General features: G+C 51.8%; 3 protein-coding genes and 1 non-coding gene across 4 annotated transcripts; 2 read left to right on the top strand and 2 right to left on the bottom strand.

Moving 5' to 3' along the window:
- The first annotated feature begins 5,055 nt into the window (after window positions 1-5,055).
- LOC136993769 (olfactory receptor 6N1-like) lies at window positions 5,056-6,018 on the top strand. The gene has a single exon (XM_067308715.1). The coding sequence runs from the start codon at window positions 5,056-5,058 to the stop codon at window positions 6,016-6,018; it is 963 nt and encodes a 320-aa protein (XP_067164816.1).
- A 15,403-nt stretch (window positions 6,019-21,421) lies between these two features.
- Window positions 21,422-22,399, bottom strand: LOC136993770 (olfactory receptor 6B1-like). Its single transcript, XM_067308717.1, is given in 1 exon segment — window positions 21,422-22,399. A coding segment is annotated over 1 exon segment (978 nt).
- Window positions 22,400-39,556: 17,157 nt separating this feature from the next.
- On the top strand, window positions 39,557-42,123 carry LOC136993827 (antigen WC1.1-like; the record flags this gene model as incomplete). Its single annotated transcript, XM_067308773.1, has 5 exons — window positions 39,557-39,827; window positions 39,908-40,222; window positions 40,659-40,973; window positions 41,667-41,729; window positions 41,813-42,123. Coding segments are annotated over 5 exons (1,275 nt in total), but the record flags the coding sequence as incomplete, so codon positions are not given.
- Window positions 42,124-49,655: 7,532 nt separating this feature from the next.
- On the bottom strand, window positions 49,656-49,726 carry TRNAA-UGC (transfer RNA alanine (anticodon UGC)). Its single transcript has one exon. It is a non-coding gene; the product is annotated as a tRNA-Ala (tRNA).
- Window positions 49,727-70,702: the final 20,976 nt, after the last annotated feature.

Genomic DNA, 70,702 nt, shown 5'->3' on the forward strand with positions numbered 1-70,702 from the left:
CTAGGGACGGACAATGAGGCATTCGAGAGTGTATGGGTGAGGATTAGCAGGCAGACCAACAGGGGTGGCCTTGTAGTGGATGTCTGCTATGGAGCGCCTGAAGAAGGGCAGCCTCTGCAAGGCCCAGGGAGCACATAGCTGGGGAGAGGAAAATTCAGCCTGCTCCCCAGATACCTATTCCTAGCCAGGCTCAGAAGCTCAGACCAGAGGCTTTCAGGCAACGATGTGGCGGTCACCGTGGGGGCCCCCATATTACAATGTGTTGGTGGTGACCATGGGGACACCTATCACAATGCCTTGGTGGTCTCCATGTCATTGCCTCCACAGTCTCTACCTACTTGGAGGCTTTCATTGCATTTCTTCTGGATAAATTCAAGCACTTCACTGAATTGTGTCCTTTCCTCAGTGCAGCCCTGGCTGTACCCCATGTGGAAGGGGAAAGTCCATTCAGGCAAAGATGTGCTCAGCAAAGTGGGCTGTGTAGCTCAGCAGGGCTCTTAATCCAGCCCTGGGGATGTCCTCCTGACTTTGCCTTCAGCTTGATATCAGTGATCCAAAGAGCCTTTTAGCCCCTGTGGGAGATACCTAAACAGGCTGGAAAATGAGGATGGGCAGAGCCAGCCCTGACCCGCAGGCAGCACTCTGGACTCACAAGCTCCAAGGGAGGAGAAATCTGCCCAGCCCAGGTACTGTGGGAGATGCGTGAAGGCCACCTCTGCCAGTAGCAGGGCCCAGCGAGCTCTGGGGGTCTTCAAAGGATGGAAATGCCAGTTTTCTTTTAGCTTGGCAGACTGCAGGGTATAAAGTGTCATTTCAGGGTATTTTGCATTTCCTCAGAGAGGTTTAGGGTGAGTGAACAACCACCTTGCAAAGTGGCTGAGCTTTCTCAGTTTTACTTGGGATGGATTTTCCTCTAAACTGCTGTGGTTTGAGATTTATTAGGGCTTTTTCTCTCCAGGATTTCCATGGGGGATTTAGGGGTTGCACAGTGTGTACAAGGGCACTGTGATGTGGGTGGCATAGTGCCCACAAGGGAATAAAGATTGGTGGGGTCCCATGGAGACTGTATCTCTGCCCTGGTCAGTCCCCCGGGGTCCCCACACTGAGGAGAGCTGCTCAGCCTGGAGGGAGCAGCTCCCCTCCATGCCAGGGCAGCAGGGAGCTCTGGCAGCACTTTGCTGCTGCTCAGACCACAGCCCCAGCAATTCCTACTGCAGCGATGCCAGGCAGCTGTGCACAGCACTGCCAGAAAACATGTGGATTTGGGGAAAAGCTTTCTGCAGCTTCCCAAAGCTCAGATCAGCACCAGCACACAGCATGCTACTGCAAGCAAATGCAGCCCCCTCCGAAACCTCCCACACAGGGGCCTGTAGTTCCTAGAGACATTAGAAGCTTTTTTTTCCCTAATTTGTAAAAACAGAGTTTCCTAATTTTAACTTAAAACTGCCGCTATTAATCAGGACTACCCGTATCCCCCTCTGCCAAAGCACTGCCAAAGAGATCTGAGCAACTCAGCCAGGCAGCTTCCCCTGCAGCCCCACTGTGTGAATAGGAGCAAGGCCAGTAGATCAAAGGAAGTGATTGCTCCATGTGACTCAGTATTTGTTAGATCACATCTAGAGTACTGTGTTCAGCTTTGGGACTTCAATATAGAAAAGACGTCAACAAACTGGAACAAGTTCAGTAGAGGGTCATGAAGATGCTCAGGGGGTTGCACTGATTACCTAGTGAGGACAGGTGAAGGAACAGGGTTTGTTCAGGCAGGAGAAGAGATGATTTTGGGGAGCAATAACAGATTTCTAATACCTACGATGAGGTCATAATGATGATAGAGCTTCACTGTGGGGCAATGTGGGTGGATGAGAGACAACAAGCAGAAGTTGAAAGAAGAGTGGTTTAGACTAGACAGTGGGAAAAAAATTGTTCACCATGAGGACAGTCAAGTATTGGAAGAAGCTGCCTGGAGAGGACGAGCAGTCTCTGTCCTTGGAGATTTTCAAGAACTGATGGGATAAAACCCTGAACAACGTGGTTTGATGTCAACCCGACCCTGCCTCAAGCAGGAGGTGGGACCAGAAATATCTGGACATCCCTTCCAACCTGAAATATCCTTTGATCCTATGATGTATGTGTCTAGGACCATTACTGATGATCCTAGGTATCTGAGAAAACTGAGGGAATGGGGAGATGTGGCATGGAGCTTCAAGGTTATTCCCAAAAGGCAGCTGAAGGCCAGAAACACACTGTGAGAGCTGGGCTGCATTGTCTTCTCGTGTACAGGAAAAGGACTGCCACACACCAGCACACCTGAGGGGATGTGGAGTGCCCATCTCAAGCTCCAACGGGCAGACCTCTGTGATGGCATTAATAATGAAATGACTGTGCCCCTCATAAATAAACAGTCTGCCCATTGAGATAAATGTCTCTTGTCCTTAGAAGCTACAGCACAAATGTCTGCGTCCATGGAGCCATGCTCTTCTCCCCTTCCAGCAAGGACAGAGGACAAGGAGATGGCATCTCATGATGCAAGTCCAACAGGACCAAGAGGAATCATGCCTGGTGGCACCCACTGGTGCCACAACAGGTGCAAAGGAGACCCCTGGGCACCTCCCAGGGACAAGAGATGGACCTGAATTGGGAGGACATATTGGTATCTCTGTTCCCTTCAGCCCCCAACATGCCAGGTCCTTGTGCCTCAGGGAGAGGTTTGGGAGCACAGAGCCTGGCACCCTAGGGGGACTCACCCCATGCCCAAGGGCAAGTCTCCATGGCTGGGAGGAAATCTGTGGCTCAGCCTCTTCCTCCCCACTGACCACCATGGGAGGCTGGAGGGACCAGCTCAGGCAATCAGGGCTCTCTAAACTTGAGAGAGTCAGTGAACAGCCATCTGCAGGGAAGTGAGGGGAATCCCATTCATGGGATTTCTCCTGGCTTTGTGTCATGAGTTTGGAGGAGTCCTGGCAATTGCCCTGCCTCAGTTTCCTTTCCAAAGGGGCATGAATGAGGATTGAAATGACTGGGAGTTATGCATAAAGGCAGGCCTTGCCGGAGTTCTTTACAAAGTTTCCAGAGTTCAGAAGTTTCAGTCTCCTTTGAGAGCCAGTCATGCACGGCACACTGTCTGCAGTCCTTGGGGAGAACCAAGATGCAGGTCCATCTTCAGAGACTCATTAGTGCTATTAATTCCAAGACACTCTGGAGAGCCGGAGGCATTTGGGTGCTGCTGGAGACTCACTGCAGGAGATGCTGGGTGAAGATGGAAAAGGCAGGGCAAAGCCTGAGCCCTGGGCTGTGGTCTACAGAGAGTCCAGGGAAGGAAAGGATGTGGTGGGGAAGATGCAGAGGCTGAGATCCCAACCTTGGTCTTCATTCCCAGGTACCATCAGCACAGAGGTCATCCCTTCATGTTGAGAACTGCAGGTTGGTGCTCGATGTCCTGAGGTATGTCAGGGCACTGTTTATTTTGCTGCTGGGTGTTTGTGTAGTGGGAGTTTGTGAGTGAGACCAGAGTCTCAGTCCTGTCCTTTTCTGCATGTCTTCCCACCTCAGCTCCCTCTTTCCCCCAGACTCTCCCGAGTCCCTGGCACCACAGAGAAGAGATCCTGGGGAGGGGCTGGGGGTACTGACTTACAGCTGGGCTGCCAATTTATTGGAAACAACCCTGAGGCACTCACCCACCTCGACTGGAAGAAGTGTTTGGGCATGGTGTTTGGGGCTAAAAATGCATTGCTCGTCTCTTCACCAACCATTAAGGGCTTTTCCTCTCTCCCCCTTCCCATATTCTTATAGGATTTGGTCTCAGGCCCTCAGCTTTCTCACAGTCGACTCTCACTTATTTGGTGGGGAGGGTTGGGGACTTAAGTCATTCTGTGCTGATTCTGGAAGCCTCTTACTGGTACCTATCATTATGACCTCCGGGGAAAGCCTAGGAGATGGGTGAGAGTATGGGAAGCTCATCCGTCCCGAGAGCTCTCTTGACAGTACAGGCATCTCCTTGCACATCAACTCACTGAAAAGTCTAAAGGGAGAGGAAGGGAATAGCAAGGATGCGATTTTCTCTATCCCTATTTTTGTGAGAACTCCAGGAAGGGTACCAGGCAGAAGGCTGTGTGTCTCAGGCATGGACTTTCCCCGACCATGCAGTCAGGCATGTCCTGGCATTACCCATGCCCCTGAACCTGCTCCTGTCCCCCCTCACCCCAGCACCCTGGCGACCCCCCCCTGTAGTGCCCAGCAGTGCTGAGCAGGGAGCCCCATGAGCACAGCTGGCCATGCTGAGCTCCATCTGCTGGGCTGGGGTGTGCAGGGAGGCAGCCCCTGAGCCCTCAGGAGCTGCTGCTCAGGAGGGAAAGAGGTCAGGCAAATTATCCTCCCTGCTCTTTCCTTTCCTTACTGCACAAAGCCCCTCTCATGTGGTCTGGCTCACTCACAGCTACTGTTTTCTCTTTCCCATTTACTTTTTCCCTTCCTCCTCAACGTTTTTTCTCTGCAGTTTCATACATAATGTGAGTTCATGAGTTCTCTGTGCCAGTCCCACTGCAAAGTCCCTTATTCATCTGAGCTAATAGATCTTGACCTACCCTTTGCCAATGGAAGAAATTGGCCTGTCTCCTTAAAGTAAGTTCCCCTCCCCTCCCCTCCCCTCCCCTCCCCTCCCCTCCCCTCCCCTCTCCTCTCCTCTCCTCTCCCTTCCCCTTCCCCCTCCCCTTCCTCTTTCCCTTCCCCTTCCCCGCTCTGCCTTGCCCTTTTTCTTCTAGAGTTTGACACACAGTGCTTTCCAGCACTGTGATGGTGATCCAGAAGGATCTCTTTCCACACCCCATATACTGGGTCCTACTGGAAAAAAAAAATAGGAATAGGAAAGGAGGCTGTGAAAATGTCAGCTAATGCACATTCTCTCTTTATCCCTTTCACAGTGAGCAAAAGAATATAGGTTTCATTTTTTGGTGCCAGCAATGTTCTTCCTGACTCTTCCTGAAAGTAAATGCCAAAATACGTATCATTTTTCACAGGTCCATGTTGTGGAAAGTGCAGAAAAAAGACAAACAACATCATATGGATAAAGGACAAGGGAACAACTGGACATCATCAAACAAGTTCCTCCTGCTGGGAATGGGGAATGGTGTCCCAACACTCCAAACACCACTCTTCCTCCTCTCGCTCTTGATCTACTTTGTGACTGTGGTTGGGAACAGCCTCATTGTTGTTCTTGTGGTGGCAGACCAGCATCTGCACACTCCCATGTACTTCTTCCTGGGCAATCTGTCCTCCTTGGAGACCTGCTACAGCTCCACCATCCTGCCTAGGCTGCTGACCAGCCTCTTTACAGGGGAAAGGACCATCTCTGCTTCTGGCTGTATGGCTCAGCTCTATTTCTTTGGGTCTTTTGCAGCTACTGAGTGTTTCCTGCTGGCAGCCATGGCCTATGATCGGTACTTGGCCATATGCCAGCCCCTGCTCTATGCAAGCCTCATGAGCTGGAAGGTCTGTTTCCAGCTGGCAGCAGTATCTTGGCTAGGTGGTTTAGTGTTTTCTATAATAGTCATGGTCTTCTTGTCAAGGTTAAAGTTCTGTGGCCCCAAGGCTATTGACCACTTCTTTTGTGATTTTACCCCATTGCTGGAACTCTCCTGCAGTGACACCAGGGTGGTCACAATAGTAACTTTCATCCTGTCTTTCTTGGATTTAATATTCCCCTTCCTGTTCACACTAGCCTCCTATATGTGCATCATAGCTGCCATCCTGAGGATCCCATCCAGTGTGGGCAGGCAGAAGGCCTTCTCCACCTGCTCCTCTCACCTCACTGTTGTCACTATTTTCTATGGCACCCTCATCATTGTCTACCTGATGCCCAGAACAGCCTCTCTGAGGCAGCTCAGCCAAGTGTTCTCCTTTTTCTACACTGTCCTCACGCCCCTGGTCAATCCCCTCATCTACAGCCTGCGGAACAGGGAGGTCAGAGAAGCCTTGAGGAGGGTGCTCAGGAGAGATTTGGGTGGCATCCAGAGCTCACACTAGTCGACTGACATTGGGCGCAAATTCCTTCCAGCTCTTTTGCAAAGTCAAGCACTAGGTGCAGGGGACCTCTTTAGAAGTGCCTGGCATTGAGCCTGCTTGTTGAGTGACAAGGGGATGAAAGGGAAAGGTCATTGGAGAGAAATGTTGTTATTTAGAAGAGAAGGTTAAAAATGTCATCCGTTAGCTTTTTCTTTGAGCATGGTGGTCTTACATGTGGTGAAGTGTCTAAGTCTTCTTTTTCTGGGAATTTAGAAGAAAGAAATTTGGGATGACATATGAGTACCTTCTATGGAGAAGTGTGTGGGGGGGATCTTTCTCGTTGTGGGTCACTGGGATGGGAGCCCTCTCCCTCAGCCTTGCACATTTCCAGGGTAAAAGCTGGCATGTCAGCCTGCAGTGCATGTCCCCTTTCTCTGGAGTCCTGAGAAAAAATGTGCCCTTCCTTCTATACGGGGGTTCAGTTGGGTTAATCCCATCACACCTCTCTTCCCTCCTCTGGCCTGGCATGGCCTCAGGGACCAGCTAGGGATGCAGCAGCTGGGTGGTCTGGGTGAGGAGCTGTGCTTTCTCCTGCTGCAAGAGGAGGTGGAGAAGCTGGGGTGTGGCGGGGGAGGCAGTTTGTGTTGCTGAGGGATAAAAAAGAGGTGCGAGCGACACCTGGGTCTCCCTCCCCCACATCCTTCCCTTCCCCATACACTGAGGGATCAGGAAGCCCCCACTCTAGCTGTGCACCGCTGGCTCCAGCTGCAGCTCTGCTCTTTGCCCATTAGCTTCTCATAGGGAGATGGGGACAACCATCTCCCATCCTAGTTCCTTCACCCTTGGAAGATCAGGCTTCCCTCCCCTGCCCTCCTTCCCGATGGAAAGCTTTTACCAAGGTCCTCCAGAATTTAGGGCAAGGGTGGGCTTAGGGGCCAGGTTCCCCACACATCTCAACTCCTTTATCTGTCTGCAGTATGGGACCTTGGGAGTCACATCTTGGTTGATTGTGTTTGCCACCAGGGCACACTGCTGAATCTTCTTCAGCTTCCTCACCAAGAGCCCCAGGTCCTCTTCTGCAAAGCTGCTGTCTCACCAGTTAGTCCCCAGCCCACCTTTGATATGGGGCTATTGGGGTTATTCCACCCCAGCTCCAGGACTCTGTCCTTTCCTTGGCTGAATTTCAGGAGGCTCCTGCCATCCCAAATTGGCAGCATTTGAGGTCTCCATGAATACCAACCCAGCCCTCCAAAGTACCGAGCAGTAAATAACAGAGACCAGAGCTCCTGGATCACTGATGGATGGGCATTGAGGGAACATTGCCACTGTAGCCCTGCAGAGGGTCCAGCACTACTCTGTAATTGATCACAAGGAGACAAAATTATCCAGGGTCTCTTGGGAAAGAGCAAACTCCTTGTGTGATATTGGAGGAGATTTGTGGGACTGTGTAGATCTTGTTCTGGGATGTTTTATGGGGCTTGTGAGAGTGCACAAAGCTTATGCTGGGATGTTCCAGTGAAGGGCCAAAGGCAGGAAAAGGATGAGATCAAGGTGAATAAGGAAGAACAAGCATAGGAAAACAGAGAGGAGAATGGAAAAAGGGAGCAGTCCTCTGTCAGCAGACTGATGATTGATACGCTTGTCTGGCTGATGGAAGGGTATGTGGTATGTGAGAGCATCTGCTTCATTAAGGTTATCTGATCATGGACCTTTACAGTGCAAAGCAGATAATAAGTAAAGGCGAAGTACTTAACAAAACCCGCAGACACAAACCTGACAGACAAGCATAACAGCGACAATGACAAGTCTCCAGCCACTAACTGACAGGCCATGAAGAAACTACAGGCATAGCTTTGGAGAAGGCCAACTTGGGCTTTGTAACTGATAAGAAGGAGGAAACAAGACATGAAGATTTTGGATATTTGAGGGGTGCTTGTGGGACTATACAAAACTAACTAAGGAATGTTTAGGAAAGGAGATCGGGGAGGAACAAGGATCTAAAACAACATCTTTCCTGAACTGACTTACTGACCACTGGTAGAAAAGGGAGCCAGACTGATTCATTGGGATCATTTCAGCATCTCCCTCAGAAGGAGGTGGATCATCTTCCAGTCTCTCTGATGATGGCAAAGTGAGCTCAGAGCATGATCTGAGACGTTCAATGTCTGGCGTGATGTGACACTAATTCTACCCTCTGGAGGATCACTTTACTGTGATTACAGCACACTGGAGGGGATCTGAAAAATCCTCCAGATAACTGGATGCATCGAAAGATGCCCTAGATGATGGACAAGAAAATCCTGCAGGATGTCTTTAATCTCAGTGTACAATTGTTGCTTGATATGTTCGTTGAGGTTTAAACTTTAAAATACTGTTATTGTCTGCCTGGCTTTCACTTCTGTCTCTTTAATTCCTTTTAGATCTTGGATCTTGAATGTGTGACACATCTTTTGGGGAGTGACGGGACACAGACAGGCCTGGAAAGGGCTTACTGGGTCATCAAGATAGATGTACACATGCTATGGCCCGTATCAGGTATGATCAGTGCCAGGAAATGCTCTGTGGACTTGATGTCCTCAGGACTCAGTCATGGTCAGGTGGGATGCCCTTGGCCTGCTTGGTTTCACATATACCCAATAAGCATTTTAATTTGACCTAAACCCCCACACTTCCATAAGAAAGAAAGATGAAAAATTGGCATTTCTAGGACATAAATCACCCTGTTTTCAGAGAAATGATGAAAAACTCCAGGGGAGAAACATCCATTAGGAGACAGGTCCAACATATCTGTGTCCGAGACCCACCCATATAGGTCAACAAGAGAGCCTCTCAGGATGGCCTACCAGACTGAGGATGGGGGTTACTGCTTACGGGTGTATAAGATTCATTCTGGGATGGCGGGAAGAGCATTTTGGGATTGCGCAAGACTTACAATGGGGTGTTTAGGGAAGGACCAAAGGCAGGAAAGGGTGGGATTAAGGTGTTCTGAGGGGCTAAAAGCACCTGATCACCCCAGCCTCTTCTGTCTTCTTATTAAATTCCATTTTCTGGGGTGAGGGGGCTCTCTATTCCGTGTGCATGTGTATGTAAGGAGGTCTCAGTGCCAGCTGCTGGATTGGGGATCACGAGTCATAGAGACCCATCTGCCTGGGATGCCAGCAGCTGGAGGGACTGGAGTGTGTGCACATTGTGTGGGTGTGTATGTCAGTGTGTGTAATCACTAGGGAACGTCAAGGCAGACTAGCCAGCAAATAGGATAAGAGGCTTGGGATCCAGTTATCAGAGAGGCCATAAGTCTGGGCTGGATATTGGAGAGCCCAGAGGGTCTGTGAGTTGGCTGCTGGAGGGACCAGGTGGTCCAAACCAGCTACGGGAGAAACTGTGGGGTCTGGATTTCTGGTATGGGAAGAGCCATAATTCTGGACCAGGAGGGGAAGTTGCCCTTTATGTGAGAGAGCAGTGGGAATGCATGGAGCTCTGCCTCAGGAGGGATGATGAGCAGGTAAGAGCTGACGGGTCAGGATTAGAGGGAGACCCACATGGGCGATGTTGTGGTGGGTGTCTGCTACAGACCACCTGATCAGGAAGAAGTAGGTGAGGCCTTCTTCAGACAGTTGGAAGAAGCCTCATGTTCAGAGGCCCTGGTCCTCACAGGGGGACTTGAACCACCGTGATATCTGCTGGAGGGACAACACAGCAGGGCACAAGCAATGCAGGAGGTTTCTGGAGCACATTGATGATACCTTCCTGACACAGGTGATTGAGGAGCTGGTGAGGTACCTCATGCTTACAAACAAGAGTTGGTTGGGAATGTAAAAGTCAGGGGCAGCTTTGGCTGTAGCAAGCATGAGGGGGTGGATTTCAGGATCCTGAGGGGGGGGGGGGGAAGGCAAATAGCAGGATCACAACCCTGGACTTCAGGAGACCAGACTCTGGCAGGTTGATGGACCTGCTTAGAAGAACCCCGTGGGATACAGCCCTGGAGAGAAGAAGGGTCAAGGAGAGCTTCTTGATTTTCAAGGATGCCCTCTTCAAGTTCAAGAATGTTCCACCCTGACATGCAGGAAGTCAAGCAAAGGTGGCAGGAGGCCTGCAAGGATGAACAAGGAGCTCCTGACTAAACTCAGACATGACAAGGAAGCATACAAGAGGTGGTAGCAGGGTGCTTTTCAACCTCAGTGATTCTGTGATTCTGTTGCAGAGAAACTCATCTGTTTGTGTGTGTATCTGTGTGTGAGGCAACTGGGGAGGCAGGGGGACCCAGTGGCCAGCTCCTGGATAGACTGCAGATCTAAGACCAGCTACAGGAGGGATCCTTATGACATATTTGTATGTATAGGTATATATTTTCCATTTACCAGCTTTCATCCTGATCAGCCAGAGATGGGAACAGGATGAGGCTGCTGGTGCTGTTTGTGTTTGTGTGAGTGTTGAGTGTTTCTGTCTCTGTTCTCCTGTGGCCAGCCGTGTAGGTCCGTAAATGTGTTTTGTGTCTATGTGTGCATATGTGCCTACTGGGGATGGAAGCTCAGCCTTGCTACTGCCTGGACCTGGGCACAAGGAACTGTGGCAGCCTCACCTCTGTCAGGTTTCCAGATCTAGCAACTTTTAACATCCTGGAACTCTTACCATTGGATTGCTGGACCTCTCTTGCAAGACCAAGCATCCAGAAATGTTTCCTAGGGCACCCAAAATCTATTAGGATTCATGTCTTCAAAACCACCTTGGTGGAGCTTAGGAGATGGTAACACATGCATCCATGGAGAAGGTTTGCGTTTCAGGCTGGGAGTCATTTTACCAGTCTTGGAGAGACTAACACCTAGGGGTTGGATGACACTGCTTAAATACAGGCATTCAAACCACCCTGTGGTGTTTGAGACACCAAATGGGGCTGGCAGAACTGACAGTCAAACATCACCTTCTGGAGGGACTGCTGAAGGATCTGACAGATACCCACCTCCAGCACCAAAAATGATGCTAGGCACTGCCTTTTAGCAAATGAATCCTGTCTTAGGTGTCTCCATGTTCACTGGCAAGCTCCCTTTACCATTAGTAAAGGGTCGATTCAGTTGCCCATGACAATGCCAATGACAATAGTCATCCATGAATTGGCCACTCCATTGAGACCTGGAGGGCAGCAGGGCCTGTGTCATGTCTGACAGCCCCATGTAGAACCCTTGGTTGCTACAGGGGGTCCGGAAGGCACCAGGCACTTGCGTGTAGATAACTGATTCCTGCCAGGAGCAGGGCCTTGACCCCACCACTGCTTCATACTAACCCCTGAGAGAGCAGCAAGGCCAAAATGGGATTTTTCTGCATTCCTCCACTCAAAACAAAGACACTCTGCAACCATGAGACAGAGATGTACTTTGGGGAAATGAATAAACGTGAAGGATTCTAACCCTGTGACCCTTCTTCCCAGCAGCGGTGTTTAGGATTGCTGCTGCTTCTTTCTTCTAGTGCTCTCCCTGTATTTTAGCAGACAACCCTTTCAGGAAAAATGCACTTCTCTCTGGAACAGGAAGAAAACCCCAGAATACCTTGTCTTCCTTTGGCTCTATTGCTTACGATGAAAGCATCTGGGTGAAGTTTAATTCTGTTAAGGAAATTTCCACTCTACTCTAGTTTGGCAGAAAGAACATGCAAGGTTGTGCACCCTGCAATCAGAACATCTTATCTGACCTTGCCTTAGCCCTGTTTTTCATACAAAGTTGAAGAACTGCAAAGAAACCAGTTTAATCCAGCCAGCAGTACAAAAGCTGTTCAAAGGTTACACCAGAGGAGCACCTGAATCCACTTCTGCTCAAACTACTAACCTACACCCATTGCTTCCCTTGGGAAACTAATCTGTCATTTTGCAAGCTTCTATGATTGGAGCTGTGATGCCTAACCCAGCTGTGGGGATACCAGCAGGACAGGGCCAGCAGCTCCCCCCACCGATACTGCATGCCTATGTTTATCAGCCATGGTCTCTGGGAAATCTAATTCAATAGGCACAGCAAATGCCCTGGGTGCGGGAAGACCTGGAAAAGGCAGCTCGACTGTTTTCTACAAGAGCAGATGGACATCACCCTTGTTGGGGGGATGTTTTAGTATTGTTACAACAGATAGTTCAGCCAGGGGATAGAGAACAGATATTGGCAGACTGAGATGATAATCAACAACCTTGACCACAAGTAGATCAAAATTGGGATTACAATAATACAAATGATCAGGCAGCATCCGAAACGGCATACCAAAATCTAGTTTTAGCAATAAGAACTTCAGAGCAAATGGGTGTTATCTCAGAAAAGGTACTATCGTTAGAAAAAGTCTGAGGAACACCCGAGAAATTTTTTGGAATCGCTCATGGCAAGCCCTATTATGCTATTGAGGGATGTCTGTGGAAAATGTTAATGAAAGGCTGGTAGTGAGTGTATTGGTCCAGCAAGCAGCACCAGATATCCATGAGTATTTCAGAAAACATGTTCCAGGGTGGCAGGGAGAGGATTTACAGAAGATACTATCATTAGCAACTTTCATATACGATGAAAGATCAGAAAAAGAAAGGAAGGAGAAGGAAAGGCGAAAGCGGGAGGAAGTGAGTATGTTGGCAGCAGCAGCATTGGGACGAATTCCAAAGGTGAAAGGAAGGGGAATAAATGGGAGAGGATGAGGTCAAAGAGGAAGAGGGACCAGAAGAGCAGGAATGGGTATAAAACAGTACCCCCTTTCCTGGGAGGCTGAACAGGGAATTGAGACTGTGATTGCTGATTTGGTTAAGAACGGAATTATAGTACAATGTACTTCCCCTCCCCTGTATTGCCTGTGAAGAAACCAGAATTGGACCCAAATGGGAAACTGGTATACCGCTTTGTACAAGATTTGCAAGCAATTAATAGAATAGTGGATCTACCACACTCTGTGGTCCCTGATGTGATCCAAGTCCTTATGGAAATTCCCTCAGATGCAAGCTGTGTTACTGTTTTGGATTGAATGGCAGCTTTCTTTACTATACCAGTACATGAAGATTCACAGTTCCTCTTTGCCTTTACTTGGAAAGCACAGCAGTATGCATGGACCAGACTGCCACAAGGATCCATGGGTTCTCCCACACTGTTTTCGAGAATATTGAAAAGAGATTTACAAACGATTATGCTGTCAAAAAACTGATACAATATGTAGATGACTTGTTGATTGTGAGTACTGATTGTGATGTTTGTTAGCCAGATATTAAAACATTGTTGTGTGCCCTAGAGGAAAAGGGACATAAAGTCTCACTTGCCAAAAGGCAGTTGTGCCAGCAACAAGTTAATTATTTGGGAATGATAATTTGCTCAGGAGAGAGACTGATCTCATCTGAGTGAATACAAGCAACCCAGGAAATACTAGTCCTTCAGATGAAAAGGCAGGTTAGGGCCTTTTTAGGTGCAATAGGATTTAATAGGTATTGGATACCTGGATTTAGTGAAAAAGCAAAGGTATTAACACAGTTAACAAAGGATAATGAACCAGATTTAATGGTGTGGACTCCAGAGGTGGAAAAACGTTTAAGAGTTAAAGCAGGCAGTTATGGAGGCTCCCTCTCTAGCTTTACTGGACTATGGAAGGCCCTTTGTGTTATATCTGAATGAACGAAAGAGAATCACAAGCAGTGTGCTAGTTCAGAAAACTACCCAGCACTGGCGTGCGATAGCTTATCAGTATGAGCTAGTTTTGCTCACTGAACCAAATGTGGTGTTAGAACAGTGTGATAGGCTAAACCCAGCTACTCTGTTACCAGAAATACTGCAACCCAAAGAAAAATTATTTCACAGTTGCTTGGAAACAATAGATTTGAGGCCAACTGTTCTGCCTACTGTGAAAGAAGAGTCTCTGCACAATCCAGATTTAATATTGTTCTGTGATGGATCATCATACTATGAAAAGGGTCGAAGGGTTGCTGGGTATGCAGTAACTCTGTAATAAATAGTGCTGGAAGCAGGATCCCTTCCAGGACATTTTGGGACTCAGGCGGCGGAACTGATAGCCTTAACCCGAGCATGTATTATAGCCACGAATAAGACTGCTAATATCTATAGGGACTCCAAATATGCTTTGGGAGTGGTATTTGCAGTGGGAATAATTTGGAGAGGAAAAAGGGGTTTTGACATCGGCAGGGCATCAAGTAGCCCACTGAGATCAGATTTTAGAGTTATTAAGGGCTTTGGAAAAATCTCTGCAGTTAGCAGTCCTGTATCAGAGGGCTCACCAACCAGACACTTTGGATATAACTATGGGAAATAACCTTGCTGATGTCACAGCAAAACTGCCCTACAACCACTGCCTACCAACTGGAGCCATGAAAAGAAATGGTAATGATTGAAACTACAGAAGAACTGGAGAAAGAACACCAAGGAACACCCAAGGAAGAGGTAGAAGGATGCAAGCATTTTGGAGCAGAACAAAAAAACGGGATATGTTTTTTGCAGGGAAAATGGTTGCTCCGTAAGATTATGCTGATACCAGTAGTAAGAGAACTCCATGGATGGACACATGGGGGGATGTCTTATTCAGAGAATCAAATTTCCCAGTCATGGGCAGCACCAGCTTTGACTCAAGCAATCTTACAAATAACGAAAGGGTGTTTAATATGTGCAAACTACAATGCTAAATCAAAGATAGAAGCTAAAATAAAAGGAGGGCACCCTTGGGCTTGGATGCAGTTTCAGAAATTACAAATAGATTTTGCAAACATGCCCCCAAGAAAAGTACAGAAACATTTACTAGTCATAGTTGATCGATTGTCTGGTTGGGCGGAAGCATTCCCAGCCAGGAAGGCTACAGCCCAGTGGTAGTGAAAGCTTTACTGAAAGATATCAAACCACGCTTTGGGGTACTGGAGGAAATAAATTCTGATAAAGGAGCTCATTTTACTGCTGAAATACTAAAAGCAATATATGAAACATTAGGAATTCAAAGAAGACTACATACATCTTATCATCCTCAATCTTCAGGGCAGGTAGAAAGAATGAATCACACACTGAAAATGAAGTTAAACAAAATTTGTAGGGAGACTCAATTAAAGTGGACAGAAGCATTGCCATTAGCCTTGTGGGAATTAAGATGATGCCCGGGCCCAAGCCATGGGTTGACCCCCTTTGAAATTTTGTTTGGCAGACCAGGTAGGATCCCAGGAACTTTTGTCCCAGCACATAAAAGCCTTTTGGCAGGAAATGAAGCTGTCACCCACTATGTTATGTATCTGCAGAATAGTTTCAGGAATAAGAGATATGCAGCTGTAATTACCCAATCTCTGCCTTTAGGAGATTACCTTCATCTGTATCGACTGGGTGATTATATTATGGCAAAAAATGATAAAGCCAAACACATGCTACAACCAAAATGGGAGGGTCCTGTACAGGTGTTATTGTGCCCTTATTCTGCTCTTAAGGTTGCAGGTAAAAAAAACTGGATTCATCACTCCCAAGTAAAGGCGGCCCTCAGCACTGCGACCTCCTCAGAGGACATTCCAGCTCCTTGAGCATCTACTGCAGAAGTGAGAGTACCCATGCAACACCAGGAAAACTTATTCAAGGGGAACTGTGTTTATTGGTTACACTCTGTAATTATTTTGTGCTATGTGTTTAAATGTGATTTTGGGATCATTTCAATCTTTTATAGCTATTACAAGTTTAACCCTACGCTGGGAAAATAATCGCATTGTACAATTTATGACTAGGGTCTCACAAGTGGGGAACGTGTCAGAATGTTGATGCTGCCTACGCCACCCTCAATCCCTGGGCACCGATTTTGGTTGTCTAGAAGAGCCTGTTTCTGGTTTGGGCTGCTATCAGTCCAATTTCACATATTTACACCCTAGGGTGCCAGATTTTTGGCAGCAACCCTTTAAGGCACATTCATATGATAAAGCTCCATGGTGTGTCATCGTGCCTCGCGGAAACCTCACAATTTGGGTAGGAGAAACAACTAACTGTGACTACACACTACAGTATAATTATACGCAAGCAAGGTTTCAATTGGACTGTTCAAGGGCCAGCAATAATTCTGACGTAGAAACTGCATGGACTGGTAAGAATAACCTGGTAATTTTAAATAACACTGAGCAAGAGAAATTGCCCACTTGGAACCTTACTTGGAGCATAAATGGTACGCACTGTCAAAGATACTATAATATTTCTTCTTCAAATGGCACATATATCTTGGGGAGTAATGGTCAACTTAGCCCTGGTAATAGCAATTGGAGGAGTGTATGTGCTGGTAAACATCACCTATTGTTTTTATGCAATCAAATCAAAACAAATCAAATATGATGTAACTGTCATTCAATGACACATTGATACCTTCCATCAAATAGCCAAAGAGCAGTCTCTGTGTAATAGCCTAGCAACAGATTGGTCGTGGTTGTGGTCATGGCTACCAGATCTGTGAGGGTGAACCAGGCGTGTTTTAATAATTTTGATGTTAATTCTGGCAGTTGGAATTTTTCTTTTTCTTGTTGTGTCTCATGCATGGTTCAACTAAGTTTTTCAAAGATAACACCAGAAGAGGTGCAAAATTAGCTAATGAATAATTTTAAAATGGACCATTTAAGGCTGGCACGGGACTATCTCGTAACGTAACTTGGCAAGGGGATTGGTAGAACTAAGAATTGTGGATAGATCTGGTTGCTGGTGTAAAGTAAAGTATTGAATATGTAACAGCTTACTATTGCTTAAAAGTTGTGACAAAAAGCTGCTCGAGGTCCTCCTTGTGCTCCTTGCCAAGAGACACCTTATTGCTAGCAAAACTTAGAAATCTGACTCCTGCTGCTCATTATCAGTGCCCGCAAACAAACAAAAGAGAATAGATAATTTTAACACAGTGTAAGGTTTAGGTTATGGTCATGTAAGGCTGAGTTTTAGGTTTAAGGTTAAAGTGAGTTTCGGTTTAGGGTTAGGGACAATAGGGTGTGGGCAAAGGTTAGGTAGAAGGTATAGATTTGGCATTAGGGGTAGTGGCTATTTTTAGGAGTTTGGGTTATAGGGCAAGGGTGTCAGGACCCTGAGGGCACTGATAGACCTTAATGGCCCTAATCAGCCTTGCCTGGGGACTCCACCCCAACCGCGAGCTTGTGCCATCGCCACTGCTGCTCTGAGCACCTTGAAGCCTTGCCCATGGCAGTGCAGGGCCTTGCCCCTGCGACTCCTCCTGACAGTCTGGCCTGGCCCAGAGCTCTTCTCCCCACAGTGCCCTTTCCTAACTCTATCTTCTGAGTGATATCCTCAGCGCTGCAGGGATGGCCTGAGCCCCCATGTCCCTTGCGCCCACCTGAACCTGGGTTCTCGCTGGTGGTGGTCTGAGCCCCCATGTCCCTCATGCCCATTTGGCCTCAGGGTCTTGACAGCAGTGGCCTGAGCTCCTGTGTCTCTCAGAGCCAGCTGGCCTCAGGGTCTTGCTGGCAGTGGTCTGAGCCCCTGTTTCACTTGTGCCTGCCTGGCCTTGGGGTCTCGATGGCAGCGAGTCCCCCTCCCTGAGGGAGCAGCTGGCCCTCACTCCCACTTGGCAGCTAGGAGAGATCCATGAGTGGGGTTCACCTCACCTCCCTGCAGACAGCTGTGTTTCTGACACGGTCCTGGCTTTAGCAAGCCCATACCGCCTGAGCTCGTCCCTCCAGCCTCACCCAATGGTCTGGGAGAGGAAGAGGCATTTCCTCCCCAGCAAGGGACTCAGGGACTTGTAGGGGTCACATTCTCATAAGTAACCCCTGACTCGACCCTCATCCGTTGCTCGTTGTTCTTCACCTCCTTGAAAGTTTTCCCTGATCAGGGAGGCCTGGGGGAATTTATTGATGCAGATGGAGGGAAAGAAGGCACTGAGTACCTTGCCCTCCTCTATGTTCACTGGAACTGGGCCACCTGATCCATTCAGCAATGAGTCAGCTGCTTCCTTGTTCAATCTTTTACTGCCAATGTTTTAACACCTCCTGAAGGCCAAATCCCTCTGGAAAGGGGAAGCCACTGGTGCAGTATTAAACCTCCATGGCAAAGGCTTTGGGGTCATCTGGCCTTGAACCCACCCCTGAAGGAGGAAGGTCTCACCCTATAGCCAGAGCCCTTTCATCTTGAAAATAAAACAGTTTCTATTGCAAAGGAAATACACAAACAGCACAACCATCTGCCAAAATGGCTAGTCCCTCACCCAAGATCCTGGCTCCATGTCCTGCCCCTGTCTTGCAAGCTATGGAGATGTGATGTGCAAGTGCCCCCTTCAATGGGCTGGTGCCCCCACTCGTCTCTTGTCATGCCATTGAATCACCAGCTGGAATTTGATGGTCAGAAACCTCCTGGCTCATGGGCAAGAGCAGAAGTTCTCCCAGGAATTGGATCAGGCAAGAAGACCAAGAGTAGGGAATCCTCCCCCAACAGACAGTACTGGCCTCATATTGTGAGGTCACTGACAAGGTCAGGAGGCTCAGTGATCAAACTTATGCTCCTTCCAGGATTCTGCTGGGGACACAGCTTTCCTCCCCATCGACAAAAGGTGCCAACATCAAAGAATGGATACAGGGGTAACAGCTCTAGCCAGTTCTGCAGTCCTTGCCCATAGCCCTGAGGTCTCAGCGGGTGCACTTGTGGAGCAGTGAGCATGGGCCCATCTCAGACTTGGTGCAGAGCATCCTTCAACTCCCCTGCATAGGTCACTCCCAGCAGCTCCTGCTCCAGATCTTCCCCACGGAGATCAGAGCAGGGCCAGGAGCGGGGAACTGCCCAGGGAACCAGAATGGGCCCCTGGGTTTGCTGGGTGCTGCACAGACCCTTCCCCCTCTCACAACAGCATCCCCCCATTTTGCCAGGTGTTGAACAGACCCCTCTTCCCAGCTGATATTGGGTGCCTCTTTGTGTACTACGCTGCACAGGCCCTCTGACCCAGACCAGGAACCACCCCAAACATGCTGAGCATGGCACAAACTCCCCTTCAGTGAGACATTGGCCCCCACCCTGGGACCTTCACAACCATCCCCCCTTTCCTCTCCCAAACCTGAACCCAAAAGGCCACCACATTGCCCCTTCCCTCAACATGCCCACCACCCCAGTCCTTAAATCCTGGTTCCCTCCCAGGGAGTCCTGCACAAAAAAAGGTCTCACTGAAGAAATCAATATATCAGGAAGGAAGATCATTCATTTCCTCCCAGTACCCAGCCTGTGCAGGAAAAAAGAGAGTTTTATTGGGGAGAAATAAGAATGACAGTAAAACAAGAAGGAAATGAGAATTCCTGTATAAAATAACATGTAAATGAGATGAAGCAAATTAAGGAGAGATTCCTGTTCTCCAGTCTGGACATGTCCATAGGAGGGCCTTGATTCATTGCCCACTCATTGATCTCTTTATGAAGGAATGTGGTGGTAGCCAAGACACACCTGTGAATCCATGCCTTCAATTTAGGGAAGCTGGCCAAAGAACCAGAGTTTTAGAGCAAGTTTTCTCCCCTCATGGGATGGATGCATACAGATGGAGGGGGAATCACCTCCAGGGGTACTGAGCCTTGCAGGCAGGAGGAGCTGACAATCACCATAGACTCAAGTGTCTCACTTGGGCTCCTCTGCCCTTGGGTGAAATGAATCCTGCAACATCTCCCCAGGCATCTGTTGATGCCTCCCATGTTGATGCCTCCCTCTGAGGGCATCCCCTGCACTTCTGTCATGGCCAGTGGATGCAAAGAGGAGCTTTGCGATCGTAGTTCATTTTGGTCCACAGAGTCCTCCTAGCAAGGGGGAAAGCAATTGCTCTCTGGAAGTGTCAGTGTCCTTGCACCTTCTGTAAGGACAGAGTAGCTACCCACCAGCTATCACAGACTGGGTGTCAGATGTGCTACCCCCTGATCTGAGAATGGCAATCTGTTTCCATCTGTCACCATTTCCAGCTAAGCTGCTTTCTCAGTCCAAGTCTTTTGCTGCCTGCCATTGACCAGGTAGAAGAAGCAAAACTGCTCCCTGATACTAGTCACCTTTCTCTTTGCTCTTTTGTTGCAATTGGGGTCCAAAATCTCCACACCCTGAAAAAAATCCCAGCACATGGGCATGGTTAATCATAACTGAGATTAAGACTGAACATCAGGGCACAAAGTATCTGCAGTCATCTGCCTGTAGTTTTAGCAGTGCCTCTGGCCGTTCCACTAAAGTTCAAGTTATGATTTCAGTGGAAGGTAGATGAGAAGTACAGCAGGAACAGTACACATGGGTCCTGAGATGGGATGTCCCATTTTGACTTTTTTAGGATAGAGAATGGGCACTGAGAGGGAGGAGCGGGCAGGACAACATAGAGAGGTGTGCAAGGTGCCTACAAAGGCCTTTGACAACTTCCTAGGGCCAAAGCCTGGCTTTGCTGACTCTGCTGACCTGATTGCCATGGGATAGAAAGGGATCCTCTGCTGATGACCTCCCAAGGAAAGATAGTCTCACCACAGACACTGACAATTCCTCTGAGGGCCACCTCAGGTAGTGAAATGGGTGGTGAGCATAGTGATTTAGACATTAGCAGGAGTTGGGCTTTTGGGCCCCATTTCATCTCACCAAAGGCTGTTTGTTGACCCAGGAGCCTTCTCCACCTGAGCTGACCTGCAGGCTCCCTTGAGAGACCACAGACAAAAAGAGGCGCTCTGAAGGGACACTGCATGTGCCCATCGGACTCAACATGGGCAGAATCACAGACAGGCTGGCACTGAAGTCCCTGCCTGCAGGTGTGAGTGCTCTTGCCCATGATATTGAGGGACTTTTCAGATGCCCTGGGGTTTGCCTACAGTGTCCACTTGCAGCACGAGTGGCATCAGGTCCCTTCACTATTTCCCCTAACTGCCAGGAGCCCACAGATGCCTGGGAAACTTGAGGCCATCACAAATTACAGGAGACACCTACATGTGTTTGAGTAACTCTACTAATGTGTGCATGTCCTTTAAACTGAAGAGTGATGAGGGCTGCAGGCTGAGGCACTGACCTCTACCCTGGAAATGTTCACAGCAGAGGGAGATGGTTCCCATCTGAGGAACCTGCAGTCAGGAAAGCACTGCCACTCCTGATCTCCCTGCCTGTTCTCCCGACCTCAATTGTTCTGTGATTCTGTGTGATTTTGCTCACATTTCACCCCAGATGAATTTCCTCTTACCACAGGAAAAGAAAATGATAACACCGCAGCACTTTCCACGTACAGCAATACCACTTTTCCCACGTACAGCAATACTACTTTTCTGTAAAGGAAGCATGAAGAATTCTCATGAAGCATGAAGAAGGGAAGCATTTCCATTCTCTTCTAAACTATCCATTTAATTGCTGATAGAAATCTATACTCTCTTCCTATCTGCTTTCCACCAATATTCTCAGTGCTGTGGTCTTCTCAAGGGATACATACGATGCAGCACATCACTACTCCCCACATTGACTTTATCACTTTTCAGAACCAGCAGTGTTTCTCATGCAGGAGTGCAGAACTGCTGTGAGCGCTGGGTGAAAGCCAGAGCTTTCCTGAGTGCTTTCCTCAGGGCCTCCCTGACCTCCCTGTTCCGCAGGCTGTAGATGAGGGGATTGACCAGGGGCGTGAGGATGGTGTAGAAAAAGGAGAACACTTTGTTGAGCTGCCTCAGCTGGGGAGTTCTGGGCACCATGTAGACAGTGATGAGGGTGCCATAGAAAACAGTGACAACAGTGAGGTGAGAGGAGCAGGTGGAGAAGGCCTTCTGCCTGCCCATGTTGGTTGGGATCCTCAGGATGGCAGCTATGATGCACACATAGGAGGCCAGTGTGAACAGGAAAGGGAACACTAGATTAAGGAAACATAGGATGAAACTTACTGTTGTAACCACCCTGGTGTCACTGCAGGAGAGTTCCAGCAACGGGGTAAGATCACAGAAGAAGTGGTCGATTTTCTTAGGGCCACAGAACTTAAACTACGATAAGAAAGAAGGGACTATTGTACAACTAAGGAATCCCACTAGCCAAGATGCTGCTGTCAGCCATAGAGAGACTTTCCAGGTCATGAGGCTTGCATAGAGCAGGGGCTGGCATATGGCCAAGTACCGATCATAGGACATGACCGCCAGGAGGTAACACTCGCTAGATGCAAAAGCGCAAAAGAAATGTAGTTGTGTAATACAGCCATGAGCAGAGATGCTGCTGTGCCCAGTCAGGAAGCTGGCCAGCAGCCGGGGCAAGATGGTGGAGCTGTAGCAGGTCTCCAAGGAGGACAGATTGCCCAGGAAGAAGTACATGGGAGTGTGCAGATGCTGGTCTGCCACCACAAGCACAACGATGAGGATATTCCCAACCATGGTCACTGAGTAGATCATGAGCAAGAGAAGGAAGAACAGTGTCTTTACTGAAGAGACATTCCCCATTCCCAGCAGGATAAAATTCACTGGCGATGTACGATTGTCCCATTCCCCTTTCTCCATGTAGCGCCACAGGTCCCTCATTCCTCTTTTGCCAGCGAGGCAGCCTACGAGAAAGAACATTTGTTTGTTTGTTTGTTTGTTTGTTTGTTTGTTTCTTTCTTTCTTTCTTTCTTGTGTAGAAGAATCATGAGGGAAGTTGCCAACAGAGAAAATACGGACCATGGCACTTCTCTGACTGCATTTGTCTCCCTTTATGGCCTCCATGACTGGTGAAAGGAGAGTATATGTTTTTTCCAGAGAGTTAAACCATGCTTTTAAAGAGAAGGGCCTCCTAAGAGCGCGATGGTGGTGGGCTGCCCCATGGAGGTGCTAATTTCATGGCTGGAGTGGAGTTAAAGGAGAGAAGGCATTCACTCAGACTTTGACAGTGTCTCTCCCACACCTGAAGTTATTCCAAATAGCAATCACAATCCCTACCAGGCAAGAAAATCCCTTTATGTGAGCACATCATGCCAGATGTCCTTTCTCCTCAAAGGAGCAGGACAGGCACTGCACCAAACAGCTGACCTCAGCTCTCTGAAAGGGAGAAGGGACAGACCGTGTGCTTCCTTTGACAGTGTGTGGGTCAGGAGCTGGCATCCAGAACTGTGGAGTTGGACTGTCTAAGAGGATTCTCAGAGAGATAAATAAAAGTGAGATAGCCGTGAGAGAAGATGGACACCTGAGCTAACTGGGCAACATGAGGAAGAGAGATTTTGAGCAGAGTGGGAGGGAAGAGGGCAGATAAGATCATTCAGCCTGTGTAGTTTCCCCCTCAGCAATGGTTTCTGAGGGCTTTGGGCTGCCTCACGGCACAGCCCAGCAGCTAGACCTCAGCACTGCCAGCTGTGCTCATGGGGCCCCCTGAGCAGCATTGCTAGGAGTGGGTATCTCCATGGTAAGTGGTAGGTGAGATTGGGAAGAGCATTGTTCCACTCCTGTTTGTGGTGAATGCCCAGGACATGCCTGTGTGCATGGCCAGGGAAAATTCCTGCCTGAGAAACACACCCCTCTGCCTGGATCCTACCTCCCAACGGAGGTGTGGGTGCCCCTCGACTGGGCTCTGGGTAGGCTCAGGAACAGCAAAGGCATAAGTCTAACTCTGCACCCACCGGCAAGCTCACCAGCACTCTGCTCATCAAACAAGGGAATCAGAAGAAATGTGGAGAGGGAAGAGGGAGATGGTGGGGGAAAGACATGCAAAAAAGGACATGCCCGTCACCATTCTTGCCCAGAGGTGCCACCATGCAAAGCCTCACCAGCTCAAGAGGAACAGACCTGACTCAGAAGACACAACACAAAGCTGCAATCCTCAGGATGATGTGACGATCTCTGCACTGATTGTTCCTGGGAAGGAGGATCAAGCTGGGGTCTCACCTCCTGTCTCTTCCCCACCATGTCCTTCTCTTCCATGAGCTCTCTGCAAACCCTGACCCAGAGTTCAGGCATTGCTCTGCACTTGCTGTCTTCTTCTAGCAGCTCCCTCAGTGAGTCTCCAGCAGCACCCGAATGCCCCCTGCTCTCTGGAGTGTCCTGGGATTTAGAGCTCAAATGAGTCTCTGAAGATTAATTTCAGCTCAGCTCTCCTCAGAGATTGCAGAGAGTGAGTAGTGCATAACAGGCTCTCAAAGGAGATTGAAACCTCTGAGCTGATGGAAACTTTGAAAACTCCTCCGGCAAGGCCTGACTTTTTCCATAACTCTTGGTCACAAACTCTGGATCACGCTCCTTTTAAAAGGAAACTGGGGCAGAGAAATCATCAGGATTCCTCCAAACTGATGATGCAAAGCCAGGAGAAATCCCATGAATGGGATTCCCCTCGCCTCCCTGCAGATGACTGTTCACTGATTCTCTAAGGTTTAGAGAGCCCTGATGGCCTGAGCTGGTCCCTCCAGCCTCCCGCAACGGTCAGTGGGGAGAGAGAGGCCAAGCCACAGTCATTTCCTCGCAGGCATGGAGACTTGCCCTTGGGCATGGGGTAAGTCCCCCTTGGGCACCAAGCTCTGTCCCCTGAGGGGAGGGGGCCACAAAAACTCTCCCTGAAGCACAGGGGCCTGGCATGTCTGGGGCTGAAGGGAGCAGAGCTACTGGTATTTCTTCTTGGTTTCTGTCCATCTCTCCTTCCTGGGAGGTGCTTTGCTCCTGTTGTGGCACCAATGGGTGCCACCACTCATAACCCCTCTTAGCCCTGTGGGACTTGTGTGTCATGAGATGCGGTCTCTTTTGCCTCTGTTCTGGCTGGAAAGGCAGGAGGGCTGGCCCTGTGAACACAAAAGTTTGTGCGGCAGCTGCCTGAGCATCCCGATGGCCTTCTGCTGAATTGGCTCCACTGGGTCATTGTTTTTCCTTTTGACGAGCGAGTGAAGAGTTAACAGGACTGAAGAAGTCTGCCTGCTGATATGTGCAAGGACTGATATGCTCAAGGCTGCGGAATAGAAGAGTTAACAGGACTAAAGAACTCTGCCACCTGACAAGGCCGAGGAATCTGCATGGACCTGCAGGGAGGGAAGAAGCGATACGGAGGTATTGTGGTCTTGCCTCGCTAGCAGGGTCTTTCCAAGCAGACAAACAGTCCTGTTATTATGAAACTCGCAGAGGTCATCAAAAGCATTGCTTGCCCAGAGCCCCAGCTGTATAAAGAGAGACCTGGAAGCTAAGAGAGTTTGAGCAGGGATGGGAACATGACCTGACCATCCTCTCTGGCTGGACTGTGAGTATTCCCCCCCTCCCCTTTTCCTGGGATGCTGGGTTAAGGTAACTCCTCGAGGTTGAGAGTCCTCTCACTAAGAGTGAGCAAGAAAGCTTTCAAGTAGGGGTAAGCAGTGCTTCCAATTAATAGCGCAGTAATCGATGGTTTGGGGTTATCCTTTCTAAACCAGTAATCACATTATTTTAATGGATGTTACTAATCCAAAAGCTTGTGTGAGGAAATAAACATATTTTTTTATTATGTTACTGTCTCAGTTGTTACTGTCAAGTCTTCATAGCATGACACTGTATTACAGCATCTGGACCTTTAGTAGAAACATCTGAGAGCTGTGACAGTATGGGCAGACAAGTTACATGGTTGAGGGCTCATCTGTGACATAAAAGGAAGATCTCCATTTGGGTTATGTGATGGTTGCCCCTGTGGTCATCTACCAATAATGTCTAGTCAGTGCTCATATGTACCAATAGCATGTGCTAATGTGCTTGAGGCACCACGTACAGGCAATGGCTTGTGATGTTCCTGAGCAAGAAACCTGGTCTGAAGGAGCCTCTGGAAATGAGGCAGCAGCCTGTGAGCTGGGGAGCTCTTCAGACAGCTTGAAGGCTGGTCACCTCTTACAAAATGACCTTTGAAATTACGATTCATGACCAGGTGAATAGGACAGTGCCTGCCCTCACCTCTCCTGCCTTGTGCTCCAGACTGACTTGGGCACAAGCCCACCCTGACCTGAAAATTTGGCAGTCCCGGGGGTGCAGCAGTGCACCCAGGCTCATCCACCTTGCTGAAGGGCTCGGCTTCTTTTCTCAAGCACAGCCCCACATGAATCGAGCTGTGAGGCTCCTTAGGAGTGACCTTACATCTCAGTAGCTCTGAAGTCACACAGAGGTTAAGGTCCATTTCTGTCTGTGTGGGTCTGTAATTTAATCAGAGCAGAAATTATACCCTATTATTAAGTAATTGGTTTGTCCTGGTAGGTGTGTTCTGACACTTTGTCTCTATGTACTATCTGGTTGATACAGTTTTCATCAGTTTACATTTTACATCCTGTTTACATGTGTTTACATGTGGTAGTTTGCATAGATACAGAGTTATTAGTTACACAGCAGCCTGTTCTACATGGCTCAATATTCCCACACAAACTTCCTTTTCACCAGCATGTGGGAAGCCCAGAGGACAGCACCAACTATCATTTATGTTCCACATGTTCACGTAAGGTGGGAGGATGTTGGAGTCTCATGGGAAGCTACATTACCACATTATTACAGAATAGTCCAGCACAGGCACCAGTTTTGTTGCTTGCAACTTCAGATGGATGGATACGTATATTTTTGAGTTTGCTTTCATTTTCCTTTTCCAGTTTCACTTATGTGCCCTTGAAGCACCTGACCACTGCACTTTCCCAAGCAACTGGATACTGTTATCACAAGGGCACCTACCTGAAGATCTTACAAGTTGCTTACAAAAATCTTGACTGGATGCGTTTACCATCAAATGCTTTGAAAGTGCATAACTTGGCTACTGTTGGCAAATTCCTTCTAAAATTGAATACTGAAATTCCAGCATGTCAACAGTTTCTGGCATCAAAGCAGGTCCCTCTTCTCACAGAAGACTCCAGTAGTTCAGGGCTAAGTCCCCAGGTCAGGGGTCAGTGCTGGCCCTGGAAACAGTTCTCCATTTCCTCAGGATCAGCTCTCTGATGTCCAGTAGCCAGGGGGCAAAGGTTCCACCTCATTTTTCCAAAGAGGATGAGAAAAATGGATTTAGGACATAACAGTTAACAAAGGCCTCCTCAAAGAGTTCAAAGCCCTTCAGCCCAAGTAGCACTACCTCAAATATTGACACCTTTGAGGCTCTACCTGAAGCCTTTCTTGCAGTTCCTTCAAATGATATCACAAAATATCATGACTCATGCTGTCCTGCTAGCTAAAGCCTTGCAGCTTCTCCCCAAACTATTGCTGCTTCCCCACAGTCCATCTGCCTCCTCCCATTTCCACTTCATATCTTTAGCAGTTCACTAAACTCAGTCCTCTAAACTCAGTCCTCTAGTCGATCCCCATCCATGGATCTGATCTATCTCCAGAGAGACAGGCAGGACTTGATAGGAAAGGCTTTCATTCCTTCTTAAAAAGGTGTAACTTATTGGATTTTGTCTCCCAGAATTGGTCTGCAATAGCTGAGGAGAAAGTCTAAAGCTGAGAGGAAGAAAAAGGTACCTGCGTTTCCAGATAATACTTAAATATCAACTAGAAAAGCTAACCTGCTGTTGTTTACAAGAGAATGTCAATGAAGAAAGCAGCAAAACATTTGAAGGTTTTTGCTTCCTTATTTGCAGTACTTCTAACCTTATTGAAAGAGAAGATTTTAAAGTTATATTTCATCATACTGTGAGCTGAGTTTTGCTGATAGAGAATACATACAGCTAACTATTAAATCTACAGATATTGTGCCCATAAAGGGAAACACCTGGTCTTTCAAGCAAAAGATTACAATTGACTTCTAACAGATAAACCTCTCCTGCTTATGTACCAGTCAAGGTCACATGTACATGAAACACTGAAAGACAACAAAAACCCAAACCACCTTTTTAAACCAGGACACCTTTTGAGTATACTTTTCTTTTATCACACCAGACACTAAGCCTTTAACTATGGCAAGGAATTCCCTCTACTTTGAACCTACAGATATACTGCATTTTAACAATTCTTAAGAAATGACTTTTTACTGCTACTATAAAAGCTCAGTATTGGCAGAAGTTTTTCAAGCACACAAATGTATTGCTGCCTCAGTTTACCTAAAGATAAATTCAACAGAACCCACGTTCTAGGTTAAAGGCAAAGAAACCCCATCCTTGCCTCTACATATACATTTTCTGTTATGGGGGGTTTCTTTCTGAATAGCCTACTGTAAAGCAGAGGGGCAGTAGAATTTTACATTAAAATAGTTAGAGTTTACGCCTAACCTCTCCAAAGAAATCCAATTACTCTTAAAGAATCAACTGTAAAAGTCCAATGGTAGAGAGCCCACTTAAGAGCCACCAGTGCCAACAAATTACATATTATGCCAATGGATTAAAAATTGCCACCCTTTAGACTCTGTACAGGAGCAGGGAGGAGAACACTTCACAGTCAGGCAGCTGTTCCTCCTCTTCAGTAGATTCCTGGGCAAAATGTTGCTCATCATCATCAGCGGAGGATGGGGAATCACTGCTGTAGACTGCATGTTTCCATCTGCAAGCATTTCAAAGGCAATAACAAAAACAACATTAGGTCACACTAAGTCACATCAAAAATCAAGTGCAGTCTACCCCAGAAGGTACTGTGAGATCTGTGAAGTTTCCAGCCCATTATATGTATTCCTCATGCATCTGATTTCAAACTGCATTATGTGTTCTTCCTTGGGAGAGCAAAATTCTGTCTTTGTTGGGAAGTTAAAAAAAAAAAAAAAATACATGGTACTTATATGCAGCTTGACTTTGGCATATGATAGGCCAGAGCCTTGCAAAGTAACTGTAAAGCCTTGCAAAGTAACTGTATTTGTGAATCTAGTTCCCCTGATTTCCCCTGAACTTCGTGTTCACAGCTGTTACCAAGACAGCAGGACAAGTCAAGAAGGGCGTTCCTGAGAGAGCTTCAATTAATTACGATGCATACAGGAGGATAATTATGATGCATACAAGTTTGGCCTTGAGCCTTTTTATAGGTTTTTATTCCCCTTGTTCATGTCTTGCACAGGCTGTGGAACATGGGCAAAGTACTGCCTTCACGAGGTATTGCAATAATTACATCTCTTCCTCAAGGCATGATCAGCTCAACTACTGCAACATCCTCTTCTGTCCTGAAATACAGCCTTGACCCACTCACATCCATTCAGAAAGTTGCTCTAAAGATCATCTTCTGAACTTATTCCCTTCATCACAAAGAGCATGCTCCTAAAACCCTTCAAATTTCTTCTCTTACAGCAAACAGAGTTGCTAAGGCCTTTCATGAACTACCCTCATTCCTACATTATTTCCCACTGGCTGCCCAGAAAACAGCTCTGAATTCCGAGCTGGCCCTGACAGCACCTCTCACTGACTAACCCCTCAATACAAAAATGCAGAAGCATGTTCTCTTCTCACCTGCCACCTTCACGCTTGGCAAAAGGTTTTCATATGCACCTGGCAGTCTTCCTTACCTCCAGAAAATTCTTGCTGGGCTGCTCAAAACCCATGAAAACTGTCAGGCTACTGCTGCAGTGAGAGCAGTGCTCATCATTCAGAGTAGCACTGCGCATTTCCTTGTATTCCCACCTTTCAACAGCCATCTCTTGCCTTTTCTCTTGTGCTCGGTTATAAGCATTTGGGAAAAGGACTGGTTTTGTTTGCTGACTCTTTGTCTGGAGCTTATTAGCAGGGCCTTGGAGTCCCTGACTATGGCTTGTAAGCGCTAAGGTGTACAGAAATGTGAATAGATAAAAAATGGCCAGTGGTTCAGCTCCTTTCAGTTGTTTCAGAGGAGACTTTTGGCCAGAACGCAGTAAAGAAAATTGAAAGCCAGAACTAACCTGCACTGCCATCTTGAGTGTCAGCGATCTCATCAACAGTTCTTTCTTTAAGTTTATTTCCGGTTCTTCCCTCCTTGGGAGTACGCCTCAAGGTTTTCCTTATTACAAGAAACAAGAAGGATCAGTCACAAACATGCAGAAAATCTGACATGTGCACACTTGGTGCCTACACAGTAGCTTTATCAAGATTCTGCATGTACACAAAAGATTAGCATGCAGTTCTACGATGCAGAAAACAAGGAAGGATCACTGGAATCCAATCATCTAGTTTTACCTATTTTCACATGAGTCACATTCTATTTTAGGCCTGTATCTGTCAGTCTAATAGAGATGAGAAAATGGATGCATATTTTAATACAAAAAGAAAACCAGTACTTTTAAGTTTAGTTCATGGCCTACTTTGCTTCTCTGTTAACATGTTTATTCATGGCCCAGGACACGTTTATTAAAAAAAAAAAAAAAAAGTGATTAGCAGAGCAAAAAGCAGGACATCCACAGGGATTCCTGAAGCACATGAATCTATCTTTGCTTTTTATCCCAGAGTTCTCAAAGAACCGGGCAGTAGTACCCACAGGAAGCACCCAGCAGAGAGAATTTAATTTAATGGAGCAAAATGAAGACAGAGGAAACATGGTTGGTAGAAGTTGCTCTAGGGACAGAGAACCAGTTATGCTCACAGGTAATGCTGGCACAGGAACAAATACACACAGAGTTGCCATCACTAAATGCAGCCTGCATTTGAGGAGGCTTCAGATTCATGAAAAGGTAATTCTGGAAGTGGCTCTCCACGAAGGGAGCAGTTCATAAGGGAGCTTAAGTCCATTTATGAAAATGATCCTAGGACACATTTCCCTGTAACAGGTGACTAAATTACAAGACCCGGGAGATTCTCTGGGAGGTGATGAGATGTCAAGGAAAAACAGGCAAATGGGAATCCAAACCTCAGTCACTGGGACAAGCACAGGAAGCTGTACAGCACCTTTTTAGCCTGTAGGCTAACCACCCTGCCCAAGCAAACATCATTCCTTTGTGCATGAGGAAAAGTAATATTTAGTACCTGAGGACTACAAGCACAATAGATTAACAGCTTAGTTGTGCCTATGCGATGGAAGGCATCACACAGTCTTCTTGCATATTTCAATGCCAGCCATTATTTTGGGTAAGTTTTAAGAGTGAAAAAGCAAGTCCTGAAACAGCTGTTTGTAAACAGAATGTCCATTCAAAAAATGACAAAAAGGCAATTCAGAGAATGCAGCATAAGATGTAGACAACTTCTGACTGCTATTTCACATTTTCTGAGGAAGAAGATATGTCCTCCCTGCTCAGAGGATGCCTCTAGTATGGTCATACCTATCAATATGTAAGTTATAATTAGAGAAGAAAAAAAAAGCTTTCTCAGACTGTGGTACTCTGTGGAAGAAGTCACTTCAGCTACATTAGAAGTATTATTTTGCTGTGTGAAATATATTACTTACACAAAAACAGTAAGATAAATGAATATTTAGATTTTTCTGCATCGCTGAATAACCCAAGATCTTCCATCACCTTCACGTCATGTGCTGGTTTGCAATACTGCTTCTGCAGGACCGATACAGAGCTGCACTTGTAAGAGTAAAGAAAAGCAAGTGCGAAAAAAGGTTTGAAAAAATAAATATAAGCAGTAGAGCATCTTACTATAGAATGCACATAATGACAGAGTCAAACTGACACTTAGCCAGGTTCCTGAAACCTAAAATAAATAAATAAATAATAGTTCAAATGTTCCCTTTTGACAGAGATTTAAGAACAAGTGCTAGAGAATTTGCAATCACACTCTGCACTTAGGTTCATTTTTCCCTCCTGCTGAATGCAGTGAAAAATCCACTTTTACAGGAGAAAAACAGAAATTCTAAAGATCAGAGTCAGATATTAGAAAGAAATTATGGTAGCTTTTAACAGTACTTCAACTGCTCTGCATGGTAGCAGTAAGTCATTCGCAGCTAACACCTTCCGCAGATACAGCGACTCTTTATTCTTAACTATGGTGCAAACTGCGGGCGTTTCTTCCATGGTTGCACCCATCACACAGGCCACCCCACGGCTGGGACACGCTGCAAATCCTCGAGGAGACAACGCCAGCCTGGGCTGCACAAAGGCCACGTCGGGAAGGAGGCCGCAGGCAGAGCTGCAGAAACGCCAGGACTCCTTCAGGTGGGCTGCGGCCCCCTCTTCCTCCGTGTCCTGACTCGCCCCTCGCACGAACTGTGTTTCAACGTGCGTCAGCCCGGAACAGCAGCTCATCAGCGCTGAAGGAGCCTCTCACATCACAGCCGCCACTAAGATGGCGCTGTCCTGCCCGGGGGAGGGGTCACTGCTGGGTCACGTGGCCCTGGCATTGCCATGGCAACGCCCCAGTGCAGCCCTCCTGTTGGCTGGCAAGAGGAGGAGGGCGGGGCTCCCTTGAACTAACAGCTCTGTCAGCCAATCAGAGTCCAGCATGCAGGGCCCTCAGGGAGGAGAGGAAGGGGTGGGGCCTGATCTGGGGGAGAGGAGAGAGAGGAGAGAAAGAGGAAGCGAGGGGGAGAGGGAGGAAAAGGTGTGAAAGAGTGAAGCGAAAGGGAAGGGGGAGAGGAGAGGGGAGAGGAGAGCGAAGGAGCGGGAGAGCAGGGCAGCACCGAGAGCAGGGCAGAGCTGTGCAGCAGTGGCGCCCCGCAGCCCCGCAGGGCCGGTCGCTCAGGGCAGGGCGCAAACAGCCCCCTCAGGCAGCGGCATCAGGAGCGAGGCAGCTCCCCGCGCCGGCAGCCGGCAGGGCAGCTTCCTCCGCAGCCAGGCCTGCACCTGGAGCAGGGCGCTGCGCTGCTCTGCAGTGACCCCCGGGGAGAGAGAGGCCATGCCCTGAACCATGGCAGGTCCCCAGGGAGCTGGTGGGGAGGAGGAGAGGGAGGAAAGGAGAGAAGTGAGTGGGAGAGAGAGCGGGTGCGAGTGGGTTTGGTGGGGGCTGCGGGTGTGTTCAAATGGTAGCGGGTGCCCTCCCGCTGGGGCGGGGGCAGCGATGCTGGCGACGGGGCTGCTTTCCTCAGGGAGCTCCAGAAAATGAAACCATGAATTGGAGAATGGGTGCAAAGGCTCTTGGAGGAGACAGAGGTAATGTCACCCCCCAAAGAAAGGCATGAGAAAAATCCCCACAGAGGCCTCTCTTTGGCAGCAGAATAGGCACAAGACAGAGGACAGATTTGGCCAGGTGAAGCCCCTTGGGACCGCTTCATCTGCTTCCTTGAGGTGGGAAGTGAACATGACCAGGACTGAAAATGGATGTTCCCAGAAAGTCCATTTTCAAAGCCTTTGGGGGAGTAAAAGCAACTTCCAGGGATGGAGAGTTGGCCTTGCTGTGTTTTCAGGCCCTTGGGGGTTCTGCGTGCTGCCATGTCTAGTCGTGTCCCCTCTGTGTCCCTGATGCACCATGCTAAGGCAGCAGTGACCTCAGAATCCAGATCCAAGCCATGTGCCTTCTACTGACCAATCAGGTGCTCAGAAAGAAGTGATGTCACAGTCAACAACCAAGCCATGTGCTTGCTCCTTGCCTATGAGGGACTCAGTCAGTAGTGACCTCACAATCGACATTCAAGCCAAATGCCTGCTGCTGGCCTATCAGGCATTCAAGCTGCAGTGACCTCACAATCAGCATCAAAGCTATGTGCCTGCTGCTGGCCTATCAGGGGCTCTGGGAGAAGTGACCTCACAATCAACATTCAACCCCTGTGCCTGCTGTTGACCTATCAGTTCCCCCAGCAGGAATGACCTCAAAAGCACATGTCCCACCCATGTGCCTGCTGCTGGCCTCTCAGGCACTCCGGCAGCAGTGACCTCACAATCAGTATCCAAGCCGTGTGCCTGTTGGGAAGGGAAGGGAAGGTGAATAAGTTAAATGCAAAGTGCTCCTGAGAGGATAAGGACAGCATCCCATGGAAGGGGAACATAATGCAGTAATGTGAAAAAAGAAAGGCACAGTGATATTCAAAGAGCCTAATACAATGCCCCAGCATTTCTGAATAGAAAACCACTGAGTAAGTGGAAAAGTAAAATACATGACCATATCTAAAAGTCTAATGGCACTGAAATGCATGAAGGTGTGCAATAGCAGCATGGTGGGGTGGTGTGAGATGCAGCGTCACTAATGAGAAACTGCAGTGAAATGTGTGTGCTGTTTTGCATAAATGGTGGTGTGCGATGGACGGGAGTTACAGAGAGATGGCGAGGTGCCAAGTGCCGATGGCCCTGGTCTGTGGTAGTGCTGTGAGCTGTGAGCACTGAGACCCTGCTGCACAGGGGACACCCGTCCCCCTGCCCAGCCTTGAGTGCAGGGCCCCAGGAGTGGTTTGGTCACCTGCGAGGAAAAATCCCCCTCTAGGAGCTGTGCCCAGCAGCCGTGTCTGCAAAGGCAGCAGGAGCAGCCCCTGCAGCGCCATCCCTGGGAGCAGGTTTGGGGCTGGAGCTGGCACAGTGGCTCCATGCAGTGACAGTGCTTGGGGAAGCAAGCCCAGAGAGAAACCACCGTCTTCCTGGCTCGGGCGCTGCTGCAGGGAGAGCGCGGCGCAGGCTGCCGAGGTCACGTGGGCTGTGGTTTGTGCACCTGCAGGCGAGGCTTTGATCTCCCGATCAGCCCCTGCGAGGGAATAACGGGCTGTGGGGTGAACATGCTGAGAGTCGGGGGGGTCTGAACGCCTGGGCTGCCCTGTGTGCTGTCAGAGGAGTGAAATGGCCCAGCTCCCTGCTCCTGACCAGGGCACCCACCGCGGGGCTGTCCAGGAAGGGATCGACGAGCCCGCACTCACGGGATGGGGCTCTGGCCATGGCAAAGAGGCCTTTCACCGCTGCTGCTCCCGGCACAGCAAGGCTGTAGCAGGGTGAGGGGCTGTTTCTGTTTCCTTCCCTTCCTGACACAGCCCGTCCCAGGGGCAATCCCAGCTCCACGGTTCCCATGGTGTGGGGACAGCTGGACACTCGCACCTTGGGCACTCGGGCAAACACAGCGTACAACATGCCCAAAGCTCCCAGTCCCCACAGTGGGGTACAAGGGGCAACAGACCCATTTCCCCGCCATGATCTGCCCTGTCCCACTGGGATGGGCCCCGTGATGATGCCCCAGAGCAGCAACCGTGACATCCGCAGTGGAGCCGTGCCTCATATATGGTCATGAAGAGCGCTGGAGAAGTTCATTGGAGGGCTGGGCTGTGTCAGAAGGGAGATAACCCCTGATAATGTCTAAAAAGGTGCCTGCTGCTTCGATTGGCTCCTCCTGCAGCTGAGCCAGCACCTGCAGATATATATTGGCTTCTCATCTTTGTTGTCCCCTGCGAGTCCCCAGGAGCTGTGTCAGGGAGTGGGGTGCATCAGGGCAGTGCTGTCAGGGCAGGAGGCTGCAGATGGAGGCAGAGGGACTCCTTGTGCCTCGGGTGCTGTGGCTGCTCCTCTGGGTGCAGCTCTGCTGGGGTAAGTGCCTGCTTCCTTATCACATGGCCATGGGGCCAATGGGCACCAGTGGGATCATGGGGATCCCTCTGGAAAAGGGGTTTCATCCCAGAAAGCAGTGAGACAAGGGTCAGAAGGTTGCTCAAGTCCATCGACCCTGTGCCTCTCTGGGTGGGAGAAGGGTATTGGTGCTTCCAGGGCTCCTGTGCTTATGGCAGTTGGTGCCTGGGTGTGCTTATAGACACCTCATCCTTGGGCACCCTTTGGGGATCCCTGTTCCCCCCAGTGCTGTGCCCCTGGAACTGGTGGTGGGTCAGCTGGTGTCTGCAGAGCTCAGTGATCCCCAGGACACAGCCAACCCCCAGGGTGCCCAGGAGGGTTTCTGTGCTGTTCGCTGCCCTGGGGTCAGGGTGTGCCTGGCCTGAGGAGGGGCAGTTTGTGCCCTGCAGAGAGAAGGGGACCAGGGCATCTGCATCCACAGCCCAGTAGAGAGGTGTCCTTCCCAGGGGCCCTGGCTGAGGGCAGGGGCTGGGCTCATCCACATGGGCAAGGAAGGAATGAGCATTGGAAGAATCTTGGGGATCCTCTTGGTGCTCCCTGGGGACATGGAAAGCCCTGTGGGAGGTGGGTGGGTTTGAGTGGTGCCCAGGGCAGGTGGTGGGCAGGAGGCTGGGGTCGTGGGGGACGCAGCAGTGTGGGGAGGCCTGGGGGTTTGGGGCTGCTCACGGGGCACCATGCTGGGGAGGAGCAGATGCCCTGTGCAGGGCCAGGCACTGCGTCCAGGTGGGCATGGAGAGGGTGCAGGGTGCTGATGGGGTGCAAGGAGGTGCCAAGGGATCTGGGGTGGGAATGGCCCAGAAGGGCTGGAGCTGGGCATCCCCCAGCCCAGCCCAGTGCAGCCCGCAGGGAGAAGCCGGACCCCGACACTGCCCCTGGAACAGCCCAGTGGGGAGAAGGCTCACAGCCCCCGTGCCTGGGTCTCGGCCCTGGGCAGGGGACCCTGCACAGCTGCAGTGCGGGGCCTCGGCATTTTCCTAACCATCCCCATGTCTGTGTTTGAAGGTGCTGCGGAGGTGAGGCTGGAGGCTGGAGGCAGGCACTGTGCTGGGAGAGTGGAGGTGAAACACCAGGGCCAGTGGTGGACGGTGTGTGATTTTGGCTGGGACATGGAAGATGCTGCTGTAGTTTGTAAGCAGCTGGGCTGTGGATCTGCTCTCCAAGCTCTTGAGTATGCACATTTTGGGCCAGGATCTGGCCAGATTTGGCTTAGCTGGCTTCGCTGCACTGGCACCGAGACTGCTCTGTCTGAGTGCAGTCATCATGGTTGGGGTAAACATAACTGCTATCATGCTGAGGACGCTGGAGTGGTTTGTTCAGGTAAGGAGTCAGCCAGTTCCTCACCTTTGGGGCGGGTCCTGGGATCGGGGACTAACTGGGCTGTGCCCTGAAGGAGAAATGCGTGGGTACCGGAGCAGGCCCTGACGTGGCTACTCTCGCTGCCGAGCTGGGACTGTTGCTGCTGCTGTCCCTGGGGAAAGCCCCGGGTGAGCCCACCGCGGGTGCACAGACCCCATCAGGGTCGCGGGGGCTCAGCCCACCCTCAGGCTGAACTGAAGGGGCTTTCAGAGAGGAGGAGAGCAGGGCCTGGGGCAGAGGAGCAAGGTGACGGGCAGTACCTTGCACCCCGTGCCCAGGGCCGCCCCATGAGGACCAGCCCCACACGGGCTCGGGGCCTGGCGGCTGTGAGGCCCCTGGCTGCTCCCTCCCACATCGCCGCACGCACAGGCCCTGCAGGGTCCTTGGGGCTGTTACAGCCCCGCGGGGAACGTGGCCTGTCCAGGCAGCACTGACCCGCTGTCCAGCTGCTCCTGCCGGCCCTCGGCTCCCCACGCTGCCCCGTGCCACAGGGCTTTGCCAGCACTTGCTGACCCTCATCTGCACCTGCTTTTGCAGCATGCGCTGGTGTCAGCCCAGGGCTGCACGTGGATCTCCTGTTCCTCTGCCCGGTCGCTGGCCGCAACGTGCACAGCCCCAGCAGTGCGCTGTGGCCCTGCCTGGGGACATCTCTCCCCAGGCACGTGTCGGAGGAGACAGCTGGCCCAGACACCGACCCAGTTACAGCTGCACCATTTCTGTGCCTGGGACGTGTCTCCCCTCACAGACACCCCAACACCCCAGGACACCCCCGGGAACAGGGAGCATTTTGGGCTGCTCTGAGGCGATTCCCCAGCCTGGCTCTGAGCTCTGCAGCACCTGGGCCTGTTTTCCTGGTCCAGGCACTGTGGTGCTGGGGGCCTGTGCCAGACAGTGCCAGGCTCCTGGGGCAGCAGCATTTCCCTGAGCAGTGCCTGTGGCTGTGGGTCCAGGATAGACACAAGCCCTGGAGTGCGATGTGGGTGTGAAAGGAGGTGCAGGTGGGAGCGCTGAAGGGTTTGTGTCATCAACACCCACGGACGGCTGCTGCTGGGATGTTCATGGGTCATTTTGGATGTGGCTGCCTTGGAAATCATGTGGGATGCAGGTATGTAACTGCTGGAAGCCTCTGGGAACTCCCCATCATTGGTGTTTTCTCCAGGATTTGTCCAGCTGGTTGGAGGAGACAGCCCCTGCTCAGGACGTGTGGAGATCAGAGATGGAGACCAGTGGAGAACAGTCTGTGACTCACACTTTGGTCTCGAAGCTGCTGACGTTATCTGCAGGGAGCTGCAGTGTGGCACAGTCCTGTCCATCCCCAGGGCAGCTCACTTTGGAGAGGGGGTCGGTGCCATCTGGGACGAAGAGCTGCAGTGTGTGGGGAATGAATCCCTCCTCTCCTCCTGCCCCAGGATGTCCCTCAGCAACCAGACCTGCACCCACGCGAACGACGCTGGTGTCACCTGCACACGTGAGCATTCAGGGAGGAGGTGTGAAATGCCTCCTGTGAGCTGTGTGCTGTGGGGTAGGGGAGCAGGGAAGTGACTGCGCTGAGCATGGTGCGAGTGCAGGAGGGGTGGAGTCATCTGTAGTCCTGTGTAGACGGAAGTGAAGGAGATGGGACTGAATCTCTGTGACATTTCCCTCTCCACTGATGGATGAGCACAAGCACAAAGTGATCCTCTCTAATTACCCTCTCTCTCCCATGCAATATATCCAGGGTTCAGGCTGGTGAATGGCAGCACGGTGTGTTCAGGGCGGGTGGAGATCCAGGTGCAGGGGACTTGGGGAACCCTCTGTGATTCTCACTGGGACATCTCTGATGCACACGTTCTCTGTCATCACCTCAACTGTGGATTTGCCGAATCTGTTCCCGGAGGAGGGCATTTTGGGAGAGGAACCGGCCCTGTCTGGAGAGACACCTTCCAGAGTGAGGGGACCGAATCCCATTTGGGACAGTGCCCTGTGACTGCCCTGGGGGCCTCCTCATGTTCACATGACAACGATGCTGGTGTTTTTTGCTCAGGTGAGTGCAGGGAAAATGGAAGATTAACTAAACTTGCCCCTTGTGTGTGATACGGCAACCCAAAGCTGGGGAGCCCATGGCAATGACAAACTGAATTTCTCCCTGGAGAAACCCTGGCTTCCCATGGAGGGGTTCAAAGGGCTTTGCCTGCTCAGGTCTCTGCCTCCCCAGGGCAGCTGATTCAGGCCCTGGAGACCACCGCCTGGCCTGGGCTCCTCCGCTCCCCTGCTACAGCACAGGCACAGGACAGGGCTGTGGGACACAGCTCCACTCAGTGCAGCTGTGAAGGACCCTCCACTCCTTCCTGCAGCACACAGCCCCGTCCCAGACCACAGAGAGCCTTGCAGACCCTGATCCCACCGCCTGCAGGGGCTGCTGTGGGCGCGTCCATCAGGAGCAATCCCTGAGGCCAAGCTGCAGAGCGGGGCTGGGATTTGCCCTTGCTTCTTGTCAGTATGAACCCCAAACTCGTCCTGTTTTGTAAGAAAGGCCCTCATCCCTCTGCTTCCTGCTAAGGACACAAGCTCCACGTCCCTGATCCCTAGGGATGCAGAGGGGTAGAGACGTGTGGGTTCTCCCCTGGGTGTCTCAGCAGGGGTCAGTCCCAGCGTGGAGATGGAGCAAGGCTTGTGCTCATCCTGTCTGTCACCCAGGCCATTGCACAGGCCACTGCTTCCTCCTGCTGAAGCTGCTCCACATTCATCATCAAGGACATATCTGGTGGCTCTGGGATTTGCCCTCACCTCCCATGCTTCCCCATCCCTGTCCCTTCCTGAGAAATGACATTTGTAGTCAGCAAGGTTTAGTGACTGGAGGAAAAAAGAAAAAAAAAAACTTGGAAAACTTCCATCCTCAAGTTCCTCACTGTGAGCCGGCTGCAGATGGGTGAGTCCCTGGGTGTCCCAGGGCATCAGAAATGGGAGACACATGGCAGGGTGCAGGGCTCCCCGGTGTCACAGAGGGTCCAGGGCACTTTGCCTGTCTCCGAGCAGGATCCTCTGAATCCCTGTGGCTGGTGGGCGGAGGGAGCCGCTGTGACGGGCGAGTGGAGATGCTGCTGCACGGGACGTGGGTCAGAGTCCTGGATGACCAGTGGGATGTGAACGATGCCAGCGTGGTGTGCCGGCAGCTCCAGTGCGGAGAGGCAGAGCGAGCCTACAACCCACTGAAGTCTGAGCGAGGGACGGGCCCCGTGGGGCTGAGAAGGGTCCAGTGTGCAGGGAAGGAGACTCGCCTGACCCTCTGCAACATCTCCCTGCCTGAGGCAGTGCCGGAAGGAATTGCGGAGGATGTGGGAGTGGTTTGCTCAGGTGAGTCACTGACAGTCCCCAACACACTGTGCTCCCCAGGGCCGGGAGCCGCTGACAGCTGGGGTTTCTCCCGGCTGCAGGGAGCCGGCGGGTCCGGCTGGTGAACAGGGCAGGGCGCTGTGCCGGGAGAGTGGAGATCTACTACAAGGGCACCTGGGGGACCGTCTGCGACAACTCCTGGGACCTGTCCGACGCCACCGTTGTTTGCCGCCAGCTGGGCTGTGGGGTGGCCATGGAGGCGCCCGGCTCTGCTCATTACGGGGAAGGCTCCGGGCAGATCTGGCTGGACGAGGTGAACTGCTCCGGGGGTGAAGCTGCTCTCTGGGACTGCCCTGCCGAGGCCTGGGGGCAGCACGACTGCAGGCACAAAGAGGACGCAGGAGTCGTCTGCTCAGGTCTGTGTGGGGAGCAGTGGTGGGAGCCTGGTGCTTGGGGAGGTAGGGATGCAGGGAGAGCAGGGAATGGCCGAGCCTGCCCCTGGCTGCCCTGAGCCCCCTTCCTGCCCCCATCCTGGGAACATCCGTGCACAGTGCTCACTGGAGCTAGTCAGGGTTATAGGGAGAGCACAGACGTCCCCAGGGCTTAGAGGGGAGGGTAGTGCTGCACGTTGGGGACTTCTCTCTGCTCCCTTGGTGAAACAGTGACTTGCTGGCAGTGCCCTCTGCCTGTCTGAGCTCTGGGGTGTCCAGAAGAGTTCCTGCTCCTTGCAGTAAGCCTTCCTGCCCATGGATGCCATAGAATAACCTGGGGGATTTTCAGGGATGCTCCAGGTTTCTCTCTCCTCACCCCAGGACCAGCTTGTTCCCCCCCACTTTGTGCCTTTCCTTCCAGAGTTCACGGCCCTGAGGCTGGAGAAGAGCAACGGCTGCTCTGGGCGCCTGCAGGTTTTCTACAATGGGACGTGGGGGAGTGTTTGCTCCAACTCAATGACTCCTGACACCATGTCCCTGGTGTGCAAAGAGCTGGGCTGTGGAGATGAAGGGTTCATTAAAACAGACCTGCCATATGGCAGGGTATCTGGCTCCACATGGCTGGATCGTGTTGAGTGTGGGAAGATGAACAGCTCCTTTTGGCAGTGTCCCTCTGCTCCCTGGAAGCTGCAGTCATGTGATTACCAACGAGAAGAGACTCACATCACCTGCAGTGGTAAGGCTGGAGCCACCTGGGCACAAAGGCTCACAGCAGGTCCTGCTCCCTGTTCAGCAAGGTGCAATGCAGAGAAAGAGCTTGGAGTGGCTTTTACGTTCCATTTTGGACCACTGTGCTGTCAGTGACACAAACAAGACTTCATCTCTCAGAGTGACACGTGTCCATCAGCAATAGCTGTCCTGAGTTCCCTGCGTAGCCCAAGGAGGGGCAGAGGCACCTCCAGGCAGGGTCTCGTCCAGCTCCCCTTGGACACCTCTTGGAGGTGCCTGTTGCTCTCTGTTGCCCATAGAGAGGGCCCAGACAACCACCTTTTAGCTTGGGAAGTCCATGCAGAGCATCCTGCTCATGGCTGTGTTTTGCTGAGGGAACGGGAAGGGGGAGAGTGAAACCAGTCCTGGTGGCTGAGGGTTATGTAGGAAACAGGCAGCGTGCAGGGCACTGCTGGCAGCAGAGCTCAGAGAAGCCTGCCCTCTGGGTACATCCTTCTGCTCCTCTGCTAACCAGGGAGCCTTTGGGGGTGAGCAGCCAGGGGTAAGCCTTCAGTGCTGTGCTGTTCTACCCTGAATTGCCAGGGATCCAGCTGTGTCCATGAGCAAGGAGGCACTGGGAGGTTCAAGCACAGGTCAGTCCTGCTCCTGTCCACATGACTCCCATGAAGCAGCCCCTTCACCGCAGCATTTCCTTCTGCAGGGAGACGACCAGAAGCCACTCCAACCCCGGTGGCCGAATGCCCCAACTCTACGAGCTGCACAGGTAGCTGCTCCTCCATGTGCCCTTCTCACTTGGCCAGGCTCTCCCAGCTGCCCCAGTGACATGGGGGGTTCTGCGTTTTCCAGAGATGGAGAAGATTCGTGCTGTGGGAGGAGAGGACGGGTGCTCAGGCAGAGTGGAGGTTTGGCACCGCGGCTCCTGGGGGACGGTGTGCGATGGCTCCTGGGACATGAAGGATGCTGAGGTTGCCTGCAGGCAGCTGGGCTGTGGCCCTGCAGTGTCTGCCCTGTGGAAGGCTGCATTTGGGAAGGGGACAGGTCCCATCTGGCTGGAGCGGGTGGAGTGCAGAGGGACGGAGCGATCTCTCTGGGACTGCTGCACCAAGCCTGGGGACAGCGGTGCCTGCCAGCACAAGGAAGATGCTGCTGTGAATTGCTCCGGTGAGTAGCAGTGCTTCGTCTCCTTGTTCCAGGACATGTTTCCCCAGCTGTGTCCTCACAAGGCCCCTGAGCTCCTCAGAGCAAGGATGCCCCTGGGGAGGTCAGGTGTCTGGTGTCAGGTGGGGAGCAGCTGTTGTGGGGCTGGGTGTCCTCAGGCCTCTGCCCGTGGGTCTCCTGCAACCCCTGTAAGTGCATCCCCTGATCTGCTGGTGCTGTCCTCCCCACAGCCCAGAGCAGAGGGCCCTGGTCCTGTCATGGGGACCCAGAGAAGGACAGTTCAGATGGGACTTTAAGGGGATGTCCGTGCGCGTGCACACACACACACACACACACACCCCTCTATCTCTCTGTCTGCTCTGCAGCTGCACCGAGGACGACAACGTCACCTCCTCGAGCAGGTAACCTCCCCTCCTCCCTGGGGTTGATCTCTCTGGGGCCAGGTTGTGACCTGCAGCCCGAGGGAAGGGGCTCTGTGCTGGGGTGTGAAGCCCCGGATAGGAGGCCCTGGGATAGGAGCAGGTGTCTTTGAGGAGGGTTGTGATTCACCCAGCAGTGTGGGAACTGCCCTGTGACCCAACCCTGTGCCCCCACCCCCTGCTGCCGTGTGTGTGTGGGGGGGTCAGGACTGGGATGTCCCTGGACCCCCACCTCCCCCAGGCCAGGGGCTGCCTCGTCCATGTCCCTGCCCATGCAGATCTCACCCAGGGCCGTGCGAGGGACAGCGGGAGAATCTCGGTGCCTGTCGTCATCTGCATCATCCTGGGGGCCCTGCTCTGCCTGCTGCTGGCCCTCCTGGTGGGGCAAGTGCGAAGTGCCAGGGTTCAGTGCAGAGGTGGGTCCTTCCCCATCGGTCCCAGGGTGGGCGATCCCTCTTGGCAGCCCCGCGAGTGCTGTGGGGTGTCTGTGAGGGGCACAGATGGAGCTGGGGTGGGGGTGCTGCCTCCTGCCCTATTCCCTGCCCATGGCAGGGCAGGGCCGTGTTATGGACCCATCTGGCAGAGAGCAGGGAGCTCCTTGGGGAGAGGAGCCGCGGGAGCTGCTCCAGGGTCAGACCAGGGACCAGACTCGGGACCAAAAGGGGCATGGGGCTGTCTCTGAAGGGACAGGGTGAGGGTGACATTGTCCCAGACCATCTCCACAGGGATGTTGCTGTCACTGGGGACGTGGCAGTGGTGCCTGGACAGAGCAGTGGGGCTGGGCTGTGGGGTCAGTGCTGGTGTGGTCTGGGGGGAAGGGCTGGGTGACCACATCGGAGTCTGGTCTCCTGTCTCCACGTCCCTGTACCAACCCTGCCTCTGTCGCCAGGCTCCAGGAGGTCTCTGGAGCCCTTCTCTGAGGCCGTGTACCAGGAGATCGACTACAGCTTGACATGGGAGAAGCAGGCGATGTTCAGTCGCTCAGGTCGGTGTGGGTCCACTTTGGAGGGAGCACGTCCGCAGGGCCCTTTCCCCCAGCCCTGACCCAGGATGGGACCTTGGCAGCCCCCAGGCCAGTGGTCCCCACAGCGCTGGGCCACGGGGTCTGTGGGGAGAGCAGCCCAGTGAGGAGCTTCCTCCCCACCAGCTCTGCCCATCCCAGCCCAGGGCACAGCTCCTCCCTGCTTGCTGGGCTGCCTGTCCAGGGTTGTACCTGGTGGGTGAGGGAAGGGGCTGTCCCAGGGCAGCTCCGAAAGGCCCTTTGAGATGGGGTTTGTCCCATGGGAGCAGGACGAGCCCCGAGCCCTCCTCCCCGCGCAGTCCCTGCTGTGTGGGTCCCCGTCCCCAGCAGTGCTGGCCATGAGCAGGGTCAGCAGGGCTCACCCCAATAACACCCGCTGCTCCTCTCGCCAGGCTCCTCTTTGGAGGGGTCCCTGACCAAGCTGCAGCCCGAGCCTGGGGACAGCGAGGAGGAGGACGGTCCTGGGTCAGCACCAGGTAATGGAGGGTGAGGCAGAGGAAGGGTTGCTCTCTCCTCCCTGTAGCTGTGTGACCAACAGCGTTGTCACTGAGTGTCACCATCGGGGTGGGGAGGAATCACCCTCAGGAATGACTCCAGAGCCATGTGGAGCGGGTGAGGGTCGCACATGCCCATCTGAGCTGGGTGCCTGCAGCCCTGAGCCCTGCGGGGTCGCAGGGGGACTTCCCGGGCTCAACCTGTCCCTGCCTCCAGCAGGCCCTGAGCTTACCTCAAGGAGCAATGCCTCAAGGCACCAGCGTCTCCACAGCCAGATCCAGTGCAGAGCCCAGCACTGCTGACCCTGTGGCTGGCCAAGAGGGATCCCCGCTGCCGTATGCACACTCCCACAACCCTGGGGGAGGTGGGATGGATGCTGAGTCTCCTGTGGCCCTGCCAACACCAGTGTCTCAGCCCCTCGTTCCTGCACGTCCTTCCTTCCTCCTCTCTGCAGGAGGGCTCTTCTCATTGCCACCAGCTCCCCTCTCCTTTCAGATGTCCCTGTCCTGCCCAGAGGTGACCCAGCAGACAGCTATGATGATGCCAGGGAAGTCTCTGACCCCGGGGAGGATGTTGTTCCTGGGCAGCGAGACTGGGAAGTGCCCAGGGAAGCAGAGGAGGGAAACAGGCCTGGGGAGGCTCAGAGAGGTGAGGGGGAAGTGCAGTGCTGCCGGCTCCTGGGGTGCCGTCCCCAGTGCCCGGAGAGTCACTGCATACTGAGAGCCCGACCTCCCGGGACAGGGAGGGAACCTGCGCCAGGAGTTTTCCTGCTGTGGAAACTGGGGTGCGATAAGGGGCTGGACATCTCGGCACAGTAAGAGGAGGCAGAAGAAGGGGATTTACAGCCCAGGAGGGGCACGTGCATGGGGCCAACTGCAATGCACTGGCCTTGCTGCTTCCAGAGGGGAGCCTGCACTCCTGGGGAAGTGATGGAGCCCCAGGAGCCAAGAGAGATGCCCCATCCCTGCTCCCCACAGACACAGGGTACGATGATGCTGAAGAGGCGTCTCTGACACATCCCCATGAGGACACCAAGGCTGAGAGACTGGACCCTGGTGCCCAAAGGTCCCTGAGCCCAGGGCCAGGAGAGCCCACCCCTGCCATGCGGTTGGGTGCAGCTGAGACAGAAGAGAGGTCTGTGCAGCTGGGAGAGCCGTGAGTGCCAGAGACCAGTCTCCCTTCTCCCACTGGTAGCAGAAAGAGCTGGTCATTTTGTCTATTTTTAATCGTCTACTTCTATGCCATGCATTGGTATTTGTTCTTATTAAAACCATTTGGGAGTTTGATCCAGAGCTGGTGCTTCCCTCCCCAGGTGTCGGGGTGTCTCCCCAAGGCTGATCAGGGAGGGTGAAGCACCAAGAACCAGCAGTGGGGAAGGGACACGTCTCAGGACCAGTGGGCTCTGAGACAGGCTGGGCACCTGCAAGTGCCCATGGACCCTGGAGTGCAGGAATAGTGAACAGTCCAGCTGGAGGATATTCCTGCTGGCAGAGACATTTCCATCCTGCAAACCACACGCAAAGCTTCCAGCCAAACTGGGTCTCTCTGCAGGGTCCTGTAATGCCCCTCTGGGCAGGGAGGTCCAGTCTCCTCACCCCGGGAGTGCCCCTGCTTGCTCTTTTCCCAGGGCCTCTGCCTGGACTACCCTGGTCCCAGGCACGGATGCCACCACAGAGTGGCAGTGACAGGGTTGGTCCTGGGCTGTGGCCCCACAGCAGTGAGCCTGGAGGTGACAGCAGAGCCCTGAACACCCCAGCCAGCCCCAGAGGGGCTCATTGCCTGGGGATCACCTCCCCACAGCGGTTGAGAGGCAGCTCTGCTTCCCACTGACCCTGCACATGGTGCAGAGCAGCTTGTTGGGGTGCCAGGGGCTGGGATTTCCCCTCCTCTGGCTCCACAGGGTCTCCCATTTCCAGGGGCTGCTCCTGGCTCCCGTGGCCCTCATGGACCCCTGAGCACTCCTGGCACAGCCCAGAGCTGGCTCCTTCCTGGCAGGGGCTGTGAGGCACCAGGGCTCAGGGAAGCCCTGGGATGCCCCCCTGCTCCCATCCCCCCCCCACCCCTCTGCCCTCCAGCTGATGGGCTGCAAGCGCAGAAGAAGGAGCCGCCTCAGCTGGGGCACCAGTTTGGCTCTGTGCAGGGGACTATCTGTGTGCAGACACAGGGGACAGGAGCAGTCAGTGACAGGAGAGGACATTTCCTTCAGCAGGGTGGGAGGCAGAAGAGGGAGAGGGCAGTGGGCTGGAGAAGGGACCACCTCAACACGCAGGCTCCAGCCCAAAGTCACAGTTCAGCCCCTGGCCTTGGGACAGGCCCATCCCTGAGGATGCTCACAAGGGCATATTTCTATGGAGAGAAGATTTCATGTCCACTCCTAAAGCAGTTGCCGATTGGAGCTGAGAGAAGATCCCTGGTCCCAGGCCGGGTTTTAACCAACTGTGCCCCAGCGCCCACAGGTGAGAAACTTCTCACACAGGAGCTGAGTGGGGAGGAGGGTTCAGCAGCTGTGCAGCATCTGGCACCCAAACTGCCCTCCCTCCTCCAGCCGGGGACAGGGGGGGGGGGGTCTCCACACTCCACTGGCTCTTCCTGATGGGTTCCCCATGCCACACACTGACAGGCAGTGGGGCTAAGGCCAAGCGCACAAAAACACATTCTGCCTTTGCCCTGGCTCATTTCCTTTCCTGCACTGAGCTGACACCTGAGCTACTCGGAGAGATCTGGAATGGGGAGGAGTCACCAAATGCATCTGTATCTGTACCTGTGTCTGAATCTATATGATCTATACCTATATGTAAAAAACATTGGGATTCTGTGACTAAACTGGCAGTTTCTGAGAGTAGCATTTTTTGCCTGCTTTGATTTTCCTTTCCTACACTGAAATTATTTATGTTCCCTACTTTTTCCCTTGCATTTTTCTCTTTCCTTCCTTTTGTCATCCCCCCACCCCACCACTTATGCATCCATCTTCCACTCATTTACTGATTTCGGCCTTGGCAGACACAGGAAAGCACGGGGCCACGCGACTGCCGTCAGCTCTCCCTGCCCAGCTGCCCCAGCACAGCTCGCCTCTCCCCCGCAACAGGCACCATCAGGCCGGGAGACAAAATCAGACGTCTCTGCCCAGAGTCTGCTGCCTCTCTCAGGGAGGCAGAGGATAACGTCCCCAGCCCCAGTGCTGCCCAGCGCTGGCTCTGCTTTGCAGGAGGCTTTCAGCTCTGGGTCCCAGGAGCCAAGCCGCAGCCCAGCAGTGGGGCTGTGTGAGCCCCCTCCATCCCCCCAGCCGGGCCAGGGCAAAGCCGGGCTCCCTGCTGGGAACAGCCGCAGGTCGGTAGTGCTGCAAACAGCAGGATCCTGCCCTCCAGGAGAGGAGGGAGCCAGCAGCTATCACCAGCACCCTCTCCCATGGCAGTGTTTCCCTGTGCCCCACTGGGAGCTCCTCCATGGGCAGCAGCATGGCCCGGGGCTGAGGACATCTCTGCTCCTCTCCCGGCCGGAGCGCTGGTGCTGGGGACCTTGCAGGATGGCTGGGCTGTGCATGCAGAGCTGGGAAGCAATTGTGGGAAGGGACTCGATCCCCAGTGTGGACGTGAGGACAAAAAACCAATGCTGCTGATGGTGACAACGATGGTGTCACCAGTACATCCCTGAAGCAGTGGGGCAGGGATGGGGTGACCCTGGGGGCTCTGGGGCCAGGCTCAGCCCCCACCTGAAGGACACGCTCAACCCGAGGTCTGGCACAGGGACCCCCTCTGCTCAGCTGCAGAAATGTCACCACACAGACACACGTGGACATGGGCCAGAGATGGACAAAGAGTGAAAACATGAAGACGTGGCCCTGTTCCATCGTCAGGATGTCTTCGGCATCCCCGGGAGATATTTGCCAGGCTCAAGACCAGACCTGCAACCGAATCTCTTGCCTTGGCTATAGGAAACTGTGTGCCTGCTCTGATGTTCCATGCAGAGCCTGCAAGAGGAGCAGAGGGGCATAGCGCAAGAGCCCGGGTCCATAACCAAAAGGTGATGGATCAAAACAATCCATGTTCTTCACAGACATTCATGGTCAGAGTGTTGGTCTAAAACAGAAGTCTAATTCTTCAGGATCTTTTGCTTAGGGTGATGCCCATGTGCGGAAACCAAACCTCTTGAAGAGGATTGCTGGTCGCTGTCCAGATGTTGATGGTAGTCTCTATCACAGGTGCCCTTGCAACAGCATCTTCAGCTAAACTGGGTGAGAATCCCTGAATGGGATTTTTCCAGTGAATCCTTATAATCCGGCTGGCCCATGGTCCTATGTGACCACTCCAGAGCATGCATGATCCATTTCTGTTGATATAGGACTATATCAGACAAATCTGAACATCATCCTTGTATCATAGCTGTAACTTTAATTCCAAAGATCTTACCACAGTGCAAAAGAAGTGACATCCTCATTCCAGCATTGTCCCTCCTTACCTGCCTGTCCCTCTCCCCTCCCCCTGAGCTCTCCTTTCTGCTGGTGGGAGTTTTCTGATGTTCTTGTTGACCTCACAACACCTCCCTGCTGACCTATGGGCTAATGGCCAATCCGGCTGAGGCAAGGAATTGACTCCACAGTCAACATCCCAGATATGTCACCCTGACCCACCTCTCCCTCTCCCCTCCCCCGAGATCTCCTCTCCATGGGGAATGTTTTCTGACCTGATTCCTGACCTCACAGTGCCAGCTTGCTGCCCAATCAGATTGCTGCAATAGAAGTGACCTTGCAAAGAAGGTCCCAGGCATGTCACCTTTACCTGCCTCTACCTCTCCCCTCTTCAGGGGCTCTCCTCTCTCCTGGGGGCTATCTCCTGCCCTTGATGACCTCACAGTGCCTGCCTGCCTGCCTGCCGCTGGCCAATCAGGCTGTAGTCATAGAAGTGACCTCACAATCAATATTCCAGTGGTGTCACAGTTACCTGCCCTCCCTCATTCCTCCCTCCAGGCTCTCATGGCTACCTTCTGGGCTTTGTCATGCCCTTGATGACCTCACATGCCTGCCCACAGCTCCTGTTGCCTGCAGTGACCCCAGTGCCTGCTCACCTGCTGCTGGCTAGGAGGTGCGGAGACAGGAGTGATTCACCAATGATGTCCCAGTGATCACCTCCACCTGCCTCCCCTCTCCCCTCCTGCTGAGCTCTCACCTCCTGTGGTCAGGTGCATCTGATGAGCCTGATGCCCTCACAGTGCCTGTCTGCCTGCCCAGGGCAATCCTGATGCTGCAGCTAAAATAACCTCCCAGCCAGCATCCAGTCCTCTCACCTTTATGCATGCTACTGACTCTTGTCTCACAGGGCTGCCATCTCTCTTGAGATGTACTTGATGACCTCTCAGCTCCTGCCTGTTTGCCTACTGCTGGCCAATCAGGTTGTTGCAATAGTAGCAACATAATGATGTCATTTCACCTGGGCAGACTTTCTGATGATCTGCCTGGGCTCTTCCCACATGGGGAGCTCCACTTCCCACATGACACCCTGTCAGAGGGCAAGCCTGCAAATTCTGGAGAGGAGCAATGAACCCTGTTCCCAGCCCTCACCCTTGTTGGAGGGGAATGGAGATTTAGGACAAAAGCTTCCCCTGGAGATGCTGGGGATTGAACCCAGGACCTCCTGCATGCAAAGCAGGTGCTCTTCACTGAGCTACATCCCCTAAGAGCCTGCTGAGGGGTGGGACATACTCTTGTCCCATGATGTGCCTCTGACAAGCACAGCCCTGTTGGCCCCTGGTGCCCTGAGAGCCTCAGCAGAAAGCAGCATTTGAACCCTCCTGCTGGGCCACAGGCTGGGATGGGGGAAGCTGAGATTCCCTCTCAGCTGGGGCTGGTCCTGGACCAGGGCTGCACCATAGATTGCTGCCCCTTCAACATCTCTGCAGTTGATGGGGGCAGGAGGAGACTCTCGCTGCAGGCGCTGCTCCCACACTCTGGCCCTCCCAGGGAGGGTCAATGGAGAGGAGCAAACCCTTTCCCCGAGTCACCTCTGCCACCCCATGCAGCACTGCTGTGTGTGTGTCGCACCTGTCTTCGATGCCAGCAGCAGGAGCAAATGGGGTGAGGGAAATGCCCTCCCCAGGGTGATGTGCCCACAGCTCCAGTTGCCCCCTGGCGTGTGCACTGGAAGGGCCATGAAAGCAGGCAGAGCCGATCCTGGGCAGGGAGCTGCCCACAGCCCCTCACCTAGGTATTAGGCCTCCCTCTGCATCGCTCTGCCCACCAGCACTGGCAGTGGGCAAATGGCAGTGTCCCCTTCCCTGGGGCTGGGGATGTGCCTGGGATCAGGAATATTCCCATTCCTCCAGCACCGGGAACTGGACACTGGAGCTGCCCCAGGAGAGCACCAGGTGGGGGGTCTCTGTGGCACAGCAGGTAGTGCATTCGGCTGTTAACTGAAAGGTTGGTGGTTCGAGCCCACCCAGGGACATTGCCCTATTGGTGGTGTGCCTGGGGGATTGTGCTGCCCAGCACCCTGGGTTTTGCTCACAGTCACCATGTCCCAGCTCTGGGACAGCAGATCTGCTGCTGGCTGGGACATGCATCTTGCAGTGGGACATCCTTTCTAGACCATGTGGTAAGGCCAGAGAGGCTGGAGAGCAGCACGGAGGATGTGATATACATGTGTCCTGTTGACCCTGAGCTTAGCTGACTTGTCCCATCCCCTTGCCTGATGGGAAGAACAGAAGAGGGAAGAGTGTGTGTAGTGCCAGGTGGTCCTGCCTGTACATCTCATTGCTGAATGGGGAGAAGGGAGGGTGAAGTGCCACGGGGCAGGGAAAGAGACCAGCTGAGTGCCCACTCCAGAGACTGTGTGGGGACGTGGGAGTGATTCACACATCTGCCTGATGTGCAGACAGCTCTGCCAGAGATCCCCCACCCTGTGGCAGGGTCAGTCCTTCATCTACCCCAAGCACAACATCGGGGCAGAGGACAGCGCTCTCCATCCAGGCTGTGCTTGATCCTTAGCCTGACTTGTTGGCTGGAGAGACACTGTGTCTGGAGACACAGAGGGATGTCCTGGGTTGCAGTCGCAGCTGAGCTCCTGATGGGAGAGCAGGGTTCAGCAGCAGCAAGAGCTGCCAAGACGGCCAACGCAGCATGTGGGGCTGCAGGAGCAGGGCTTCTCCCTCTGTGCAGGGACAGGGGGCTGCAAAGTGCTGCAGCTGGGCTGGGCAGGGCAGCCTGATGGGCGAGTACATTTGGGTAAGGAAAGGGGGTTTTTTGTGCCGTGAGCTGGTACTGAGGGGATAGAGAACACAAAAGCAAGTCTGTGTGCAATGTTCAGGAGAAATTAAAAAAAAAAAAGTAAATTTGGAGAGCAAAACTGACTGCCAGTCTTTGATCTGGGGCTGCTGTGAAGTCATGGTTTTACAGGCAGCTTTTAGCCTCCCTGCTAGACCCCAGGGGAGTCACTGCCTTTTTGCCCTGCCTTGCGCCCTTTCAGCAGGAAGGAGCTGATGCAGAGGGATGTTCATTAGGGGTCCCAGACAGGTCCCTCTGTGCTCTTCCTCACACTGAAGTCCCTGCTCCCTGCGCAGCTGGTTAAACAGCCCCCTCCCTGCCACTCGCATTCAGCGCTTCTCCCTCTACATCTGCTGGGCCGGGATGCCAAGGACAGACCCCACTCTGCACTCTGCTTTGTCTCTTGGCACACAAATCCCATCCTTTTCCACAAATCCAATCTTTCTGCCTCGCAGGCCCACTGCCCTTCAGAGGGCAAGGGCCAGGCTGCCTACTCACCCCTCCATCTCAGTCGGACATCTCCCATAGCAACAAAAATGAGGGCAAGAAATGACCATGGCTGGAGCAGGAACTTTTAATGAAACCCTACTGGGAGGTTTGGCAGGTCAGATCAAATGACCCCAAACACCCCTTAGGACCTCAGCGTTTACTCTCAGCATCAGTGTTCATGGCCTCACTTGAGGTTCCCCAACAGCCGGCAGCCCAACTATGGGACTTTAATAATGCTGGGACTTCGCTTGGACCACAAGCCCCCTTCCTCATGGTTCCTTGCCTCTTACGGATGCTTCTGGAAAACAGCTCCAGAGGAAGCACTGGGGTTTCTTCAGATGAGTTCTCCAAAAGTGCTCTTCTCTCTTCACTTGCCTTGCTTCAAAGGGCAGTGTTCCCTTCCTTGGGGCTGGGAATGTGGCGGGGATCAGGGACATTCCCATTCCTGCAGCACCAGGGACTGGATACTGGAGCTGCCCCAGCTGCTCCAGTTTGTGCTTGATCCTGGCCTGACCTGTTGGCTGGAGAGAGTTGCTCTTCAGCAAAAGGCACAGAAAAGGGAAACCTTCCCAGGGCTTCAGATCAGAGGAAAGACAAGAATCCCCTCCCCCATTACTCTGAAGTGATATTCCACCTGGAGGGCCACAGAAAAGAAACAGCAAAGATTATCACTGGCATCTGGTATTTTCCAGTGCACAAAGGTCATTTCTCATCCTCCTTTCTGCCCCTTGTCTTCAGCCTTCCTGTCAGTGCTCTTACGCCCCTAAGCTAATACTGGCAGGTCCGCAAATTGCATATTTGCTCGGACCAATGAGCTAAATGATCACTGAGCTAAACAGAAACTGTCCATCTTCTATCCCTGAAAGGCCCAGCAGGTACATTCCCTCTAGAAACAGGGTCAAAGGGGAGGTGTTCTTCTGAGGTGTTTCCTGAGAATGCAGCAGTGACAAATGCATTGCAAAACTAGAGCATGACCTGCACCTTTTAAAGCAAGGCTCAGACAAGGTCGGTCAATGGCCAAATGAACATGCAGGAAGGGGTCTTTCATACTCACTGCCCATAGAACTGCGCTTTTCCACAAGTCCATATGGCACAAGGAGGACCTCAGTCAGTAGCGCATATCTCTCCTGGCCACCTCTGGATTCTTGTAACCAGTTTCTCAGGTGGCGGCATGACTTCAGCACTGCCCTTCCTCCTGCCTCGCTCCACCTTCCTTGAGCAGCTCCCTTGGATGCCTGGGAGCACGCTGAAAATGCACATTGTGGGGAGGTGGTGTGAGCACAGGGGGAGTTTGGTCTCCGTCCTGTACTCACAAGCTGGGCAGACACAGAGATCACCCCCAGCTGAAATGCCCAGGGCTGCATGATGTGCCCGCAGGAATGCTCAGCATGCCCAGATACAGGCTCTGTCTTGATGCGGCAAGGAGAGCAGCAGGGTCCTTTATAAAGACAGGCTCTAAGAGACACAGTTACCCCATCCTCGCAAATGTATTAAACACTGCTCGATGGCCTCAGCTACCACGTGTTTAGGTATGGAAAACTGATTGTTCCTGGAGACCCAGAGTCAAAGAAGGAGAAAGTGGGCAGGGGTGTAAAGGCATTCCTGCCATCGAGGGATCAGGAGTCACTGCGACATGTGATAAAAGATATTCAGAGCTACTATGAACCTGGTGTCCAGAGGAAACATCTCACCCAAACAAGCACAAGGGTCCAGGGTCACCCTCATCCATTCCTCCAAGTGTCTCACCTGCCATGAGGCGCTTTGCCCTCAGCTTTCTTCCCCTTTCCTTTCTGCATAGTCGGAGCTGTTATTTTGGCTGGAGGATATCTCTCTCTCAAGAGGAGCTGCTTGACAGGAAGATTTCCTGTAAGCAGGAGACAAGAAAACACCTCAGGATAGAATTGCAGAGACCTTTTGAAAAGGAAGGATATGCAGATCTGATCAAGCCTGTGATAAAACTGTGAGGCTTCCAGCTGATTCCTTTTATGCCTTGTTTCCTGGGTGGTCTTTGGCCCTTCCGGACACTGGCTTCTCTCTGTCTTTTAGTTTTTACTGTGCAACATCATTTCTTGTGGTACTGTTTTTTCTGTTCTTTCATGTTCTATCCTAGTCACATTATGAAAAAGGAGGCTTGCTGGGATGTACTGGTGAATGATCAGAGTCTCTCTGGGGGCAACAATTTCACACAAGGGGAGCAGATCCTTGGATCTGTCTACTGATCTCATATGCCTGCAGTTCCTCTGTTGACACAGTCAACCCAAAGGCACTGTTTTGGGGATGTTTATGAGAAATTCGGAAAGAAAGGTAAGAACTCCTTGCTTTGAAAATGAAAGGAAGTCTTGGCATAGGTTACCAGACTTTGTACTATCTACTCAAGGTGACTCTTCCCACCACTTGAAAATAGACTGATTCCATGAAAGAGCTCAGCCCCTCCATTACATACAGCTCCAGGCACAATTTAGGATTCACATTGCCCAAGGACAGTTCTCAAGTTTGCCTCCCTTCTGCACCAACGCCTCAAAAGGAAGAGCAGTTTGCAGTGCACGCCAGGGCACTGAGTCCCGTGCAAATGGGAGAAAGTTTAACTTGGAGGTATCAGCTGCAGGTGGGAGTGTTGGGCTGCCCCGAGGTCTTGTTCCCTCAGGAGTCACTTGAGATTTCCCATATTGGGTAAGCAGCATCACCTCTAGTGCCTCATGCTACCTGAGACATCACACTGTCACCTTGGCTCCAATGCCCTGCCAAAGAGGACAGAGGGAGAAGACACAAACCCCTGCCAGGAACCAGCTGCTTCATTACCTTTCTTGCCACTGCACCCATCTTTTCCCATCTCTTCTTCCCAGGTCGGCTTCACAGGTGCCACGGGTGGTTTTCTAGCTGTACTCTCAAACTTGTACCTGGAAACAGGAAAAAGACACCAGTCTAAAGGGAGGGCACCACACTTCCTTTGCCCCTTGGGTGAATAATGAGGACACAGGGGCATTTGGGAGCTACTGGGAAGTCCGTCTTTTTCCAAAGCAGAATAAGCAGAATACGCCAGATGCTGGAGGAGTGCATTAGCAAGCTGAGTGACATCGTGAAGACCTCCAGCACCTGGAGGGGCATGAGCTTCCTCATCAGGCCCTTTGAGAGCTTTCCTAGCCTTCCTATGAGAAAGCTCATTTTAACCCAGATCCTCTGTGCTGCCATTGGGACCATCTCCCATCTCCCGTTCAATGTTCATGTCCAGGCAGAACACAATAATCTCCTCTCCTACAGCTTTCCAGCACCATTTCTAATTCCCATCTCACCCTCCAAATCACTTGCAGGCCCTCCCAAGCTCATGTCCATCCATCTGTAAAAAGGAACCTCCATCTCCCAGACAAGTAATGGAACAAAACACTGAGCATGAAGGGAGCCAGGACAAAGCTCGCCAAAACCCCAATGGGCACACGCTTCACTTTGGCCTAGACAGGCCTCCCACAAAAAAACTTTTGACCCCAGAAAACACATTCAGGACACATTTGATTCATGCAGGTCTCACAAAAGACATGAAAATGTCCCAAGCCAGCAACTAGTGGGGACCTGCACTTTGATGCACATTTCAAAGAGTTACTCTCAGATGAGTTTCTGAGCAGCCCTCACAAGCACTGGCAACACAATGCTACCAAACATGCCGTGAGAAGCTGCTCGCTTGGCCACCCAGGTGCTAAGAAGCAAACATACTCACTCAGGAAAGATGATGACCTGACCAGAATGGGTCTGAGAAGCAGCGGTTTTGGTGCCTGAGAGGACTGAATCCCTCATCTCTAGCATCTGCAAAGTGACAGACATGTGTGAGGTGATGCCAAGAAAATTATCTCAGTGCTCACAAGGGCAGCAAACTTTTCCACTGCTCAGAGAAGAAGCTGCCTCACTGAAATGCTGAATTTCTCCACTCCTCTCAACAGCCCCTCAGTTATGAAGCACTGAAGCTGGAGGGAAATAAATGAGAGAGGGTAAGAACACTGTCAGGCTTTTTGCAAGGCTGAGAATCCAGAGACTCAGTCAGGAGACTAGGTCTTTCCTAATGCAGAAGCTGATGGAGGCAAGCACAGAGGAAGGCATTTCAATAGTTGGGATTCCTGGCAGCTGCATTTTCCCTGCCGGCTTGATGTGGGGTTAACCCCACAGTCTCTCCTAACATTCAGACAACTGCCTCTGCACCATAGAGGAATGGAGAGGCAAAGCGAGTAACAACTGGGAGGGCCAAACTTCTGGGGTGTGTTCAAGGGGCAGCTGCTCTGGGACCCACTGCAACAAAGGCTGGAGAAAAGGCCCTGGCCCAGAGAATGGACTGAAAAGACACCACGCACTAGGACAGAAGGAAGAGACAGAGCTGGGAAGCAGGGCTGGCCTACAGCCTGCTTGCATCTCTGCCTTAACCCTCGAGGGGCTCACCTCAGCCTGCTTTCACATCTCACCTTTCCAGAGGCACCTGAAAGACCAGCATGAAGGACAGGGCTGCACAAGAGACCTGGGGAAGGGCATCGGGCTCAAATGATTCTCACTTTGACATGCTGCAGCCACGACTGCCAGCGTGCAGATGCACACATTAGGACAGAAAGACCCCTTTCATGCTGGTGACACTCCAGGGCACTGGGAAGAGCTGGTCAGCACAACTAGACCAACACAGCAACAGCAGCAACAGGGGGCTGGTCCAATATGGGCCTTGGTCTGCCTGGGCCTCTGCTTCCTGCCCAGAGAGTGGGGTCAGCAATGATCCCTGCAAAAACAAACCTACACAGACACAGACCTAGAAACGCTACAGAGCAAGAGCATGAGAGTGATAAATATTCTGACCAGCTGCCATATGGGAGAGATGAAACACACTCAGGCCCTCCAGCTTCAAAGAGAGAGGATTGAGGTCAACAGAGAGTTCACAGCAATGTCTGACATCCCCACTGGTCCAGGCAAGGGGAGGAGGGATCCATTACGATTCCTCACCACAGCAGAGCTCAAGGGCGTCCCATGAAGGGATCAGGCCAAGCTTCCAAAGGGACACACAGAAATATTGTTACACAGCTTAAGGGCAAAATGCTGAACTCACTGCCTTACCATCCCAGGCACAGCCAAAGGACACATGGGTTCAAATGTCATCACCAACGGGCACTAAACCATGACTTTCTGGAAGGAGGGAGGTCTACCTGGAAAAAACGCACAAGACCTGCCCTTTGCTTGGACTTTTTTCCCTGAGCACATGGGAAAGGGCTCCTGGGCTGGATGAATCTTTGGGTGGACCCAGCACAGTTATTCCCGGGGTCTTCTTTGTTGCCAAATCCTCTGAATGCTCAAGACAAACTGTCTAGGGAGCTGGCATTACTCTAGGCCAGGACCATCCATGTGCCTAAACAGGTCATGGCAGGCTAATAGAACTGCAGTCACTCGTGATTTAAAAAAGGACTACAAGTAGTGCTGGAGAAATGGAAAACTTACCCCAAGAAGAACTTCTACCAGCTGCTCTGTCCCATTCAGCCTTCTCAGAAAGTCTCTGTAAAATCTCATTTTCACATCTACTCCTTGAATAACAAGCATGCCAATGTCCTTCAACACAAGGGCAACATTCTTCCCACTCTCCAGGCAGCGGGAGAAAAGACGCATGGTCTCTTCCATGCAAGCCTCCACTGTTTTCCGAGGAACAAAGATGTCTGAGGCTATGCGAGCATACTTCAGGGGCTCAGAGAGCTTATGACCTAGGAAGCAGAAAAAGAGGAACAAAGTCACTAGCGGAGCAGTTCAGCAGGCTAAAACAGAGCGTCGGCAGCTTTGAGGTCTTCAAGCAAGACAGTGCTACAGAGCTGTTTTCTTTAACATCTGGTAAAGCTCCTGAAGGAATCTCATGTCATCTCTCCCTAGGAGAAGTTCAAAGCACTTTGCAATGCTTTCTTCCCTACAGAGATTGAAAGAAAGGGCCTGGCCATCTCGTATGAACATGGGGCACGATGGCAGGACAAGGAGAGGAGAAAGGGGGCCAGTTCCCAAGAGGGCGGAGTGGGTGCCACGTACTTGTGCTCACACTCCGTGCATTCCAGGTTGGGAGACATTTAGCTGTGCCACATCACATGGTGAAAGACAGAAGGCAAACACAAGCATTGCACTACACCCCTTCAGATCCTTCCAGCTACCCCCAGCACCCTCAGAACTGCACAGCAAACATCCCTGCTTTTGGTGCCAGACGCCCAGCTCCAAGAAGTGCCAGACTGATGTTGACATCACAGAGAAGATAGTGAGTCCTTTGAAAGGAAAGACCCACTCCAAACACAACTTGGAGCTCCTGCTGCCCCACAGGCATCACTGATGTCCACTACAGATGCAGGGCTCACAGGGATGACCAGCAATCACAGCAAAGATGGCCTCTGATGGGTTTTCATACACACTATTGTCCCCATCTCCATTTCAAGGCTCTCTACAGCTGCCTTTGACCTACTTCAAAGTAGAAGGAGAATGGAAGAGCCAGCATGAATGCCCTTATTCAACTTTACAAGCTCCAGTGTGGCATAAACATGGACCACTGTTTTTAAATCAATTTGATGAGAAGCAGCAGCCCCAATACATCTGGCATGTAGCCAGCTATTAAACAAGTCAGGGAGAGAGGGAGCATAATTGTAATGTGCATTACGATGACATGATAATTAAAAACTGAAGCTGTTCTCAGGACCTGGGGAAGCAATTCTAGGTTTCTAACAGTCACCGCTGAACAGCAGTTATGCACACCCCAAAGATGTCCTAAGGCAAAGCAAAAGTTTCAGCCTGTCTTCTTACCAGGAGCATAGGCCTTATCATAGGTGAGGCCATGAACCTCTGCAATAGTCTTCGAAAGACGGAACACGGGTCTGTGAACAGTCAGGAAACCATGCTTCCCAACACCAACTCGTTCAGTTACAACACCAAAGGTCCCAAGCCGAATAACTCTCACTCCCTGAAAACACAAAGGAAGAGAAGAATTATGAGACTGGTAGGTGGACAGGCAGGTGACTTGTCAGCGCATGGGGATGGTGCTCAGTGCCCTGCCCAATCCTGCTGTACAAAGGGGACAGATGAAGCACTCAGAAAAGCTTTGGAGAAGCCTTGGAGAAGTTCTTCTGAAGAACTTTCCAGATGTTTTCATCCCCCTCCTCTTCACCCTCTCAAAAATACAAGTCAAAGCAGAGAAATCATCCCTCAGATCCAGAAGATCCAGAAGAAGGCTTTCCTGGGCAGGCCCACGATGGCAGACCCACCTGGTTCAGCATCAGCTGCCGTACAATGTAGTCAGACACACCTTCCCAGACAGCAGCGGTCTCTGGAAAATAAGGGAAAGACACGTCATGCTCTGGGGGGGCCAGCTCACAGCCGTTCAGCACATGCCTAGCCAAGGAGATGACAAGTGCAAGCATATTCGAACTGCATCCCCCTCCCCAAACACACCCCATCCCTGACAGGGGCTCAGCAGTTGAGGTGGGCACTGCCTTGAGACTACAACCTTTATCTGCCCCCACGAGGGGTCTGCAGCTGAAACAGAGGCATTAGGACATGCAGATCCTACCACAGGACATCCACAATGTGTCCCTGAGCTCAAAGCCTGCAGGAAGGAATTAGAGGCAGTGCTCGGGGTCCCAGACAGAAAGTCTTGCTGAGCTGAGGAAAAGCAGAAAGTGTCTCCTTTCCTTCCAGAAGCAGCTCTCACAGGGTGAACCCCCTCCCTAGGGACACTGGCAAGGGATTTTCACCCAGTGAGAGGACGGTGCTGTGCCCATGGCAATCTGGGGGCTCAGGGCATCCCCCAGAATCTCCCCTGCAGGGCCAGTTTCCCCCTACGGGATCTCTGCACACACAGGCTCTGCACAGCCACCGGAGCAGCTCCAGCTCCTTCCCCCGCCAGGAGCTCGGGTGGGCAATGCCCACTGCGAGGCCAGCAGTGACCCTTGGGGCAGGGACTTCTGCCCAGGGTGCCCTGGGACAGCAGGGGCAGCATCAGGGCGAGGATCCAGGAGTCCTGGCGGCCACACTGGCACCTGAGCCAGAGGGGACCATCAGTGGAGGATCTGGCTGCAGCCCCCAGCCCTGTCCACCCTCCCCCCAGCCCAGGGTTTCCACAGCCATGTTCAGAGTTAATGGTCTCTGCAACAGCTCCCGGGAAGGAGATCCTGAAGGCCTTACCATGGGTGGGGAGCATTGGCACCACCTGCCCACGCTGCGTCCCGTGGCCAGTGTCCCAGAGCTCCATCTTTGTCCTCCTTGCCCTGGGTCACTCCGCAGCAGGAGGTGATGAGGAAACAGCCCCTCTCCTCCTCCTCCTCCACACGTCACCACAGCCCTGCTCTGCCCCAGCCTCCCCTCACTGGCTCCTGCTCAGGGTTGGTGGCTCCTCGCAGCAGAGCGGTGCCAAGAGCAGCCCCAGCGCCTGGGCTCCCCCGGCCTTGCCAGGATGTGTGGGGAGAGGCCAGGGCCACGTGGGAGAGGGCAGCTGTCACCGTGATACAGGATGTCCCCTGAGACCACAGTCCATATCACAGAGGGGGCACGGCCCCCCTCGCCCCGGCCAGGGTTGGCCCTGCAGCGGGCAGGGGCTGCACAGGGCGGTCAGGGGCTGCCCCTGCCCCCACGCAGGCCGGGCTACAGGGAGAGCCCTGCTGGGGGTCCCAGCCGGGCTGGGCACTGCGGCTGCGCTCACCTGGCCATGACCCCCATGTGGGAAACCTGGCTGCGAGGGAGGGCAGCGGGCACTGCACCGCGCTCGCCCCACGGCGACACAGCGCAGGTGGCTGCTGCCACTGGGGAGGAAGCGCTGACAACTGAGCGCACCAAAACGCCCAGCAATGACTTGGCAGTGACCAAAACCTTCTGGGCGGTTGAACCAGCACATCCTTCCCTTGCCAGTGAGCTTCTCCGGAAAACTTGCAGGGAACTGATGTTCAGCACTGTTAACCTGCAGACATGTTTGAGATCCAGTGACTGCGGCACCTCAGGGCCTGGCATGGACGGGGACTGAACAGGGGAAGAGGCAGCGCCAGCAGAGCTGCAGGCACCAGCTCACTAAACACATGGGGATCACAGACTGCTCTGCCTGCGCTGCTCTCACACCTGCACCAGCTATTGGCCTCCTCACACCAGCCCACAAACACTTAAACCAGCAGAACTGGAGGAGCACGGGGACCCTGAAGCCAGATGTGGGGCTGACCCTCGCAGAGGCAGGCAGCAGCTGCAGGGACTTGGCAGCAGGTTAAACGCAAGCTCTGAAGATTTCACAAAGATGCTGCAAGAACCATCTCCAAGAAACAAGAGACACTCAGAGGTGTTGCGCAGACCTCTGCTTTGAACACACTCAGATCTAGGGTAGAAATGTCTAAGGGGGTGAGGAAATAAAAGGTGGAAAAGCAACTCATACACCCACTTAAATAACTTACTCCTAAAGCAGGGCTCACCAACTAGGTCTGTAAAACTTCTCAGCCGCATGCTTCCCCACTCAGCAGAAGGCGAGAGGTAAAGTATTAGATCAGCTAAGGCAAAGAGGAAGTCTTGGGAAAACTTCTACTTCAGGAACAGAGAGCAGAAGCACTTTCTAAGGGTTTTTTCTATGTCCTTTCAAAAAGAATAGGAGACACTGGAAGGGTACTTTGGTCTTTTTTCAAAAAAATCATTCCATTTCCACTGTTATGCCCCCAAACCTAGCTGGTGCCGTCACTGGTCTGACAGGAGAAGGGGCCCAAGAGCCGGGGGCTCCCGCGGGGCCGGAGGCGGCCCAGGCCGGGCCACGCCTTCCCCAGCAGCTGCTTGCACACACCGGGCCGCAGCGCCTCCGGCTGCCCCCGCGCACACAGCCACTCGCTCTGCCCAGCCCTCGGCCCGCGGCCCTCAGCCCCGGCGCGGCAGCTCCCGGTGCTGCGGCTCGAGGCTCCGGGCGGCCCCGCGCTGGGAGACGCTGCCCCGTGCCACCAGCCGCCTCTCGCCCCCTCCCTCCCCGCAGGGCCTGGGCAGCCCCGGCCCCGCCCCCACCCCGCCCCTCGCCGCCCTCCTCTGCGCCAGTGCGCATGCTCCGCGGGAGGAGGCACTTCCGGCCCCGTGGGGGCAGGGCCTGTGTGTCCATGGCCACCGCCCCTGGTGGCGCCGGCCCCGCCCCCGCCGGGCCCCGCCGCGGCGCCGCTCTCGAGGCCGCAGAGAAGCAGCTGCAGCAGCGGCGGGTGTTGGCGGCTGCTGCGCAGGGAGCCTGGAGCGACACTGCAGCCCGGCATGTGCTCGTGTGCGCGGAGCCTGCAGCGGCTGCTGCCGGCCGGGGCCAGGGCCGGGGCGGAGGGCGGGGAGCAAGGGGGAGCAGCGCCGGGCTGGCCCTGGGCTGCGGGAGTTGTGCTGCAGGGGAGCGTCGGCGGGGAAACGCTGCTGCCAGGGCGCTGCTGCCACAGGGCCCCGCTCTGCCCCAGGGCCTGGGCGAGTCTGCGCCAGGGGACGCATGCGCATGACGGGAGCCCTGGGAGGCCGCAGCCTTTTTGTCAGAAGTGGGCGAACAACCCAGGGGTCATCGCAGCCTTTGGCATTATCTGCCATGAGCGGGTGGCCCTGACATTTTGTCTCCATCAGGAGCCCAAGAAAGGGGCTGGAGGGGGGATCCCAGAGTGTCCCTCTGCCGGGAGAGCATAGAGAAGTGCTGGAGGCCGGCCCAGAGGAGCCACCTGACCATAGAGATGGGATGACCCCCCTCTGGGCGACCATAGAGATGTGGCATGGTATGTCACAGATTGTCCCTCTGCTAGGAAGACCATGGAGCCGGCATGGGCCGAGCCAACCCCAGAAAGTCCCCGAGACTCGTGACCCTCTTGAACTCCCCTTCTCACTGCGCTTTCCTTTCCACCCCTTCTTCATCCCACGCTACTTCCAGTGCTACCTCCAGGGGAGAAACGTGGTTTGTCCCAGTTTCCTGCACGTTACATATCACAGAAAATACAGCCCTTCCCTATTTCTGGGGTTCGACCACAGGTGTGAAACACTGGTGCTGGATGACGTTCAAGATCTTTTCACGGTACAAAAAGCATTCCCAGCTTTTACATTTGTGGTGCTTTTCCATGCAGACTGGGCACCTCTCTCACAAAATCCTGGACAAACCATTTAAAGACTAACAGCCAGGGCCTTGTGCTGGCCCAGATCTGCACATCAGCTTGCAGCTAGGGCACCTTCTTCTTGTGCCCATGTTATCTGCAGTCTCCCAGCAGGCAGAAATGGCAATAATGCAGCTATGGAGATGTTTGTGCAATGCCAGACAAAGCTCAGAAAAGTTTCTCAACCCAAATACCTTCCTGCCATCCTTAACATGAGAGTAATGTTTGTTGTGTAAAAGGAGAAAACAGATCTTGAGATATCTGAGATTGTTTTTTGGCTTAAATATCCCCCAGCTTTTTTTTACTCTTGGACACGACGAAGATGTGTTTAGTAGTGTGTAGCAGATCATCAGACAATGAAGTTTTGCTCAGCACAACTGTCCTGTTTATGGACCACCAACAAAACAGTGGTCATTGCCCCTGCTATTTAGCTTGACTAAATAGTGCTACTTTCTGTGGATGGTTTTGAAATGGAGGGTAGAGCATATGGCACTGCCTGTGCAACCCCAGCCATTTTTACGATAAAGGTTGGCAGATGGAAAGTCTGATCAGAAAACAAAACAAAACAAAACCCCCTTTGACTCTAGTGGATCACTGACCCAAACATTTATAAAATCTCTGTATTTGTATTGCTTAACTTAATAGTGGGGAACTAGAAAGATGTGTGCTAAAGCTGGTCCTTCATGCTGCAGTCCCAAAGCCTAAGCCTCTGTGCCCTTTGGGAACCACAAAGTGATGGAGAAGTGGGACCTCGACATCAAGACCAAGTGGCTGCAGCACCTCCAGGGCCTGTGCTGTTAAAGGATGCTAGATCCAGTGGATTTTTGAATAAAGGGATTCCTCCTTCCTGGTCTGCTGGAAGGGAGACTACTGCAGTTCTCTGTTCCCTGGTCCTGCCAGCAGCGAGGCTGGGCATGTACTTCCAAGAGGCATGCACACACTCTGTACGGACATGGTTGACCACCCAAAAATCACCTCCAGCAGGGGCACAGTACCTTTGCAGGCACCACGGAGACATGAGCAGCACTCATAAACATGAACGATACAAACGGCCTGGTCCTGTTCTTGCTCACCAGCTAATCAGACTCAGAGCTTGCAGGAGACCTCACACGCACCCTCGCACGGGTGTCTCTGGTAGCCTCAAAAATGCAAGGGCGGGGGACAGAAGGTTATGGATTTCAAGGAGTGAAACAGAGGTTCTCCGCAGACTCTGTTGTCCCCCAGACCCTGTCTCAGAGTGTAATGGGTGGTTCTTATAGAGGGAGTAAAATGGGAAGCTCAGTAGTGGGCAACACTTCATGTTTGCACTTGCATTTTAAATTGGGGCTCAGGTTAGTCCTAGATCCCAGATGCCCTGTCTTGCTCTCTGCCTCTAGTCTGGCATAAGGGAATCGCTGGACGGGGTTCATCTGGAAGACTTCCTGAAATTGAAACACTGCCTGTAACTGCAAAAGCTCAAGCCCAGTCACCTACAGCAATATCACTGTAGCCTCAGTGACTCAGAGGTGACAGTCCCAGCTTCCCATTTGCTGGGTAAGTTCCAACACTCAAAATGTTGTGTCTTCTTAGTCTGCTGGATGTCACCTAAAATCGTGCTTCTCCTGAATGTGCTTTCTTAGAGGAACCTGCAAAGCTGCTGAGAGCTTACAGCAAAGCAGCTTCTGTGCTCACAATGGGGGTAACCCTCTGTTGAAGCCTTTCATCAGGCTTTGGTTGGTTCAAAGGATTTGCTGTATTCAGGCCCCACGTAGCCAAAAATGGAGCTACCATATGCAATAGTGACTATGGCGGTGTGAGATATGCAGGTGAAGAAGGCTTCTTATGGCTTTCCCAGAGGGTATTCTCAGGACAGTGCATCTAGCACAGGCATCAGACACAGGGGTCAGTGTGAAGGAGCTCAGCAACATAGTGGAGAAGGGAACAAAGCTCATGTTTGAAGGTAGCTGGTGCCCATGCAGGCTGCTCTCCTCAAAGGGATGAGGCCACAGAAGAAAGAGTCTCTTTACTGTGGACACAGGGTACCTTGGAATATAAGATGGTGGGGCTGAGCAAGAATAGAGATGCCATCACCCAATGGGTAAAGATGAGCGTGGAGCACAGCCAGGGCTTCATACAGATGGTGCAGTGTGATGGGTTGCAAATGGCTCTGCAGCAATCAAAAGACATCACAACAAGCAGGTTGAACTCAGCTGTGCCCAGGAAGATAGAAAGGAAGGTCTGGAACTGGCAAGCAGCTGTGGGATGGTCTTAATCTCCAAGATGAGGCCGACAAACCTTTTAGTGGCAAAGGGAACCAAATATCTGGGAAGGAGAAGCTGCTGGGGAAGAGATATGCTAGGGGTGGAACTGGTTGAGCCAAATGATGGATATGATGACCATGTTGCCCATGGCAGTGAGCAGATAAATCACCCACGGCAGTGTGAAGAAGAGGATTTGCATTTGAGGAGTGACTGAAAACGCCTTGAGGAAGAATTTGCTCGCTATGGTACAGTTGGGAGGATCCATTTCAGAACGCGGTCAGTTGAAGGTGTGACAGGAATAACTAATGTCATGTGTGGTGAAATTTGTCTTGCTGCCTTCATCAACTTTCCCTTCCCTTTTCCTAGTCCTACTTTTCTTTCTTGAGGTGGGAGACCAGAACTGCACAAGGGATTCTCATTTTCTCTTTGTTTATATCCAATGCCATGAAATAAATGTTGATGCTTTTTGTATCGTGAAAAGATCTTGAATGTCAGCCAGCACCAGTGTTTCACACCTGTAGTCAAACCCCCAGAAGTATGTGACATATTCAGGAAACTCTCAGATTAGGACCACCAACGCAAAAACCCTAATGGGGTCTGCTTTGCTCATCGCCAGTTTTAATTGCATAGGAGAGTCTTGCACATCGTCCCCGCTGAGGCCACTCATGGTTACTGAGCCTCCTTGGTGGGACGGAGTCCTGTGCAGAATGGGGAGGGGCAGTTCTCAGCATCTTAGTCTGGATGGTTTTGCTCATGGGGATCTGATCCAGTCCCGTAAACTCAGGGGGAATAAATTCCAGACATCATTCCTAATTGCCACAGCTGGTTTAACCCTGCTGCGACAGTAGTCCACGCGGTGAGCCCACCATCGATGACCGTGGCAGTCGGCCAGGTTAAACAACCGCACCTAGCACCCACTCTGTTAGGGAGGGGAAACGTTTTGGTTTTGCTGGTGCAGGGTGCAGAGAGTGTTGTGCAGCCTGGGACCCTGGGGCAGAGCCTCTATCCGACCGAGCTCCTCTCTAGTAAAATGAACTGCATCTGCCCCATCGTCCCACAGCCTCAACAGCCACTCTAACAACCCTTTGCGGGGCTGCTGCCTGTAGCGTCCTGCGTATCCTGCAGCTCCAATGCTTTAAAATCGCCAGGAGCTGTGGTCCCTTCAAACTGGCTGCACTCAGTGCGGTGAGCCGCTGCTCTGCCACCAGCCGGGCAGCTGCCTCCCCCTCAGGCTCAGTGTCTGCCTCCGAACTGGGGAGTTCATCGGGGTCCCAGGTATTGCCATCCCACATATTCATTCACCACTTCTAATTTTTCAAATATATTTCAGAAAGGAAACAGATGAGTATTTTCCAAAATATTCATAAATGTACTTTATAATATCGAATCCACCCTTTTGGATGAAAAGAAATGAAAAATGGAAAAGCTACATCTGTGATTATTATGGTATACTGAACCAGAGTCAATGCAAGTCTGTACTACTTTTAGAATGACAGTGTATGAAGCAAAAAAATCCCATGCATTTCTGTTTAATGGTAACTTCTTTGTACAACTAAAATAGGAAAGCATAAAAACAAGGACTCAGAAGCACTATCTTCTGCAGTTGAAATATAGGCTATCTATCTGAGAAAGAAAACCCATGGAAGCTAATATCAAAGGTAATTCACAGGTGCTGGGAAATACAAAGAAAAGTGAGATAATTTTAATGTTTACAGAACACTCTTTCTTTTTTTTTTCTTCTTTATATTCTCCATTATTTCCATCCCTTATTTGATTTGGGCTTTCCTATCCCATGTTTAGCCAAAGATATCCCAGATCTCTTGTGCAATACATATAAATATGCAGCTTAGAGTATTAGGATTAGAAGAGGTCATCTTTCAGAAAGGCTTCCTTGGAGGAGTTTCTTGAAGATAACACTTCTGAGATCTGTCGAATCCCAAGTTTGCTTAGACTAGAGGCATAGTAGCTGCCTCTATCTCCTGCTAATAAAGTCTTATGGGGGGGGGTTACTACCAATAGACATAGTTGGTGCAGACTCTCTTTTCTTCTAACATGGCAGTATCCTAGAAACTCTTTGCTCTTAATTAACCATCCGAGTAACCCCCCAATCCAGTGAAATAAGGGCAGGCAGGGGGTCCTAATTTCTCCCTGCCAAAGGTTTCCCTGCCTTGGGGATCTCTGCTGCAACCTGCAGAACACGCACTGCCCCAGGCCCTGAAACAAGACATCCAAGGCTGACTTCCAGGAGGAGGCCTCAGAGAGCAGTTTTGACATGGTGGGACTTTTTTCTCTGGCATAGTTAACAAGGAAATGGTCTTGCCATGATGGAGCGCTTTCGAGCGGTAGTGCCACAGTCATTACCTTTCAAAATGGGCAAATAAGGAAAACTTCCCAAGACAGAGTATTTCTTCAGAAAATAATTGGCCTCTTGCAACCACTTCTCCCAGATGCACATACAACAGTGAGTGATGTTTCAAGGGCTCAGAGCTTAATTTCTGTGCTGAAAATGAAGCAGATCACAGCATTGCTTTTGGACCCTGAGAATCATCACCTGATGCTCAAACACTTTCCTGTAAGCTGGCAAGAAATACATGAAGGGTCATAGTTGAGAATCAGCTTGCAAAGTTGAAGTGGTTTTATGCAAATAACTCTGCAAGACCCTTCAGTGTTATGGTCCTCACCTTTCCACATGCTCTTCTCTTCCCTAAGGGAGTCATTTCTAGCCTGACAGTTCAGGTGTCCCTCTCATCTGAGCACATTTTGCAGTGTGTCACTAGGTTGTTGGAGGCCTGCAGTTTCTGAGATTCTTGCCAGGATCTCCAGCCAGGATGCTAACTCAACCCCTGCGTTCAGCTGAGCACATACAACTAACCTCACCATCATCATCCAAGCCATGTGCCTGCTGCTGGTCTATGAGCTGCTAAGGCAGGAGTGACCTTGCATGCACATGCCCCAGCCATGAGGCTGCTGCTAGCGTATCAGAGGCTGAGTCAGAAGTGACCTCCCAAGCAAGAACACAAGCCTTGTCCATCAGAGAAGAGGAAAGGCCATCAGCAGCCATGTGGGCTTGCTAGATGATTGTAAGGTCACCTCTCTTGGAGCAGCTGATAAGCCAGCACTTGGCTAATGCTTGGGGCAATTGTTTGTGAGGTCACTTCTGCCTGAGGACCTGATAGGCCTCCAAGCAGCACAGGGCTAGGATGTTGATTGTGAGGTCATTCAGAACTGAGTAGCTGGTAGGCCAGAAACAGTTACATGGCTTGGATGGTGACTGTGAGATCACCTCTGTCTCAGCCTCTGATAGGCCAGCAGCAGGCCCATGGCTCAGGTGATGATTGTGAGGTCATTGCTGCATGAATACCTGACTGGATGGAAGCCAAGACCATGCTGAGGTCATTTCCCTTAGGGCAGGTGAAAGACCAGCAGCAGGCTCATTGGCTTGGTGGGTGATTATGAGGTCAGTTGTGTCTGATCAGCTGATAGGCCACCAGGAAGCTGATGGCTGGGACATTTTTATGAGATTAGTTCTTTCTCAGAAGCTCATAGGAGAGTAGGAGGCCCATGACCATAAAGGTGAAAGTGAGGTCCCTTCTGTCTCTGCAGGTGATGGACCAGGAGGAGGCACATGGGTGGGAAAGTGGCTGTGGGGTGACTACTATGGGTGAAGCTGATAGGCCAGCACTTGACTGCTGTCTGTGGTAAGGGGTTGTTAGGTCCTGTCTGCCTGAGGACCTGATAGGCCACCAACAGGCACAGAGCTAGGATGTGGGTTTTGTGGTCACTCCTGTCTCTGGGGAGTGCCACTTGTTCTGTACAGAGAGTGAGGAGTGGTATGGACAGCCCTGGGCCATAAGTGGTTTTGGGCCACTGGACTCTGTGCGAGACACAGAAATATATTTTTTAATGGTGCAGGCCTGATAATGCTAGAGATATTTAGAAAATGTCAATAAAAAATGAAAGAAGAGAGAAATTAAAAAATGATCTAAAGGGAAGAAATTTTTTGTTACACTTTCCAGCTTTTAAATTTTTTTTGTGTTCTTATTGTCTTTCTTTGCTTTGTTGTCTTTTTTCTTAATATCCTGGTCTTTTTTTTTTTTTTTTGAAAAGGAAAGTGATTTCCAGAATTGGGGAGGGATGCAATCACAGGGTCACTGACGGCTGGTGCCACTGTAGGTGCCCTGGTCCCCTCTGCCCAGCCTCCATCTGCAGTTCCAAGGGGCTCTGGTCTCCCACAGGTCCCCTGTAAGAGCTGCCGGGCCCAGGCAGGTACCTCCGATATACCAGGACCTCTCCAAGTGCCACCGGATGCTTGTGGTTAGAACAGAGCTCTGCCTGAAAAGGTGAAGAAGAGTTTTCAACATTTAAAAAATATGAACACACTTTCACCAGCTAAAATGAATGACTAATTTTAAAATCCACTTTTCCCATGATAAAATAGTGGAGATGTTCAGGCAGGGTGTGAATCTCAGGAGAAGAAATATTGATCTGCCCCTGAACCAGTGTTACTACTGCTCTGTCTATTATGCTGTGGATATAGTCTCAGTGATTTCTCACATATTTTCACATGTCATGATTAAATTGATCATTTCTAAAGGCATCTTTGCATCAGAAGAACTGGACATATCTTACTCTTTATCCATCCGATACCTCTCAACTCTCTAGTTGCTGCTCTGAGCTTCAGGGAGACTGAAGCTTGCCTTGTCTTTCAGGAGCCTGATTTTCTCTTTAGCCAACTCCTTTAGTTCTGTTTCTATCTATCCTTTCCTAGCTATCTGTCCAAAAACACTTCAACGAGGGTTATTCCTTGTAGAAAGTGGCCCTCACTGGCGGTAGTTTGGACTTAACGTACAGTTGAGGAGTGTATTTGACTTTTTATTAAACTGCATCATATTTTCTTTTCGCTTGTTTGCAATTAAGAAAAATCCTCCTGTGTCTGCAAGTAGTTCTCTAAGGAAAAGAGGTGGGAATTGGTGTGTAGGAGCTGTAACATTCAGCTACAGACTCAAGTGGAAAAAGGTTAAGTTTTAACAGGAGTGAGGTAAGTCCCCAGTGGCTGATGAGAGAAATGGCAGGGTTGGGGAGGTGAGGAGGAAGGTTGGCCATAAGGGTCTCCTATTGAAAATACTGCTTTTCCTACATGTCTGGACTTCATTAGGAGACCCTCTGGGTCAGTATGAATTGGAGAATGCAGATATCACTTATTCTGTAAGCTGAAAAAACTTAAGAAGCAGAAATCCTTCTTTCTCAGGTGCTCCCTATCTTACTCTTTTCAGTTCACTCCTGAATCCTCTCCAATTAGCCCCACGAGAATTGAAGAACTGAAGAAAATTAGGGGGAGAGACATGGCTCCTTAGAGGTTTTTGCATTTTAATGGCCCCTTGAGTGTATTTGGTGCTGAGTCCATGAACCTCAGATACTGAGAGGAGATTGAACAAGCCTCTCAAGAAGTTAAAGTCGGAAGTAAATCCCAAAGTTTCTCAGAGTGTTAATGGGTCCCACTGAGGGTTGTTACCAAAGAAGGCTCCCCAGGGGCTGATGAGAGCAGAAAGTTGGAGACCCTGATTGCAGGTAGGCA

The sequence above is a fragment of the Apteryx mantelli genome, chromosome 20, assembly GCF_036417845.1.
Source record: "Apteryx mantelli isolate bAptMan1 chromosome 20, bAptMan1.hap1, whole genome shotgun sequence".
Lineage (NCBI taxonomy): Eukaryota > Metazoa > Chordata > Aves > Apterygiformes > Apterygidae > Apteryx > Apteryx mantelli.

Coding starts and splice junctions, on each gene's coding strand:
- LOC136993769 (XM_067308715.1), top strand. CDS start 5,056: ATGGATAAAGGACAAGGGAACAACTGGACATCATCAAACAAGTTCCTC.